General features: G+C 24.5%; 3 protein-coding genes across 3 annotated transcripts; all 3 read right to left on the minus strand.

The window, feature by feature from the left end:
• Positions 1–2515: 2515 nt before the first annotated feature.
• On the minus strand, positions 2516–6614 carry LOC145844502 (glutamine synthetase-like). Its single transcript, XM_082951902.1, has 7 exons — positions 6437–6614; positions 5629–5790; positions 5231–5377; positions 4941–5068; positions 3619–3818; positions 3230–3410; positions 2516–2922 (listed from the first exon to the last, which is right to left on the minus strand). Exons 1-7 carry the CDS (start codon positions 6597–6599, stop codon positions 2788–2790), a joined length of 1116 nt encoding a protein of 371 aa, XP_082808028.1. The 5' UTR covers positions 6600–6614; the 3' UTR covers positions 2516–2787.
• A 17365-nt stretch (positions 6615–23979) lies between these two features.
• LOC145845261 (glutamine synthetase-like) lies at positions 23980–27001 on the minus strand. Its single transcript, XM_082952687.1, has 7 exons — positions 26817–27001; positions 26441–26602; positions 25835–25981; positions 25513–25640; positions 25080–25279; positions 24690–24870; positions 23980–24383 (listed from the first exon to the last, which is right to left on the minus strand). The coding sequence occupies exons 1-7, from the start codon at positions 26977–26979 to the stop codon at positions 24249–24251; spliced, it is 1116 nt and encodes a 371-aa protein (XP_082808813.1). The 5' UTR covers positions 26980–27001; the 3' UTR covers positions 23980–24248.
• Positions 27002–41649: 14648 nt separating this feature from the next.
• LOC145845260 (glutamine synthetase-like) lies at positions 41650–44677 on the minus strand. Its single transcript, XM_082952685.1, has 7 exons — positions 44490–44677; positions 44128–44289; positions 43623–43769; positions 43238–43365; positions 42785–42984; positions 42440–42620; positions 41650–42124 (listed from the first exon to the last, which is right to left on the minus strand). Exons 1-7 carry the CDS (start codon positions 44650–44652, stop codon positions 41990–41992), a joined length of 1116 nt encoding a protein of 371 aa, XP_082808811.1. The 5' UTR covers positions 44653–44677; the 3' UTR covers positions 41650–41989.
• Between the last annotated feature and the right edge of the window lie 27412 nt (positions 44678–72089).

The following is a 72089-nucleotide window of genomic DNA, read 5'->3' on the forward strand; positions in this document are numbered from 1 at the left end:
CTATTCTTAAACTTTATGTTATATCTATCTTTATAAAATATATATTTTCAAAATCTAATTACCCTACTACCTTTAGTTAATTAGTTAAGCTTAAAAAGAAGATTTTTTTTTAGCCTAATATACTTAAAATAGGTAAGTATAACTTTTGCTGGAGTCACTTTTGCACAAAGTTTTTAAAACTTGTTGTAACTATATTTTAGATTTAGTTTCTAATTTTACTAAAGTTTAGCTTTTTATTAATTCTTATTCAAAATTTAGTTGTGTATGTTTTAGTTAAAGCTAAAACTTTAAAAGTGAAATCGTTGCAAAAGTGATTTTTCGTGCAAAAATAACGATTCGTATAAAATTGACCCGTCCACAATTAAAACATAGTTATCTTTTAACGTTAGGAATTACAACTACTATTGTCAATAATTAAGTTTTGTTACATAACAGTTGCACAACGCAACTCACACCATTTTATAGAATTTTTTATTTTTTTAAATAAAAAATACCAACAGATATATACTCACTATTTACTACTTAGTAACTAATAAAATTAAGAAATTAAAATTGGATGAAGGTAGTCTTCCTCTTTTGATTTTAAAGACCGGACAGGATTGAGAATTAGATAAACAAAGAAAAATGGTTAGAACCATCAAAAAAATCAGTCTCAGTCTTATACAAACACTTCGAAGAGATCTTTCGTTTAATAAAAAACATACATTTTCAATTAAGTAGAAAACAAAAAAAAATACTGGCAACTAGAGAAAATTAACTACCGTAAATCAAATATATTTAGTAAAATTTAAAATAAAACTAAAATTTACTATTTTACTAAAATACTGAATTTTATACTTTTACTTCAAAATCAATAGAATATATTGAGATTAGTCAGTAAGGTTTGATATAATTTTTTCAATTCGGGAAACTAAGAAAACAACATTTTAGAAAATTATTTTTGTTTACTGTAACTAAGAAAAACTGTTTCTATAAACAACAATTAATTAAAAAATCCCCTTATGTTGTACTTGATAAAGAAAAAAATTATTAAAAAAATTTAATATGAATTTAATGAAATTAATAATACTTTTCAGTTACATTGCAAAAAAAAATATTTCAATTTATTAAGTTTGAAATATAACAGACTCGATAAGAACTAAAGTCTAAAAAATCAGTGAATAGGTGAAAGACATAAGTTGAAACGTCATTACAATATTGATTTAACATTTTTACAGTTCTGCTTTTCATTTGTACTAAAAATTTTTGTTTTATATTTTAAAAAGCTGAAACCGAACTTATAACTCTCAGTCTAAGCTGCCAAAAGGTTGGTTTTACTTTGTTATAAAAGTGATAAAATTAAAACTAAAAGTTAACATTTTTGATGATGATAAGATGCTAAAAGGTAAAAAACCCCTTAACACAATACTAGTTGAACCTCAACTGCTCAAGCTGATTCCTTCAAGGAAGTAGATTAAAAATTCTATCTAGAGCAAGGAATAGTTACCATCTCTTAGTTCTAAAATTATTGTTTATTTTAACTCGCAAGCCGAAAAACTTGTAGTTAACGAGGTGTCTAAAACTTAAAATATATAAATAATGTTAAGAAATCTTTTTAATTTAAATTTTAGTAAATTTCTAAAATCATTTATGTTTTTGTTATAAAATTTGGTTTGAAACGTAGCTTTAAACGAGTAAAAATTACTTAATTAAAAGTTTAAACCTTTACACTGACTATTAGAGTTTGGATTTTAAGACGTAAATAATTTAACGCAACTCCAGAATGTCAAAGTGTAAGTTTCAAATATGACCTCATGGACCTTCTTGCTGCTTATGGCCTCCTGAATATCTGTCATGGCCCATCTTGTATGATTATTAATGATTTTAGCGTTATTTAGGTAAAAACGTAACTTTTTTATATTTATAGTTTTAAGTAAATTTGTTAGTCTAAAAAGCTTATGAATATCCCACTTTGTACTAAGAAAGCAGATTGAAGTAAACTTAAGTTTTTTTTTTAACAGGGTAAAAAGTATAGGAAAATAAGTACGTAAACATAAATTATTTTGGTTAATTTTTAATTTATAAAATCTATTATCATATGTTTCCTAACAAGTTTTTATATAATTAATCTTAAAACATTTTATCAGCTAAATAAAATTTAAAATTAGGTTTTAAAGTTTAAACAATCTTAATTAACTATTTTGTAAACTCTTGCTTTATTTTTTTATCAAGAACTAAAGGCAGAAAAATTCAACCTTTTCATACAAGTAATTCTTTAAAGTTTGTAAGTATACTACTCAATCGACTATGTATCAAAACGAAACTATTTTAATTTTTTTACAAAACAAACACATTTATTTTGCGTTTTGTTTTTGCTTTATTAAACCTAAAGTGTAACACAAACAAGGAGTTTTACAATCGAAATCCTTTAAAAGTTTTAAATAAATATTAGTAAACAAAAACATACACAAACTATCTTGTAGATATAAATAAAAAGTAAATAGTGTTTAAAACCTTTACATTTTAGTTAGGTACACTTAAAGAATAACAAAAAAAACAAGTATAGAGGCATTTTAAAAATATTAAAAAGTAAACATCAACTATTTAAGAGTTTAGAAAAAAAAGAATATTATACAAAATAAAAGTTAAGTTATTTACCATTCAAAACCGATCTAAATATTTTTTGTTGATATTTTGATAAATTGCAGCAATATCTAACAGAAATATTATAAATTTAAACACAAATAAAAATAAAATAATTTAAAGGCGGCGGTGGTAATGTTAGAAGTAATTTTGTCATCTCACAGATCAGTGAAGGTCAAGAGCAACGTCACCTTCTTCGTTCAAAATTGTCGTCCTTGCAAGAGCTTCTGTCACTGTGTACGGATCGCAATTTGAAGATGGTCTCCTGTCTTCCAAGTATCCCTTCTTTTCCTCTCCAACCTTTATAACATTGTGTTTACAAATAAAAAAGTAATCGTATTATTTCAATATAATCAAGCAATATTAAACAGTGGCATCACGTGATGACGTTATTGGTAGTACGGAACTAAAAAGCTAATTAAAACACATTGAACTTAAATGAATCATAATATTTAATGTTGTTATAGAACATAAAACGTTATGAATTAACTTAAATTATTAACACAAATAACCTAAGTAAAAATTATAAACGCGTTCCCTGGTATATTTATATAGGCAAATAAACTTTTGAAGAAATTTTTTTTACATCTTTTTAAGTTAAACTAACATGTCTGGGTATTCTGATGGAAGCCTGCCTGTTGGCAACTCCTGATGAAAAGTCGTAAATGTTTGAAGTTTCATGGAGACCGGTCAATCTTCTCATGTTGTCTCTTCCTTGTTGAGGATCGTAAGCTTTAATGTGGTAATTGTGCCTCTTTGAAAGCTTCTCTACTGCCTCATTGATTGCGCTGTTGTTAAAAATCAAAATTAAATTAAATCTAATTTTCGGAATGATAATTTGTTTATTGTCGTAAACAAGGATTGGTAAAATCAACTTAAAAAAACGCTTAGTATATTTTTTTTAAGTTATTTTTTTATGAAATTTCTACTACTTAAGATGTTAAATAAAGTATTTATATTGTATTTATGTGTATATAGTAAATATACAGTACTCACGCAATTCCTCCTTCTTTTCTCATTGCTTCAGTTGAGTAGTTGGCATGGCAACCTGCACCGTTCCAGTCACCCTTCATTGGTTTGGGATCAAACGTTGCTACGACACCGAAATCTTCGCAAACTCTGTGCAAAAGGAATCTTGCCACCCACAAATGATCCCCCATTTCAATTCCTTCACAAGGTCCCACTTGGAATTCCCACTATTTAAAAGATGTTTTTTGTTAGTAGGTAGTTTATTTTATAAACAAGTTCAGTTATTTTAATACTACTTCACTTTTGTTAATTAGATTATTTTCCAGTTTAATTGTTTAGCTGTTTGTTAAAACTTAGTTATATAAACTTATAAAGTTTAGTTTTTATTTAGCAAAAACTTTACAATTTCTTTTTAAAATATTTTGTTAGTATGAAAGATTATTTTTGTTTGTTTTTAATAAAATAAACGTTTTTAATTGTAGTAAAAACTAACCTTTACTTAGTTAACAATGGTTTTATTTACAAGGTTAACAAACTGAATAAGCATTTAAAGTTATTTAACATTTTTGTTATGTAAACTATTATTAACTTAATTTGAAGGCCGAAATAAATTCTTTTTCTATCAAGCGTTTTTGTCAACAAGAGCAAATAAATGTTTACTTTGCTTACTAGTATTAGTGCTAATTATGTTAACAGAATGACTAAGCATCTTCTAAAAATCACTTAAAATAATTGTTATATAACCTTTTATCAATATTAATGTCAAGGATTAATAAAAAGTTACAATCATTTTATCGTTTAATTAAGTTTTCATGTGAAAGCAATGTTAATGAATTTAAACTAATTTAACAATTTTTTTTTGATAGCTAGGTCAACAAGATGATTAAGCATTTCAAAAGCAAATGATTAAATTAGTTGTTATGTAAACCGTTATCTATAATTACAAAGTTGCATATAATTAGAATATCAAACACTATTTTTTAAATAGGTAATTTGTTAAAAAAGAAGTTTTGAATGCGTATCGAAAGAATTTGTGTTTTAACTGTTTCATATTTTACTACTATAAGCACTAGTTATAACAATATTTTTAAGATCTAGATAATTTTTTTACAATATTTACAAAATAGATTTATTTTCTTTATTCAAGTTGGTTATAAGTGTTATCTTGATAACAGATAACCTTATAACAACTGAATATGTAAAAAACACTAACACTATGATTATCTATTGAGTAAATACTCATAGTTTAAATTATCTTTATAATTACCATTTAACCATTTTTAATTATAGGTCACTTATTGTTAAAGAATGTTTAAAATTATACTAAACTTTTTAGAGTGTTTACTCACCTGAGCAGGCATAACTTCAGCATTGGTACCAGAAATTTTTACTCCAGCAAAAATGCAAGCTTTGTAATGAGCTTCGACAATTTCACGACCGTATACATTACCAGTTCCAACTGCGCAGTAGTATGGCCCTGAAAAAAAAATTATTATAAAATTAATATTCGTAAGATGTATAATTAGTTTCTGAAATTATTTTATTTAAAGTCTTGGCTTTGAACATTTTAACAATACATATTTCAAAGATTTTATGGTATACTTTTTAAGTAATTTTATCCTTAGTAGAAAAGTCCTACCTTGGGGTCCGGGGTATCCTTGTTTGGGCCAGCCAAATGGGTGTGCATCAACATCGAGTAAAGTGTACTCTTGTTCCAATCCGTACCAAGGATGAGAGTCTTTTACTCTTTCCATTACTTCCAAACATGTTTTACGGTTGTTAGTTGCTAGAAAGTGTTGAATTATATTTAAAATCAGTTTAAATGTTTAGTATTTTATGTAATGACGTTAAAATATGTTTTAACTACTTTTTCTTTGAAAAATACATTTGATTTTTTTAATATAAGCAACAAAAGAAGTAGAAATAAATATTTTTCTTAATTAACTTTTTTCCTTACTTGTTTAAAATGGTAAATTAAAATCTATAGCAAAAAAAACTAAACATTAGTTTTGTAATAACATTTAAACAAATACAAACCTACAGGTTCCATGATGTAATTAAGAACTTCACACATGACTAATTTATGGGGGTTTCCCCTAAATGGGTCGTTAAACATGGCAACTGGTTTCAGGAAACAATCAGAATTTGAACCTTCAGCCTGTCCTGTTGATGATCCGTCAAAGTTCCATGAGGGAAGGTCTGAAATAAAGCAAAGTATACTTTAAACTTTTTTTATATCATATAATCATATGTAAATACAAAAAATAAATTAACGATGGTTTAAAAATCTACCAGTTTATTGCACGTTTTGTTCAAATTAATTTCGGACAACTGTCCTTCATCAGTGAAACTTTAAAACTCTAAAAGTGTTAAAGTTTCACTGATGAAGGACGGTTGTCCGAAATTAATTTGAACAAAACGTGCAATAAACTGGTAGATTTTTAAACCATCGTTAATTTATTTTTTGTATTTACTGATGCAGGGGAAAAAATCACTAGTAAAAACAATTGACTTGTGTCCTGGACCGATTAGCGAATTATTTATAAATCTTGATATAATCATATGGTCAGTAAATGTTTTTATATAGTTTTAAGTTGGTATTTATTATTTTTTAAAATCAAAACTTGAACATATGCTTATTTAGCTCAACCAATTTTTAATATTCATATAATTTTTAAGAAAAGGATATTTCATAGCCAAATAAAATTCAAACGAATCAACATCTACACTTTGTAATGCTTTGGTCAGACATTAAGTAAATTTAAACTATTAGTAAAAATATTATATAAGTCTTTTACAGTCGACGCTTGTTCGAAATATTTTAAAGAAATGTGGTAAATCTCACCAGCTACACTGTTTGGTGATTTGGTCAAACTTCTGGTCTTACATCTGAGGCTTTCTCCTGATCCATCAATCCAGATGTACATTGCCTGGACTATCTGGTCATTTGTGTCCAGAGCCATGTATTTATCCATGGCGGTCTTGTTTAACAAGGCAGTTGAAGGCATTATGAATATTTGTGTTTTTACTTAAAACTCTGTTAAATAACAACTTTAAGTAAAAATTTTTAATTTTTAATTAATTCTTGCTTTACGGATATCAAATTTGTAAAGCATTAAACTGTATTTACTATGAAGCATATTACTAAAAAACTAAATTTATATTAAACTTAAAAAACAATGTACTTATGAAGAGGCAAAGTAAAAAGTTTTAAAACGAAATATACTTTAAACTACGTTCTCTACAGTAGTTTTAGTTTTTTTATATTATTATAATTTTGTTATGAGTTATGTTGAAAAAAAAAAGCTATTTTTAAGTTATCATTCTAAAGTCACTGTTATTTAAAATTGCCCTTATTATTTGAAATGTTAATTGACGAAACGCAAAATATTTTTTTATCTTAATACTCCTTTTATCTTAAGCTTGTGTTTGTTGGAACAAAATTTTTCTAAACAAACAAACAAACTCTGAACAAACTATGTTTGAAAATTTTAAGCAATAATTTTTCTATTTCCTACTTTAACCTAAATAATAAAAACAAATGTATTAAATTAGTTATAAAAGTTTCGTAATAAAGTTTACAGTTTAAAAAAATATATATAAAAGAACGTTGGTTTGACATTAAAATTTATCATTAATAAATAAACTTGTAACTTTATTTATAAAATCTGCTTCCTAATAACAGCACTTGTTTTAGCAAGTTTAACCTTTATTTCAAAAACAAAATTTTAACTGTTTTCAACGCAAATGTATATTTATATAACATATCATATACAAGTTTGAAATTAAATTCTTTCTGCTCATAACCAAGTTATAAGCACAATAATGAGTATGTTAACTAACGATTTTTGAAAACTTATCCGGTTTTAACATTTTACATCAGGTAGCTGAGTCATTACTTTAATGTCTACTTTAAAGCTTGCATTTTAAAAAACAAAAACATATAACTGTTTTACTATGAAAGTTTGCACAGTTGATAAACTTATATTAACTTAATTTTTTTCGCATGGAAAATATTTAAATAATGATAGGCGTTTTAAAGTGTGTGCTTTAAACAAACATGTTTCTTCTGTTGTACTTAACCACGTGTTTAATTACCGCTATATCGTTTGCTAGTGTCTAGACTGGTTTAAAATACTTTAGGTATAGTAACGAAAAGCTTAATGTTTATTTGGTGCAGTAATTTTCAGGTTTTCAAGTTAGAATAAAGTTTAAATAGATGGTATTAAATTGTTTAACTACATTGAAAACATAAGCTTAAAATTAATTTTAAAATATATAATTTAGTTACAGTTAAGGTGCACATGTTTTTATTGTAATGTTAACTTTACCTTTTGATTATTTACTACTTTTAGTTTGATATTTGTCTAGCTGTTTTAAATTCAGTACTTTAATGATATTGTTAATTAATGATATAAATATATAAAACAATTATTAAACATATTTAAATATCATAGCTTTAAGTTTTAATTCAAAAAAAAAAAAAAAAACTTAGTTTAAAACAGAGTATATATTATTTTATACATAAAAAGTTAAACAAACTTTTCCATAAACGCATCCAAAGTTGAATCTTTGTTTTAGTTAATTTTTAAAGTTTTAAACTTTTAAGCCCAACAATTATCTAACTGTCCAGTTTTACAAGCTTTTCAGAAAACTGTTTGATGATTGGAAATAATTTCAGGTTTATATACAAAAATTACCACCGCTCTACAAACACACACTTCTCTCATTTCTATCATGACGTGTTGTTTGACCTCATGACTTCTGAGTATTGCAACTTTTGAAAGCATGATTTGCAAATATGCCGCATTTCCAAATCGAATGACCTGTACTGAAACAAACTCAATTGTGTGTCAAGTTCAAATTCCATTTCAAACCAAAAACGTATGAATTTAAATGTTTTTTGTATATAATGCCTTTATATACAAATTCAGATAAAATAAAAATTCAAAATTTTTTTTACAAATAACAGTATAAAATAAGTTTGCCTTAATCACTTAAGCAGGACTAATAGTTTTTATTCGTTTTAAGGACACCTTATAAAATAGTTAATTAATAAAAATGTTTGCAATTGTATAACTTAGTTTTTAAAACTGTTTATCATGAAGTTTTCTTTAATAATTAGTTTTTATCTGTAAATACTTTAAAATAAAATTTTGCACAATAAAAATGTTATAATCTTAATTTGAAATAATACTTAATAACAAAGTTTTTGTTGTACGCTTGTAATTTTAATAATTTATTGTAAACGAATTGTAAAACCTAAACTAGTGATCAAAAAATTCAAAATAACTTACTTAAAATAAAATTGATTTTTAATTATTTATTAGAATTATTTTTATTTTTATTACTATCAAAAAAAGATTTATAAAGTATTCGAAGTGTGTTAAAATTAATAAACTGAAATTTATTATTGAAGCTATTTTAATTTTCTGAGTGGGTTGCATGTAAAGTGCACGATTTTAACATGCTTGACGCATTAGCTTGTACAAGCATTCCAAATTATTGCATTTCGTGTTTTATAAACTTTGAGACATAAACTAAATTTGCAAATGTACTTGATAACTTAAGAAACTTTGTTTAGTAAGTCACTACGCCCTTAAGCAACACATTTACGTTATTGTCGTAAACATTTAACCTCTATACTTATAGTATTATTAAGCGTAATCACAAGTTTAAATTGTTGTTTACAACAGAAACTTAAAATACTAAGGTTATAACTTTAAGTAAAAATGTTTTACATTTATATTCAAATAACGATAACTATTATTTTAACTTAACTTGCATTAGTGTTTTAGTTGCGTTATCACATCATCTGTAACTACAATACACAATTTAACTTGAAAATTGTTTTACAACTTGAAAATAAAGGATGCGTTACAGTTGTAATTCAAAATTTGCTGTCAAGTTTTATATCTGGTGTTACAATTCGTACTATTGATTAAAATTACTGTTACAAGTGTAATAAAAAGAGTTTAACAATATAACTTTTTAACTACAGCATTGAAAAAAAAAAAATTAACATCTATAATAAACTTTTTTTTATGAAAATAAGCTTCTTAAAATACGTTTTCTTTTGACTTAAAACAATACAATTATTCATAATATACTAATTAAATGGTATAAATTTTATTTACAAAACTAAGTATTCCATAGTCACGTGTCAAAACCTCGTGGCTCGTAGTAATTTTACGTAACTTCCACATGGAGCTTTATTTTTGTGAAATATATAACACCCTTGTTGTATAAAATCGAACAAAGATGCTGATGGATAGTTGATCTAGAGGATTTTTTCTATTTCAACTTAAAAAAGCAATTTTCTTCCTTAAACTAATTTACTTTTAAATTGTTTTAAAAACAAATAGTTTAAAAGCAAGTACACACGTAAAGAATTTGTCTTTAATTAAGTATAAAAACTAAGTTAAAAGTCGGTAATTTTACTATATTAAAGTATATAAAATAAACAAAAATTAAACCAAAGTTTATTAATTGCGTTTAGAAAGCTCATGTATAAGGCGTGGGTCGGAGCATGCAAGTACTAAAAGAAGAGAAAAAAGAAGGTAATAGATTATGTCGACTTCAGTTTTTAAACACTACATCTACTTGGTATAAAGTTTAAATATTAATTTTGGCATTTGGTGTAGCTCTGATAGGGGTGATTTAGTAAATGTTCAGAAAAATAATAAGTTAAAAACTGTTTTTAAATAGAGCGTTGAAAAGGAAGTGAATATGATGAAATAGAAGAAATCAAGTGTCAAAACTAACCAGTATTTCTTAAAAAGTTTACAGGAATGTTGTAAATGCAAATAAGTTTATTGTTAATATAAAACTCTAATAAGTATTGAAAATTCTCTTGAAATTTTCTAGTTCTTTATCTTGTTTTGAATTAAGACTTGGTTATGTTTGATTCATAGTCTTGAATTTCCGTAGCAATTGTGTTATAAATAATAAAAAAAAGATTAAGTGAAAATTAATCTAGTCTTAGCAATAATATACAGTATTGAAATATAAAAAGAAAAGAACTTTTCTTAACAGTCTACAATGTAACTAAAAGTTTATTCAAAGTTATATTTGTCTCATAGGAATAACTGTCTTTAATTAAATAACCGAGCTAAAGAATCTTCACAAATAATTACCGTTACTCATCAAAATATTTAAGAAAGTTGTATAAAAACGTACTATAACTACATATCATATCTTTCTGTGAAACAATTTCTATGCGTACTCCTGTGCATATGTGCTTTTCACAAAAATGTTTTTATTTGTAAACTATTTTACTTACTGTTGTTCATTAAAAAACAGTTATAAAACATGAAAAAACAAAATTATTTAATAACTTTTTGAAATTTAAATTTAAGTGGTTTAACGTTATCAAGGAAAAAAATTAGTACTATTTATTATTTTTTAATGTTAAAGTTAACATATTGCCGTAGAAATTCAACTTATAAACTATTTGTAAAGTACATAATTTTCCATAATTTTTGAAAAATTCATAAGTTTTATAATTTATCTTTAAACATATTTTTTATTTAAAAAACTTAAGCAACAACGTGTTATAGTCTAATTACAAAAAAAAAAAAGTACTTTTACTAAAAACATTTTTTAAACACTCAGGTTGTTTTTTAAAGTATAAGTAAGCATGCTCTGTGTTTTTTTACACGATTGTAGTTGTTTAAGGATGAGAATACTGTATTTATTTAATTGTCGTTTAAAAACACCTTTATTTATTTAATGTTTAAACTCATCCATTTATAATTATAGAAAGTAAATTATGCTCTAGTTTTGTTTTTATTTACGTATTAACAACTAAGATTTAATTATAATCTTACAAAAAGTGTTAAAAACAACAATTATTAAAATACTAAAATAACATCACTCTAAGTTGTTGTAAAATTATCATACAAAACAAAAACAATTTACAAATACTAACAATAAATTCAGAAAATTTTATTTCAAGTTGAGTGTTATTTTTTAATTTTCTGTTGGATGTCTAGGAGATCTTATGAAACCTGTTTTACGATCGTGGTCTGTAAAGTTTGCATAAGATCTTTTTATTATTCAATTTTTCAAGTTAACCTTTTACAGAATATGGTTTGTTAATTTTTTTTTTCATTCAATTCAAAAACTTTACTTTATATGTTTAAGTTGTCAATTGCTTGATCTTTTGACTTTTTTATTTATTTTGGTGGCTTCTATCCGAAGACTAGCAGTTTACTGCTTTAGTTTTAATTCCATCTTTATTTAACCCAATGTAATGTAATCGAAATTGTTCATTTCAATTCGTCTTTACAAATATTTTCTAGAGAACATTCACTTTTGTTTTGTAATTGTTTAATTATTTTTTCCAGTTATTGCTTTGTTTTAGTAACAGCTATTATAAAGTATATTGAAAATAAAAAAAACACAGTGACGTTTCACCTACGTTGTAGAAAATGTATAATTTTCTAAATACACTATAAAAACATCATTCGAATATTTTTTTAAGTTTAAAAAGTTTAATTCTAAAAATTTAAGTTTTAATTAAAGTAAATGGTTTTATTTACATTTTTGTAATGATTTTCAAACTTGCATTGGTTGTTAGTATATAAAACAAGTTTGATGTTCCTTATTTTTTAGATTGTTATAAACATGATGGTTACAAAAATTAATACTCGCCAGACACTTCGAACTACTATGTTAAAGTTTTCAAGAACAAAATATAGTTGATTGTCAGATATCTCAATACTTCAAGATTAAAATGCAAATGGTTTGTATTTGTTTGTTATATACATATAAAGTAAAACACTCTAAAAGTTTACGTATTTTTAAAATGATATTCTGTAATTAAATTTAAAAAAGGTTTAATAAACGGTTTAGGTGAGTAATGGATATAAAAGGTATAAATTTTATGTTAAAAACTTTTAAAAACTTTTAAGTACTAATATTTAAATTATGAAGTCACAGTAAACTTGTTTAACTTTTAGATTTCTAAGCTTTAATTGCACTTGATATTTTTTTAATGACTTTTATTTGATGTGTACTTATACACCAATCTGTTTGTAATTAATTTTCAGTTTTTATTTATGTTTGAAAACATAATCTTCTTTTTAAATTGTTTCTGATAAATTAAACATGAAACAAAACTACTAAACAACACCCTTTACAAAAGAAAACAATGACTAACATTTTAAAAGTATTAAAATGTCTACTTAGTTTTTTAAACAATTCAGTTATAATAAATAAAAGGTTTAAATGCATGATAATTTCTTCAACGGTTTAACATATTTAATTAATTTTTTTAAAAGTAAGTTTGTTTCAAGTGAACCAATAGTTTTAAAATTAATTATTTTTTGACTTTATTAAAAAGTTATACAAGTTTGAAGTTTTTTATGTATCTTTACAATTCTACAGACATTGATGAGAATTTTTTTAATCTATTTGCGTAAAAAAATATTTTGTTTGTATAAGAGGAAATAGTATCAATACAGATGATTAAAACATTAGAATTTTTAACTATTAATTAATAACTCCTTTTAATTGATCAGTTGTATTAAATGTGTATTTTTGTATTATGTTTTGCATCAGAGCTCTATTGCAGAGACTTACCAAATATTTTTAAAGAACTTTACTAAATGCGTTTGTTGAAAATACAACAAGTTCAGCACTTTTAGGAAATTCATTGTTAGCTAATATGTTATAAATATTTGAGTTGTAAAATTTATAATTTTTTTCAAAAACTTAATCAGTAATTATGCTATAGTTTTGACCTAAACAACATCGAACTAGATCACGTGTTAAAACCTTGTGGCAAAATCTAACTTTACGTAACTTACACATGGAATATTTTAAAACAAAACTTGTTTTATTTTACTATTTTATAATTTCTAAGTTACGTAAATCTTTATAAAAGGACTGATATTACTTAATAATAAACAAAGAAAGAGTAAAGTTTTAGCCTAGTTATCAAACTTGTCTTAACCTAAAAAAATTACTTTTTGTTACTACCACATAGGTTTTTTTGATTTTAAGCACTTATTTTATTTTATAATTTTTTCTATAACTTAATTTTAAGTTATGTAACAATATAATTACCTTTTTTGTAAATAAATTTAGCTTCAAGGTTACTTTATTGTTAAAGTTTAAAATAAGCTTTTAAATTTATCTCAATTGAACCTAGGAATCATAAAAAAGTTTCAAATTAAAACATAATTTAAACCTCTTTAAAGTTTATCCTAGCAATCAAATCTCTACTTACCGAATCGAACATTTAAAATTTTTAAGTTTGTAAAAGTATGTGAAACACTTTGAAACATTTTAATTTTTTTCAAGGGTAAATCTATATAACTACTTTTTATGTTATATTTTTATAGTTTAAGTGTTTTAAGTTTAATACATATAAAATTTTTGCTTTATCTTGCTTTTAACCGTTTTAACTTATGTAAAACAATTATCTATAAAAGTTTTATGAAACTTTAGAGATAAGAATATATCTAAGTGTAAGTAAAATTTAGTAAAAGAATTTGCAACTTGTACGCTATTCTTGTAACTCAACTTAGTAGCAAAGCATTTTTATTCGTAAATACGAAAATAGTTTCTTTTTGTTTTAGATTTAAGCAAATAAACTGTGTGTGTTTGTTAGTATTTTTTGAATTGCAAGTTTAAAAAAATAGTTTTAATAGATTTTGAAATATATGTTTTGTTTTGTATTCCATGCTACAAAACGATCATTTTTTATAAAAGTTAAAGGTTTGTATTAAACCGGTACAAACATAAACTTTTGATAAATTTCGTAAAGTATCACGTTTTATTTAATTTAATGTGTGCAAATGACTATTAAGACAACTTTTTATGCTGTTTTTCAACAGATAAATACTTAATTAATCAGTAAAATGTTTAAAATATTTTTATAGGTTTTTTGTCAGTTTGTAGAGAAAACAAAGGTATTTGTATACCAGTACAATTAACCAGTATACCTAATTAATAAACAAATACTTTTTATTTTTGAAAATGCATTAAGTTTCATCAAAGTTAAACAAACATAAAACTTTAGCAAGTCATTCTAAAAGACCAGATTAAAAAACAGCATGCTTTAAGCATGTTAAAGTTTTTTTTTGAAAATTCTTGTATTGAAATTGTTTAAGCGAAAAACCAACGTTAAATAGCAATGGTTTTACAAATCAACACAATAGCTGAGTTTATTGTTCCAAAGTCTATTGCTAAAAACACAATGTGGAAACCATGATAACCAAATGTAAATTTTATTTTTCATTTCGCAACACTTTTGAAATTCAGCACGCCTATTGTTTACAAACCGCAACTAATTCACGATTTAATCACGAACTGATCACGCATCGTCTATCCAGTTTTTAATTGCTTACTAGGAAATTTCATTGCTGCTAAAATATGAAATTATTTGTATTTTGCAGCAATCGGAAATAAAAAAAGTAATGAATCATTTTTGAAAACACACGATATTTATGAATTTGTCTAATACTGTTATTATTTTTAATTGCTGTTAGTCGCAAATTCAAATATTTAGTTTATGGTTTTTGCAAAACTTGACATTGAAAGTATAAACAAGGTTTATAACTTTTTTTGTATTAATTTCCAAACTTCACTAGTAATTTTTACACTTTTGTTATCGTGGCTACTTGAATTTAATAACAATTAATACTGTAAAATGTTTTTAATACTCGTTTCCTGGATATGTAATTGTAAAAATACTACTGAAAAATAATGTAACTCTTGGCTTTATAATTATTTACATAAATTTAGGTATTTGTCTGTTTAAGTTTTTAATTTAGTTTTCTCTTTTTTGTCTAACTGATTTTCTAAAACTTATAAAATAATTCTACAACTTTAATTATTAAACAATAGTTGAAAAACAAAGTATTTAATGTTTTTTTATGGAAAAGAATTACATAGGAGTTGGTTACTTCCAAGGTTTTGTAGTACGTATTTAATCAATAAAGTATGTAGAAGTTGGTATCTTACAAATAGAAACCTTTATCTTTTTTCTGGTTTCTTTTACTAGGTATGTTTGTGAAATCTTTACTTATTTAGACCTTACATGATAAATACACATCATTCGTTTAGTTTATTAATAATATTAATTATTTTCTTTAATAACTTTTTTATTAAACTGAATCTTTTTGTACTTCGAACAGCGGTTTGAAATATTGCTGATAATGCATCATTTTTTTATCATGTTAATAATTTTGTTTGTATTCTACATTAAGTGATTTATCAACAAAACTTTCTTATAAATAATTAATCAAACTTATGCATACATTGGTTTATAATGAACTTTGGCATTCTAAATAAGCTATAAAATTTATATTGATAACTTATTAACTTATTTCTTTGTTTATTCTCTAGGGAAGCTAAATTACTGATTTACTACCACATAACGTGTTTTACCATTCACGTTATGTATTTGCTAATTAACTAGTTTTATTTTAACGATGTAATATTTCTATGTTTACTCTAAAGGTTGAGAAATTTAAGTATTTGTTTTAGTTGTTTGTTGTTCTAATTGAAAAGAAAGTTCAAGGCCATGCTGAAAATGAGGTAATTTGCTTTTTTTTAAGTTAAAATTTCCAAGACTCTAGAGTTTTTAAACCTTTTTTTAACTTCAATTGCATTATACCAAACATTCTTGTGTGATTTTAAACAGAACTCGATAAAAGTTTTAAAGTAATAAAATTAATATTGTATGTTGCTTCTGTTTGCGAGTATTTTTAGCTCTCAGAATCGTTTACATTAACATAAAATTGAATTTTTATCGTTAGCAAATTAGTTTTAAACTTTCATAATTTATACTTTGTCGTACTTATATCAAATTTTTAGTTACAAGGATGTAAAGGTATAATATATATATAATATTCATATTTATGTTAAAAGAGTCTAAAATAAAAACTATATCACATAATAAATTTTAATTTTTTTATTTCAAATTTTAATCTCATTATACATCATTGTTTATTACCGTAAAACTAACAATATTTTTATTAAACATTTATATATTTAGCGATTTTTAAATAAGTATTCCATGTGTAACTTAAGCAACTTTCAATAAGTAACAGTCATGTGTTAGAATTAAACTTTGTTACCTGATCTTAAAATGAGTATCCGCATTGAAAAAGAGGTAAAAAAAATATTTTGATAAATTTGTTAATTTCCCTGCATCTTCATTTACTTTTAAAGTTTCAATGCTATTATCACGTTTTTTATTATTTTCATTATGACGTCCAGTTTTCATCACTTTTTTTAAAGTTTTTGAATTTTAATTACTGTTTTATTTACTTTTTGATGTAAATAAAAAAATAATCAAGACCACTTGTTTTGCTTTATCTGTTAGAATTTTCTTGATTTTTTTCTAAAACTTGTAATTGTAGTACATTAGATATCCTATTTGTGATTTTAGTTTTTTCATTATAGTTTTGTCATCAAATATTTTTGTATAGTTGTTATGTTTGCGATTTTTTTACTTTGGTCATAATTGACATAAATTTGACTATTATTTCTTTAAAAATTTGTTTCTACCTATTTTTGTTTACTTCGTCGTACTTATTTCAAATTCATGCTAACAAGCAATTAAATTTACTAAATTAACAATAATTAAGTGTAACGAATCTAAATCATGAAGTGCACCCTAACAAGTAATTTAAAAACACAACGCAATTCTGCTTTTCATATTTTGTGTTTTTTTTTTACATTTCGCTATTTTTAATTTATATATGAGTTACGTAAAGCCTATATAGTCCAAATATTTTATTTATAAAACTTACGTAACTTGGAGGTTATACAGTTTTAAAAATTACTTTTAAATTAAATCACAACGTGGAAGTTACGTAAAATATTTTTTGAACTTAACGTGACTTAATATTTATGTTCTCAGATTAAAGACTCCATGTGTAACTTATGTAACTTCCACATGGTACTTTTATTTATCACGTGATTGTATAAACTTCATTAACAACTAAACTCTTTATAAGTCAAAACTAAAGTTTCAAATGTCCATGTGTATTTTATGTAACATCCACATGGAATATCTTATTGCCATGTTTTAGCAGTACTTTCTGTAATTGTTATATTTTTTAAAGGTTAAAACTAAAGTTTGCAAATTAACTCTAGTTTATTTTAATAAACCAACTCATTCATTCAACAATTGTTTCTATTAAATGTAATTGATTAAAGTTATTTTTTATCAAGTATTAAGGTGAACTAAACTTTTTTTTATATTATAATTACATATATATTAAAAACTTTTTTTAGTACTTTTTAATGTTTATTGAAAACTTTATTAGACTATTAGTACACAAAATAAGCTATTTTGATTGTCCTATTTTCATCAGACAATATCTATTACACACCAAAATTGTTAACTTAAAGTAACAAAAAATTCAGAATCTGATTTGTTAAAGCAGTACTATTAATAAAACCTATACGACTACTTACTAAAACTTGAATTTAAGATAATAGTTACGTATTCAAAACTTAATTTTAGGTTTAATACAATGTTAAAAAACTAGGATTTTTTATTTAACAACAGCTCGAAACTAGTAGTATTTCATTCTTTAGACATTTTTTATTAAGAATTTATCTTGAAGCAGTATTTCTAATAGAATGTTAAGAAATTTACACTAAACATTTACTTTACAAGTATAATATATTTCTAACTTTTTTAAAGTTTTTTTCTAACTTATTGTACTTTTGTTTAAATTTCATTAAAAAAGAACAACAGTCTAAACTTTATATTATTATGTTGTATTTAAACTTACAGTTTGAATGCATTTAAATTTTTGAAAAAAAAACAAACAGCTGAAATTTGAGGACTGTTTGTACAAACATTAAAGCAAGTATAATTTTGTCACGTTATGACGCACTTAAGTGCAATTCCATGAAAATTGTGTTGCAATCCAAAAATTATGTTGCAATTCTTTTGATAAGTGCTAGATGACTGGAAACAACTAATTCCATTTAAGTTTATAAGTCTTTAAACAATTTGTTTGGTAAATTAAATATTTAAGTAATTTTTATTGCTTTCCCAACAGAACTTTTTACATGAATATTTAGTTTTAAACCTCATCCTTAAAATCAGGATTTATATTGAATTTTAAGTGTTTATTTGCATTTTTTTCTGTTCTGCACAAAAAACAGTTTTACTCTACATGTTTTGTTTTAAAGCTACCACTAAAAATTTTATGACTTTTTTAGTATGAATTCAAATCCTAAACTACTTGGTAAGCAATACAGTTTTCATTTATTTATTTTTCAATTAACCCAAAGAGTCTTTATCTAAATAGAACTAACCTTAGAATAAATAAAGAAAAGTCTTTGTAAATTATAAAGACTATTAAACTAAAGCTACTATTTGTATAAGATATATACAAAACAAATTGAGAATTGTTGTGTGTGAAAGGCTATTCTAAACTAATAAACGTGAAATGGTAAAAAAATATGTTTACTTTTTTAAAATACTTTCTAAACATTACAACGTGAAATTTTTATTTTCTATAAACTCCAAAATTTTATACTACCACTGTGTTCATCAGGTTTATTTCAGCATTTCAAATGCTTGAAACAATACTGAGCACAATATTTGCAAGAAATGCAATACTGAGCATAGTGTTTGCATTTTTGAAAAAAATGCAATACTGAGAAGTCTATTACAGCTTTTAATCAATTTATTTTAGTGGATATGGAATTTGACTTGGAATGCAGTAAAATTCATCGAGTAAATACAAACTTTTTTTGAAATGCAGCATATTTGCAATCACGCAAGTTTAGAAGTTGCAACATTGAGTTTAACATAAGGTTAAAAAATACGTCATAATGGTCAGTGAAAAAAGATGGTAGCTTTTTATGGACAAAAATGATTAACATTTTTACACGTGATATCAATTTTTTAACTTTTTGTAAAATTTTTGGTAAGGTCTTGTTTTTTATAGTGTTTTTAAAAAGAGTTTTATAAAAGGACCAGTTATATTAAATAAAAATTGAGTTAAATGTTTAGTGTTTAAGTTTAGTAAAATAAAGTATAAACTATTAATCATAATATTTTAGTTATAAACAGTTATTTTTAAAGTGATTGTTTTCAAAGTACAATTTTTTCAAATGTTAATGAAATTATTGCTATTAAGTTTTTTTGTTGTAATATCATTATTTATATTTTATTATAACTTCACTAGCAATTGTTTATAAAACGTTAGTTTATGCGTGATTAACTTTGTATCAGAGTTTAAATTTTATGAGAAGATTAATTCTCGTATTAAATCTGAATAAACATTTTTAAACAATTTTCTGTTTTAGTAAAGCTTTTTCTCTGACTAAAATTTGTATAACTTTTTTATAGACGTGACGTAAAATGATTAAATTTTTATATACCATAATAATGATGATTTATAAAAAAAAATTATAAAAAATGTTTTAGTTTTATTTACAGATATATATGTATAAGTTATTAGTCTACTTTAAAATAGAACACATTTGTAGGATCTATTTTGATATTTTGTTTGAACTGTTATTATATAAAAACAATGTGAAACATTTTATAAAACTTTATATTTTGCTTTGTAACTTTTAAATTCACTTACTTTGTATTAACCATTAACAATATTTTAATTTTGCATTACAGACACATTATTATTTATTTTAGTAATGAGTTAAAATATGATAAAAAACACGTTGTAATATTTGAAATTCATTGTCAATGAAAACATGGTAAGAGAATTTAGTATTTATACCTAATAATTGGTGGTTAAAAACTTTTATAATTTCGATTGTTTGAGAAATATTTTGGCTAGTAGATTTGAAAAGCGTAGATTTTCAGTACTAAAAGTTCAAATGAAAATACAATAATAGATAAATTTTTGAAAAAATTGAGACAAAATAACAAGAATACAATTTTACATATTAAATATATCAATTTAATGTTTATTAAAATTTTGAAATTTATAGCTTATTCATCAACTTAATAAGGTTTTTTGTTAACGGAATTTTTATTTTATTTATGTATTATACTTTACTTTTATAGAAAAAACTTAAGACCAATAAGATAAAGTTTAACTAAACTTATCATTGTAATTATTGGTTTAGTTTTGCTATAATTATGTAAATATTATGTTTATTGATTGATAAAAATGGCTAAAAATGTTTGGCTTAAGGATCTGGTGTACGAAAAATCATTTTGGTAGTCAAATCTTACACCAAACACTTTTACAGTTTCCTACAGACTGAAAAACTAAACTTTTTAATCTGAAATTTTAAACCCTATAAAATAAAACAATCAATAAAATGAAAGAATAGAAACGAAAACTAAACAAACCTTAATTTAGTTATGTGTCTACTTAAGAAATTTTTATTCATAATGTACTCCCAAATTTGTCTAATAAAATAAAAATGAAAATACAGTCTAAGCCTAAAATTGAAAATAAAAATATAGAAAATTTTTAGACTTACAATATTAACTTTAATTTAATTTATAAAACGATAAAAATAATACTAAAAATACTTGAAAAATATGCAACAACTTTTTTAAAGATGGTAAAATTGTAACAAACTGAAATACTTTTACGTTGAATTTTATCAGTACAATACTAACAGAACAATCATAACAGAATAACATTAGTCTTATTGTCCTTAACTTTTCAGATGACGCAATGTTAGACAAAAAATACACAAAATACATATACCTAAATGACAACGAAAATTTAATACAGAACTTATAAATTGTATTATACTTAAAGTTTAACTTTCATTTATAATTGATTGAGATACTAAAGAAGTTAAATCTGAATAAAAAAATATAAAAATATTTTACAAGTTTGATTACTTTAAAAGGAAGTTAATTTAACCTTAATCTCAACTAAAGTTTCATAAATATTAGTATAAAAATAAGTACTTTAACAATTATACGCTATGCACTAAATGATAAAAAAAAACAACAAAAATGAATAACAATAACAACAAAACATTTCTTCTACTAGTATATTTATTTTTATAAATTTTCTAACCTTAAAAAAGTAACTATAAAGAAGCAAATAATGTTTCAGAATAAAAAAAACGTTTTAGGTTTCCATAGTTTATTATAAGCTAACCTGAAATAATTATATAAACTAACCATTTATTTATATGCTTAAATCTCTGTGAAAAAGTACATATGTAACTGTACTATGGGCATACTAGAGAACTATACATTTAAAAGGTAATTTTAAATGTTCTGAAGTTAGTTTTAAATAGTAATTCTAATAAATAATCTAAAGAGTATATAGTTCAGATAGAAAATGATGCAATTTATACTGAACCACTATTATTGCAACCAAAAAAAATATACTTTTGAACAAAAGCTTTTAGGAATTAGATGACAATTAAAACTATCATACTAAACAAAAGTAAATAAACAAGTAGCAATAATCACATATGATTTTGATAATCACTACTTAATATATTATTTTTAAGTTTATCCTGAAACTTTCCAAAATAACTTATATTTTTTAAACATAATATTAGATCAGTCCATAATTTACTACCTTGGTAAGGTAGCAATTTGTCACTACTCTTGTTGTTGAATCTATGTAGGAAATAATTTGTTTGTGAAGACCTCGTATGACAATTTGGGATAATTTTAACATTCTTAAAGTATTCATTAAAGCTAGCTGGTAACAAACTATTGTTAAATTAGAACATAAAAGTATTAGTTCGATAAATACTAACTTTCAACATTATTTTTTTTTATTCCATTTCTAATTTACTAACAATACCATCGTATTTTTTATAATATATGCATCTAAGTGCTCTGTTTATAAGAACATTAATATCATTTATACATTTTTTATTTGCTCTTGTCTAGCACAACCAACCATACCTAATTTTGTCATAATCAAAAAATTTAAGATTAAATATAAAGTTTTTTCATTTTTGAAATGTATTGTTTTACATAAAATAACACACTGATGTTTTTTGTACTTTTTGTAATTCGATGTTTAAAAAATATTATCTAAAAAAACTAAACAAAAACTAAGCTTTATAATTACTTTAAAAACTACTTTTAAAAACTAGCTGTTCATTTAAAATATTTTTTCTCATGCTTTAAAAAGAAATTAATATTTATACTTTTTAGATACCATTAAAAATTCAGCTATGGTGAGTCGATTTGAAAACAAAAAAGCTACTAGGTGGCTAGCAATTTTTTTGTGGCACATTTTATTGATATTTGAGCTTATAAACTGTTAAATCTGATTATGTCATTTAATGGATTACTAATTTTTATTTTAACGATAGTTAGTTTAAAATGGATTTCGCTTTGTTTACAATTCGCTCGTTATTAGTTTATCTCGTAATTGAAGTAAAACAAAATGGTAAAGGAAAAGTATATTTAGAAATAATAGTCAACGTAAAGTACAACTAAAGTATCAAGTTATAGTTTTATATGTAAGAATTTTCACAATAAAAGTAAAATGCTCCTGTGCTCTAAATGCACACCCTCTTTTTTGTAATTTAGTTGTTTTCACACTTACAACTAACAGTTTCAATTTTAATATTAATTAAAAATTATAACACCAACAACGATAACAATATTAGCTACTAAATTGAATCATTATGTTAAGTGAAAAGATATTTTTTAGATATGAAATTTTAACACACCTAGTTAACAATGTTTTAATTGGAAGAAAATTAAGTTAATGTATTATAAGTCAAGCTTATTAGTAACTTTTCGCTCATTTTACACATTTATGTTTTTTGATGCCTTTAGCGTTCTTTATCTAGAAACTTTTTTTTTAATACTAGTAACTATACGTATTTTACTTGCTTGTAAAGGCTATTAATTACTTTGTTTTGAACTATGCAAGCTAGTTTAATATACCTAAGTCTCTTTTTTAAACAGTGTAAGATAAACAGTGTACGATAAACAATATTGGTTTATATTTAATTTAAAAAGTATATATTTTTCGTTTGTTAATAACTACTTAATTAAACTTTTTTTAAAAATTAAAAAGAGTTATGAAATATTTTTAATTTCTAAAAAATTTAAACTTAATGTTTTGTAAACCGTTATCTGCTAAACTAAAAAAAAATATATTTTAATTAACTTTTTGATAAATTTAATTCTAACAAAAAAAATTCATTCTTTAAAACTTTAAAAGATACGAATCAATGGACTATGTACCAAATCAATTGATATTTTTAATTTTTATAAATTAGCACAGATTATTTACATTTTCATATATTTTATTTTACCCAAAATAATACACGAACAAGAACATTTTCCTACTAAAGTTTTGGGCAATTAATATTTAAACATTTAAAAATAAATATTAATTAAAAAAATGTGTAGCCAAAATATTATGTATAAATATTTAAAAAACTTTTTTTTAATACAATAACAGGAAATAATAACAAGTAAACAAGTATAGAGGCATTTTGAAATTTTAAAAAGTAAAAAAAACTGTTTTAGCATTTAAAATCAAAAGGTTTTACAATTGTAAATTACTTTGTTAAGTTAGTTATCATTTAAATCTATATTGTATCATATCAGCTATTTTTTGTTGATATTCGAGAAAGCTTAAAATTGCAGCAACTTTTAACAGAAACATAATAAACTTAAACACAAATAAAAATAAAATAATTTAAAGGCGGCGGTGGTAATGTTAGAAGTAATTTTGTCATCACACAGATCAGTGAAGATCAAGAGCAACGTCGCCTTCTTCGTTCAAAATTGTCGTCCTTGCGAGAGCTTCTGTCACTGTGTACGGATCGCAGTTTGAAGATGGTCTCCTGTCTTCCAAGTATCCCTTCTTTTCCTCTCCAACCTTTAAAAAATTGTGTTTTCGAATAAAAGAATGATCGTCTATTTAAATATAATCAAGCAATATGTAACGGTGGAAACCCGTGATGACGTCATATGTAGTACAGAACTAAAAAGCTAATTAAAACACATTGAACTGTAATCATTCATTATGTTTAATGTTGTTATAACACAAATACACACATGAGCAAAAAAAAACATTAGAAATAGTTTAAACTACTCCTACATTCCTATGATGGCATACGCGCACCCCATGGTATATTTATAAACTACAAAAACTATTGAAGAAATCTAAATAAATTAAACTAACATGTCTGGGTATTCTGATGGAAGCCTGCCTGTTGGCAACTCCTGATGAAAAGTCGTAAATGTTTGAAGTTTCGTGGAGTCCGGTCAATCTTCTCATGTTGTCTCTTCCTTGTTGAGGATCGTAAGCTTTAATGTGGTAATTGTGCCTCTTTGAAAGCTTCTCTACTGCCTCATTGATTGCGCTGCAAAAAAAAATCAAAATTAAATGAAATCTAACTTTTAAAAGTAGTTGTTTATTGTCGTAAACAAGACTTAGTAAAATCAATTTTCTAAAAAAAAGGCTTTGTTAAAATAAAAATTTTTCAAGTTGTTTTAAAATGAAATTTTTACTACAAAAGATGTTAAATGAAGTTTTTATATTCTATTTATATATATTCCTATATAAACTCACGCAATGCCTCCTTCTTTTCTCATTGCTTCAGTTGAGTAGTTGGCATGGCAACCTGCACCGTTCCAGTCACCCTTCATTGGTTTGGGGTCAAACGTTGCTACGACACCGAAATCTTCGCAAACTCTGTGCAAAAGGAATCTTGCCACCCACAAATGATCCCCCATTTCAATTCCTTCACATGGCCCCACTTGGAATTCCCACTGTTTCATAAATGGTATATATGTTAACTTTTTTACTTATTTCGTTGTTTAGTTAAAACTAAAATACTTAGTAATTACTTCAAAAAAAAAAAAATTAAGCTTATTAAGGTTAAGTAAACTGTTAATCACTCATTCTATGACTAATTGTCGAGGAATTACTCATGCTATGACTCAATTTAATAATAGATAATTGTAAAAATAATGTTGCTACTTTTAAAGTATTATTTAATTACCTGAGCAGGCATTACTTCAGCATTGGTACCGGAAATTTTTACTCCAGCAAAAATGCAAGCTTTGTAATGAGCTTCGACAATTTCACGACCGTATACATTACCAGTTCCAACTGCGCAGTAGTATGGCCCTGAAGAAAACAAATGTCTAAATATAAATAAAATATATACACACAAGAAACAAACAAACTAATTTTGTTGCTGATTTGGTCTAGTTTAAAAAACCCAAGCTTAGATATCTGAACTTTAAACACCTCTTACGAAGTTTTTTTTTGAGAAATTTACACTCAACTTGAAATTTTCATACTAAAAATTAAAATCCTACCTTGTGGTCCGGGATATCCTTGTTTGGGCCAGCCAAATGGGTGTCCATCAACATCAAGCAAAGTGTACTCTTGTTCCAATCCGTACCAAGGATGAGAGTCCTTTACTCTTTCCATTACTTCCAAGCATGTTTTACGGTTGTTGGTTGCTAAAAGGTTTATTACTTTTCAAATCTTTAAGTTATAATTAAAAATAACTTTACCTAATGGCTTAAAACATTATTAATATTTTGTTTACTGATGCGTTAAACTACTTTTAATTTTATTACTTTTAAATATTAAATATTATTAAACAAAACATTTAATAAAATAAAGGAACTAAATCACTGCAATTATTCAAGATGGTATTAAAGTTCAATTTAGTGGTAAACATTAAATGCTTATACTTATTTACAATAAGTTTTTACTTTTTAAGTCCGATTTACTAGCTGTATTCAATCACAGCAGTAAAACATAACTGAACGTATTACTAAATTATCGATTCCTATTATTCAAGATTAAATGCATGTTTATATAAACCGATTAACAATAATGTTTTTATATGCTTTAGCTCTATATGAAAATAAAAGTTATAAAATACTATATAAGTTTTTTGAATGATTACAAACCTACAGGTTCCATGATGTAATTAAGAACTTCACACATGACTAATTTATGGGGGTTTCCCCTAAATGGGTCGTTGAACATGGCAACTGGTTTCAGGAAACAATCAGAATTTGAACCCTCAGCCTGACCTGTTGATGATCCGTCAAAGTTCCATGAGGGAAGGTCTGAAAAAAAATTAAAAACAGTTATACATCTATAATAGTCAAAGTTTTCACTTAAAAACTTATCTATATAAATCTCTTTAGCTTTTTAGCTTAAATGTATAGTTTGTATACAAAGCTTTTAAAAGCTTAAAGTATTTTGAAACTGTTAACAAAATAATTAAAACAAGCTGCCTTTTTATAATATTTAAATTTAGACAAATGTGGTAAATCTCACCAGCTACACTATTTGGTGATTTGGTAAGACTTCTGGTCTTGCACCTGAGGCTTTCTCCTGTTCCATCAATCCAGATGTACATTGCCTGGACTATCTGGTCATTTGTGTCCAGAGCCATGTATTTGTCCATGGCGGTCTTGTTTAACAAGGCAGTTGAAGGCATTATGAATATTTGTGGTTTTACTTAAAAACTCTGTTAAATAACAAATTTAAGTAAAAATTTTAGAAAATGTTAATGAATAGTTTGTGAATTTGAAAGAATTCTGATGTAGTACAAAGTTTTGTATTGACTCTCGAATTCTTAAGGTTTGTAACTAATATTACTTTAAAAAAGCTAACTTAAAGTTTAAAAATGTTCTAAAATCTAAATCAAAATTTTGTAAAAAAACTTAAAGCTTTTCATTTTTAAACAAGAACAGTTTTATAAAGTTTTAATCTATAAGCATTATTATACTTATTTAAGATTATAAATTTTCCCCAATAAGTTACTATGTAAACAAACTCACCGGTAGTAGTTTAAATTTACAGCCTTTTATTAAATACAAATAATAGTACACGCAAAATTATTTTAATAATGTGTTACTTCTTAAAATCATCACAAGAAACAAAAAACTATAAGATATATGTAAATGAAAACAGTTTTAAAACTAATGACTTGTATTACAACTTGACATAAATTTGTTAAAGTATTGCCTTTAACTTAAGTTAATTAAAAAAACTCTACGAGCATTTTTTAATAGTTTTAAACAGATAAAAAGCCATACTAAAATTTAAATGTATCATAAACACTAAAATACAAACTAGTAGTTTAAAATAAATTTTAAACTTTATATTAACTTGTAATTGTACTTAGCCAACTAGTTTTCATTGGGAAAAAATTTATTAGCCATAGTAAGTCTATTAAACTACAACACTTTTTTAAAAGCTGTTTTCAGTTTTAAAAATTTTGATAAAATTTATCTTGTAATAATTTAAAATACACTTTAAGCTTGCTTATATACAAGTTTTAAGCATACCAAAATAAATTATCACTTTTACTAACTTACCCTGTGTCATATTAACAAAGGCTTTGTCATACTAAATGATGTAGTATAAAATTTCTACTGGTTGAAAAAATAGTTTATTGATTAAAACTTATTTACCATTTATACATGAAAACTTGCCAATTAACTCAACTTGTATTAGCTTTTTTTATCCGAATAAAAATCCTCATATAAATATCAAATGGGCGTTTTGAAGTGTGTGCTTTTGACAAATTTGTAATTTTCTTCTATCACCCTATTGATTACCACGTGTTTTGATAAAACACGCTATACCGTTTTCTAGTCACTAAACTCATAAAAAACTTCAAATTTTATATAAAATGTTGCTTGTGGTATAATTTTAGAACAAGTTTAAGTTTATAAGTTGATATTATTTATAAAAGTTTTTTATATCCTTAATTAAAAATTTAAGCTTCTAAGTTTAAAATGTCTAATAAACACTATTTTGTTTATTCTGAAGGATGTAAAAGTTTAATAGCATTTATATTTTTGATTTTAAGTTTACTCGAAAGCTAACCTTTTTAAACGTCTCATATCTTTAATTAAACATTTTTCTGAAACTCAATACTTTTAACTAAAGTTTTTTGGCAACAAAAACCTTGCTTAGTTTATTTTAATAAACAGCAAAATATAACTATATACTTAAATTAATTTTAGGTTATTATAATGACAATAAACTTTTGTTTTTCAAAATGTTTAGCAAAATTTAATAATTAAAGTTAATACCTCAAAAAAATAAAACTAATTAGAATAACTATTTTGTAAATATTTATATGTAAATATCTTTTAACATCTAGAATGAAAATTCAATTAGTTTAGAAAGATATTCAATACTTTTACAAACGTTTTGTTGTAACCTTTTCCAAAGTTCTTCTATGATTGAACAATAAGATCAAGCATGTCATAACTTTTCCCAACCTTATATTGAAACAGTTCTTATAGCATTTTCATAAAACTGCTTGTTAAATGGAAATAAATTCAAGTTTATATAGAAAATATTAACCGCTTTACAAACACACACTTCTCTCATATCTGACCGTTATGACGTGTTATTAACCTCATACGCGGCAAACAACGCAACTTTGGAAAGCATGATCTGCAAATATGCTGCATTTACAAATGCAGAAGTTAGATTGATTTGTACTGAATTAAACTTTATGAAGTGCAAAATCCATGCAATAAAATTAAATATAGGAATTTAAAGATTTTGCTTGTAATGCCTGTAATTACGTTTCCAAAAGATCACTTCAAGTTTTAAGGGAAGTTATACATTTTACAGTTCATAGCTTGAAACAAATTTACTCAATTTAATAACTTAAGTTTCATATAGTTTTTGAGATAACTTGCTAACTAAATTCCAAATAAAATGTTCGTTTTGTATAAGTTTTCATTTTTTATGTTTTAAAACATTTTATTTTACATAATTAACTTAATGTGTTCGTACCTAAGTATATAAAATTCATAATTGTTTCAGTCACTTAAATTAAAATAATAAACGAATTCAAAAACAATATAAGTTTCACAAAAGTAGGTTTTAACAAAAAGTGAAAGCAAAAACGTTTATAAAAGTATATCAAGTAGTATTAGTTGTTTACCTTTTTTTTTTGTATAATGATCTTAAGTAAGACTAAAGATTGTTTAAAATGTGATAAAATTAAAAAGCTGCAAATTTATCATTGAAACTATATTAATCTTTTAAGTAGCTAGCATGTTAACTGCACGCTTTTAACATGCAGACTACGTATTAGATTGCACAAATATTCCGAATTATTGCATTTTATGTTGTCTAAACTTTGAAACATAAATTACATCTGGATTAAAGTTTGGTAAGACTTCAAAGCTATATTCACTAAATTTTAAAGCCCTCTATCTACAATAGTACGTTAATATCTTATTATATTAATGTTTGTACTTATAAAATAAAATGGTCTGCTTATTTTAACGAAAAAACTTTATTATTTGTTAAAATAAATAACTTCATTAAAAAAATAAGACGTAGCTTTAAATTTTCATAAATATTTTTAGTTAAACTAATATTTTCAACTAATTTAGTTTTTGGTCACTTTCGTATCAACTTGTAGCTACAATAGTCGATTACTTTACATTTTGAAATAGATTTAAATGAAAAATTAATAAAAACATTTTAAATAAATTTATAAACTTTTACGAGTGAGCTATAAAGTTTTGAATACCTTTAACATCATTACAAATAATTAAGTTTATTAAAAGTTAAGTTTATTAATTAGTTTACACACTTAAACTTTAAAAAAAATATTTTAAGTACAGTGCTAAAATTAATAAAATAAACTAAAAATTATAAATAAACACTTTAAGAAGTATAACTTTTGATAAACACTATTTTATATTGACTTTAAACAATTGAACAAAAGGTATATATAACCACGTGTAAAAACCTCGTGGCTCGTAGTATTTTTACGTAACTTACACATGGAGCTCTAAATGTTTATAAATTGTATAACATCTCTATTATATAAATTTGTTGAAATGTAACGATAGATAGTTGATATTTAATGTAGAAGCACCTATTTTGTTATCATTTTTTAATAAAGGTGTTATAAACTTAATTCTATAATAATATGTTAAAGTTGATTATTAAGAAAAGTAGTTTATAAAAATGACATGTAAAAAACGTCGTTAAAAGTAACTTCGCTCAATACTTATTTATTTAATTCTTTTTGATAACCAACTAAAATATATTTTAAATTAAAACATATGAAATACATTTAAAAAGCTCATGAATAACGCGTGGGTTGGAGCATGCAAGTAGTAAAAGAAGAGAACAAATATGAAAAAGTGATCGACAGTGCTTAAATGATGAATGTACCTGGCATGAAGTTTTTTTTTAATTCTAGGCATTTGGTGTGTACTTGTTTGAAGTGTGGGCAAATATATGTACTTGAAAAACATAAGATGTAAATTAAAAACTTTATGGGAGTATTAAAAAAGTATGTTCTAACCGGTGCGATCTAACAAAGAGCACAGATTAGCGCATACAACTAATTTACTTTATTTGCGAGATTTTGACTAGCATTCAAAGTATTAATAAAATATATCAATTTGTTTACTTGTTTTATAAATTATGCATATTAGTAATGTTGATAGTTTGTAATAAGTTGTGATATGCTTTTAAATAAAAATAAACTTAAGTCTAGACTTAATTATTCTTAATAATGAAAAACTAGATAGATAAAACTATTTATTTTTTGTAATCTGTGTTTTTAAAACACAGCTCATAGCAATAATTTAATGTCTCTTCTACTATTAGTTTTTTTAATTAATTTATTAATTATAAACATCTACTCTCAAAAATACAAAAATACTTAAATCAAGTTTTATATATTTCTAAACAAAATCAGGGGCGACGCGTAATGATGTCATCTAGGGATGCAGACTAACTTTAACTACATTTTATTTTGTTTAATAATGAGTATGCAGTAATTGTAGAAATAATCATCAGAATTATAAGAGATAAACCAATAAATGTAGTTTAAGCTTTACCGATAAGTTATGACATCATAATGCGTCGCCACTGATGAAGATAATATTTGTGAATAATTTAGCCTGTCTGCAGTGTGATGCGAGCTATTTGAAAAAATTTCTTTGAGACCAAATTTTCTTCTCACAATTAAACTATATTAACAAATTGTTTGCTAGTCATAAAATAGTGATAAAACGAAAAAATAAACAAAACAAAATGGGGTAATAAAATTAAACCAGGTGACAAAGCGATTTTATCAAAAATAGTAAAAACATAAGTTATTATAGTACAGTATTTAAAAATATTGTAAGAAATTAAGCTCATTTGTATTAAACTATTCAAAAATATTTCTTGTTATATTGCTGGACAACAACTTTTTTTACCTTTTTTTTTCAGTTAAAAACGTAAACGTCAAGTCTAATTTTAAAACATTTAACAAAGACACTTTATAAACCAATTTTAAAACAGCCGGGCTGTTTTATTGTCAAATTCTTTGTAATTCTATTTAATAAATAAATCTTAATAAAACTTACCCTTTAGTAACAAAAATTAAAAGTAATATTCTTGGTTCAACTGTGTAATTAAAACTTAGTTAATCAGTTTTGTAATTTTTTTTTCAATGAAGTGTTTTTTTATTTTAATAAACTATGTTGTCACAATAAAAAAAGAGACGTAGTAAAAAATTATATTATAAAAACTACTTTTTTTACAAGTATTTAAACTCCCCTATTTTACTTACTTAATTATACTTAACTTAATTTAACTTTATCTAATCATTTTTTGAATAATAAGTTGTAATTTATTCCTTAAAAAAATGTCTAATTAAATAAGACTAAAGTCGTGTTAGCAATTTTAATCAAAACGTGTTGTTATCAAACTTTGAAATCACGAAATTAAAATAGTTTTATACAAAGGCTATATATGTTTACAGAAAAAACAACTAAAAACTTATTTTTTTGTTAAGGTTTTCAGTTTAAACTTTATTTTTTGTTGTTTGTTGTTCAATGTCTAAAAGCTCGTATAAGTTTTGTTCCTTTACTATTTCCATTTCTAATAAAATTTTTAACTATCAGAGCTTCAATTAAGTTTAGTCTCTACTGGACATATTTCTCATGTGTTTCTTATGTTTTCAGTTTGATATCAAATCTTTGTTATGCTCATTATATCTCTTCACTTAAAAAAGTTCTTAAAAGTTTAACTCTAAATCTTTGCTTAATGTTGTGATTTTACGGAGTTTTACGTTTTTTTTTATTAATTTAATCAAACGTAACATTCATAGTTTGACATTAATAGTTTTAAAATATTCGTTGTTTATTAGATTTTCTGACTTATTATCTGTGGATACAATCAGGACAAAAGTGTAGTGATTTTTTTTGTCTATGCTTTAAATGTGTAAAGTTTTGTAAAACTATTATAAAAATCAGCTTATTACTTTATTGTTACAAGTTCTAATTTTTTGCTATTAAATATACACTATTTCTCCAAAAACAAGCTTAATCTACTTGTTTATAATATTTTAAACTAGTATTTAGTCGTGTGTACTAAAGAATAGTGTGTGCTTCAATCTTAGTTTAAAACATTAGTTTTCAAATTGTTTTATAGAAAGTAAGTGAGCTATGGAAATGTATGCCAACTGAAATAATTTATACCTCAAAAGTTACGACAACTGAAACTTTTTACGATTATGAAGACAACGAAGAAACTACGATAAACAATACATTATATACCTTTTAATCACTCAAGTTGACTACGCAAACGGTTCGTATTAAATTTGTTACTCTGCATGAAAATTTCAATAGTTTAAAACTTTGGTTCAAGTGCTAGGAGTTTTTTTATAGAGTTTTTTGAAGTCAAATTAATGAAAAATGAAAAGTTTATACTTGAAAATGTTTAAACACAACAAATTTAATCGAATAGTTAGGTCTAAGTTTATATGTTCATAGTGAACACATTTCACAAACCATCCGAGAAACACTTCAACCCAAGCTAAAAGTTGTGGTCTTGTTGTAGTTTAGTTATAAATGATTTACTTCAAAATTTTAAAGTATAAAAAGAGAGAAATGTTTTCGTTAAAACAGTTTAGAATTAAAAAGAAATAGAAACGTCGAATTCATTGTTTACATTTAAATGTACTGATACAAGTCAATATTATATAACATGTTTCTTTGACATTAATTTTATTGTCTCTAGTAAAGTTTAAGCCTTATTATTTGAGAAAATAGTTAAATCTTTCACCTCTCACATGTTTTTTTAAACAAACAATAAACTTAAAAGTTATTTTTAAACACTAATTTATGCAGTTACAATGATTAAAACTTCATTATAAAAATTAAAAATTGACTATACATTACATTTTGAATGCAGAAAAGCAACAAGTTTCTTTGATTTTAACTTTTTTTAACAAATTTTATGTTGCAATAATGTATTTTTCTATGTTTGTATAAATATGTGTTTTTAAAATCAAGGTTTTTGATAAAAATTTAAAACATTAGTTAAAATAACATTTAATGAAAAACAAGATTTACAAAACAAAACAATCGTTGATTTATTAAAATAATAAATCAACCATTAACTGTTCTATATTTGTTGTATTTAAGTAACTATAACTTTTGAAAGAGCATAGTAATTTAAAAAAAGTCTTAGCTCTTTTGTGATATTGTTTTAACTTAATCATTAAAGAAAAACGACTGTAATTAATGAAACTATAATTTTTACATCATTTATTACTTTTTGTCTTACTAAAATTTTCTACTTGTTTAAAATATTTTTTGTATCATTGTGTACAAATACATTATTGTTAAACAAAGATTTGTTTAATTTGTACCACTATAATGCAGCAGTAGATCAAATGGTCAAAACTTAAACTTTTTCAGTTAAAAAATGATTTTTTCTTTAAATTTTTCTGTAGCGTTTAAAGTGTTTTGTTAATAAAATATTTTGTATCAAAGTTAAAAGACAGAAATGCCACAAAAACAATTTTAGGACTATATAAATAGTTTACATTAAATTACAATAACTTTAGTTAAAGTTATCAACACGTAAAACTTTCAAGCGAATTCAAACTTATTTTAATATGTTGTAATCACGTGTAAAACCTCGTGGTAGACCGTGGAGATTTTACGTAACTTACACATGGGCCTTAAATGTTGAGAACTTTTTGTTCTTTTAATGTTTTATAAGTTCTTAATTACATAAACTTTTTTACCAATATTACTAAACTAGTTCCACCTAAAAATAAAGAGAGAAAAGTTTTAGCCTCGTTATTAGAACCTATTTAAACCTTATAAAAAAAGTCACTTTACGTAACTTACGCGTGGAGTTAAAACTTTATCAAGTCTTTTTGTTTAATATATTTTTAATAAGATATGTAAAGATATAAACACAAGTTTTGTAAAGAACATTTGAAGTTTAAGTTTTTTAACCGTTACAATCCAAAAAAAAAAAAATAACAGCTAGAACAATTCTAAAGTTTTTTTGTTTTTATTAAATAATAATAATCTTTACCTTTTTAAAGTTTAATTTAAAAATCAAATATTGATTTATCAAAAGCATTATCTTGTCTTCAACCATCTTAGTTTATCTGACACAATTTGATAACAGAAGCTTATAAATTTTCTAAAATGATATGTTAGTGAAACTATTACTAAAAAACTAATATTATTAACAAGTTTTTAGTCGCTCAACTAAAAAGAACAGTTAAGTATTTTATTTAGTATGTTAGCACACAAATTTATTGTTCCTTTTTAAGTTAAGCACAGAAATATTATCTGCTTAATATTATGTTTTGTGTTTTGAAATCTTTTTAAAAGGAGTTTGACTTACATAAATAAAAATTGTTGTAGATAAATACAAATAGGTTAGTATATGAAAAATATAAAGTATAATTTTCTTAATGCAGTAAAACTAATTAAAGTTTCACAAAAGCTAAATACTTCACATTTTAGAAAGTCATGTTGAAAAACCACAATTTTAAAACAAACAGGTTTGAAGCATATTGAAATTTGTAAAGTCTCTTGAACACAAGTTTCAATTAATTGTTTAATCGAAAAACCGAAGTAAAGCAGCAATTTTTTTTTTGCAAACTAAAACAATGGTTTAGTATTTTATTCCAAAGTCTGCTTCTAAAAACACAATGTGGTAACCACAACTACCAAATTTAAACATTTCGCAACACAAGTAAGTACTTTTGAAATTAAGCACGCCTATTGAAAATAAACCACAACTAAACCACGATTTAATCACGAATTGATCACGCGTAAACTATCCAGTGTTTTCTTGCTATATAGGAAATTTCATTGCTGCTAAAAGTAATAATTTTTTTTTTACTTTGCTGCAATCTAGAATAAATAAAGTAATGATAATTTTTGCCTAACAAATAAGCTTTTTTAGTTCAAAATTTGTCAAGATTGTTTCAATCTTATTATAGTCGTTTAGTCGTAAATTTAATATTTTTTGTTTTAAGTTTTTGCAAAACTTGTTTTAAAAACTGTAAACAAGGTTTGCAAAATTTAAAAGACTTTTTTTTTTAAGTGTCGTTAGTGGTTTTTACACCTATTTTATCTAGGCTACTTGAATTAAGTTAAACTATATGATATTAATTGTTTTAAAAATATAAAAGATTTAAAAGATATCATTTAAAATAACGTAACTCTCAGATATGAATTGCGTACAGGGTTTTACCTATGTAATTATTGTTTATTGCTTTAAAAAATTATTTTGGCATTCTTAGAAAGCTGTAAAACTAAATTATTTAAATTTATTACTTAATTCTTTATTTAAACTCAAGGGAAGCTATACTTCTGATAACATCACATGTTTAATCTTTTACGTTATTTGTTTGCTAATTTACGTGTTTTATTTTGTTAATGACGTTGCATGTTCTATGTTTGCTTTAAAATTAAACTGTGAACTTTAAATATTTGTTTTACTTGAAGTTCAAGGCCATACTGATACTAAACAATTATCATATTAAACATGTCTAGGTTTTTTTAAACTGTCTAGGTGTTTATTGATTGTTTTGTTATTTTTTTTTTTGTGATTTTAGTAAAACTTGGTAAAAAATAATTATTAAAAGTAATATAAATAATTTTATATATCTGTTAATTAGTATTTTTAGCTTTAGTTACAATTATTGACTTTGACGTTTTAGCAAATTAGTTTCAAGCAATATTAAGATTAAACTTTGTCATTTCTCTTTTAAGTTTTTGATTAAGCTATTATATTAATGATTTTATGAAGCGAGTCTAAAGTAGAAACTTTACCATAAAAAAAAATTTAAAGTATACAACACTTTTTGTTTTTCCTGTTTTCCAAATTTTTATTTATCCTTTTTGCCAGATTAGTTACGTAAAACACATTATACTGTTTTTATAAAACATAACTGAAGTTTTATACATGTTTAAATAATGGTCCCATGTGTATCTTATGTAAGTTCCACATGGAGCTTTTGTTTATCACGTGATTGTATAAATTTCACTAATAACTAAATATTTTATACATCAAAACTAAAGTTTTCAAATCAGCTCATACTTATGTAACATCCACATCGAAGATCTTTACATTTTATTATTTTTTCTCTAATAACTTATTCTATTTGTTGGTCAAAACTTAAGTTTTCAACTCAACTCATTTATCTTTCACACTTTTAATAAACTGAGGGGTTATGCAGTTTTTGAAATTAATTCAGTATACAGAGGCCATGTGTAAGATATATCACTTCTTTATTTATTGCTATTTTTATATGTGGTTTTAGTATTTACAACTAAATATTTTAGAAGTCAACAGCTTAGACTGAAAAATAAAGTTTGAAAACTAGTTTTTATAGTCACACAATTTGTACAACGTAACGTGTTTAACAAATTTGTTTAACAAAAGTGAGCTTTTATTAAACAGTTATTAAGTTTTAACATTATAAAAAATTGTTTTTTTAATTACAAATTATTAAAGTGCTACTGTCGATGTTTATCATCTGTTAATAGTTTTTAAGTTAATAAGTAATTCAGGTTCTTTATATCTATATTGGTATAAATCATAAACGATTAAGCCTTTAATTCTTACATTACTGAAAAAAGAGTTAAAAATTAAAGTTCTACTTTTTTAATTTTAGATTTAAGTTTGAAATTTTCCACTAATAACATTCGGAACTCAATAGTATTTTTATTTCAGAACTCTCAGTTTAAATGTAAACAATGTATTAGAAAAAAAATCAAATAGCTGAAAATAGCTTGTTTGTGCAAATATAATACAGTTACAGATCTATTTTAGTATGTTATACTTATGTTTGAGCAAATATAATAGCACTTACTATTTTATTTTATTATAGCGTACTTATGATTGTACAAATGAAATAGCAAGTAAAATTTTGTTATACTATGACGTATTTATACTTATGCAAATGTAACTTGTTGCAATAAATTGGGTTGCAATCGGAAAAATGAGTTCATTCCTTAAATGGGTGTCGTAGTTGTGTTAAAAGTTTTGAGTTTACTTCCGCATAAATTCCATTAGAACAAGATTTTTTATTTAAGCACTGACGAGGTCTTTGACCGAAACTTAGTTTACATAATAAAGTCTTGAATGAATAAATATATTATTTCTTTTATAGTAGTTGAGATCTCTTTGTTTGTTTTCTAAAAATCAGAGCCTACAATATAAAAGTTGTACTAAATTAATATTTTCTTATTTTTTAATTTTTACTTAGTCATCCTTTTGATATTCAATTTGTACCTTAGTTTACAGGAAAGGGTCTAGAAAAATTTCAATGTGTAACTAAATATTAAATTGTTTAGTTAAAATTAAATTTTTTACATATTTAATTAAGTTAATATAATTTCATAATCACACACTTGGAATTTATTTTTAAAACATTCGCCTTTTTATAAGACATCTTAGCAGAGTAAGCCTTTATCTTAACTAACTTTAAAATCAGAATATTTTTTATTAATGAAAATTTTTTAACTACAGTTAGTATTAATAGGTAGTTTTTTTAAAACAAAAAAAAAATTATACGATGAAGTGTCCTAAATCTTGAAGAACACAGAAATGTGATTTTTTCTAATATCTAACTGTATACATTATAACGTTAGATTATTTTCAAGATATTTTTTCCGAAAATTTTACGGGTTTTCTATTAACACAATGTTTAACGTGGAATCCAATTAAATTAATCCAGTTTGATTAATTACTGAAGAATTTTAATACTCACTTCTCACTTTAAGTGGTAAACTTGACAGTTAAAAGCAATGCTGGATATAAGCTAAAAATATTTTGAAAATTTTTCTTTCAATTTATTTTATTTATGTTTTTAGTCTTGTTTTTAGTAACTTGACAATTGTATAACTTTAAAACCAATGACTTACAAAAAATAGTTTCTTGATAACATAGTTCTTATAACTTTACTTTTTCATTCTAAAGCTTCTTATTTTATCGATAATAGTATTGTTTTATGACAAATAGTTTGCAACAATTATTTTGTTTTATTATAGGTTTCTATACTCATTTTAATTATTGTTTTAAAAAGGTTTTTTGTCTTTATTACATCTATTTATTGCATTATAGTATTTATCTAAGACCAATAGTTTACACTTAATAATTTTTTACTAATTAGATAGTTCTTATTCTAAGGTTTCTATAGGAAACGTTTAATTTTCAGTTTATTAAATCTTATTTTGAAATACAAGTATAGCATTATATTTTACTAAAGAAACATCTATCTAATAACATACTAACTATACACAGTTTTGAATAACTACATCATAATATTATCCTTTATTTCTAATTATTTTTATAGTAACATTGACCTTCAAAAATATGTTTTAGTTTTAAAAGTTTTGATTTAGTATGTTTATCGACAATGAGAGTAAACCTCTTAAAAACGTTTTAAACTTTTAATGTGCAATAATTTTTTTTTGTTTTTTTTTGAATTAGAATTATTTGTTTAAAACATATATTTTATTCACAAACGACACATCACAAACAATGTGACTGTTTTATGTTTTAGATGAGTGTTCTATTCAATATATAAAGCTTGTCTAAATCAACTTAAAATGAAATTAGTTTTTGTGTTCACTTCGTTCTACATTTGGCCATTTAAGTAAAGTAACAGAATTGTGAGAATTCATGTAGAATATTTTTCTGACTAGAACATCCAATTTTCATTTATAAGCAAACATGAACCCCAATGGTATAAGAAAGGACCCATAATGCCAGATACTACTAACCAAAGGTAAAAGCTAGTACCAGTACAGTTGTATTTTTAAACAAAGTTATTTAATAATAAATCGTTTAATGTCTAATAATTAAACTAATTTGACAGCTGCTTTTAAAATTTTTGGCAGTTCCTAATATATATTTCATATACCACATTTAATAGTCAAAGATTCTAAAATTTATATTGCTTGAACATTTTTTTATTACCTATACTTGCAAATAAGGGGTTTTTTGAAAGTTAATGCTGCGTTTTATTAAACCTTTTATTTCAAAGTTTTTCATGTATTTTAGTTTTAAAAAGTAAATTTATTTTAAAGTCCTAAGATGTGCTTTGAAAGTCATTTGAAAACGTTTTAGGATGTTTTTAAACCTTACTATTGTGCTAGTTTTGAATAACATATAGATTTATTGATATGTTAAATGTAGGTAAGTAAATTTTTTTCAAGTTTGAAAAATTATAAAATTTATACCAGCTTTTATGATTTAAAAATTGCTAATATGTATTTAGCTAGTTTTAGCTACAGTTAAATTTAAAAGAAAACCATTAAAAAAAATCTTAAAACTTTAGTATAAGTTGCTACTATTTTAAACTGCTTTTAAACCTGTATTTTAAACTTGTAATTGTTTCAAAAACTTCTTAAGTTCTGTTTACAAGCTGTGAACAGACTTTAATATTTGTAAAGTAAAATACTTGTATTAGGAAATACTGAACAAAAAAAAAAGTACTGTCATCATTTTAGAAGCTCTTAATCACCAATTTTACACATTTTTTTAAAATTTTATTCAGTAGTATTTAAGTAAACATTTTTTTTTGCAGAGTTTACACTCTGGATCCTTTACAAGTTATACAGAATTTAGTTTGAGTTTGCTTGATTTAGTTTTATACGATTAAGATTAAGTTAAGTTTATTATAGATATACGGGTGATAAAAAAACTAAAAAATAGATGTGCGTCATATTAGTTCCTTTTTAGCAAATTATACCTATCTTGCAATACAAATCTATTTATATAGAAATCGCTATAAACAATTGAATTTAGAATTACGATTATTTTTTTTTATTTTTAATTATAAGATACTGTGAAAACAGGTGGGTGTCACTTTTGCACGAAGACACTTTGGCACAAACGTCACTTTAGCACGGCGTCACAATATTAAAATTTTATTTTTATTTTTTGCTATCACTACTACCCCTAACCCTTACCCTTGGTCGGTAATTTTGTTTTGTATTTTATGATCTATTTTTAAGTTTTTTTTGATTAATAATTTTTGTTAGGTATATATATTTTTTCTATCACTGTTACCCCTAACCCTTACCTCCGGTCGGTAACTTTTTTATTCCTTTTTTGTTTATTTATCGATTTTTTTTATTTTTTTCATGTTTTGTATTTTTTTATTTTTACTATTACTGTTACCACTACCCCTTACCCTTGGTCAGTAACTTTTTATTTATTGATTATTCTTTTTAAATTTTCTTCTTGTTTTTTTACAATTTATTTTTCTTTTTATCTATATTATTTTATTACTCTCGTGCAACAATGACTCTTCGTGCAAAAGTGACGCCGTGCTAAAGTGACGCTTGTGCAAAAGAGTCGCCGTGCAAAATTGTCCACTTGTGCAAAAGTGACCCGATCCCGTGAAAACCGTAGATTAACAGTAAATTTTGGTTTTTATACATGATTATTAATTTTACTTACTAATATGATTTACAATAATCAACAATCATAGTTGTATTTGTAAATTTCTGCAGGACTAATTATATATTTTGTTATGTTTAAAATTGTACAAAGTTCTAAACCTAATTAAGAATTTAAATAGTTTTTCTATTTTGAAGTGTTTAGCAATCTCCATTTGTAAAAAGTATACATGTTAATAAACTGTTAGAACAATAAAAATAAAGAACAAAACACAAGTTATTTTAAATTTTTATTAACAAATAAACTGCGAACACGTTAAAACAAACAAAGAGAAATACTAGCAAGAACTAGAAACCATTTTAGTTTCAAACAAACAAACAAACAAACAAACAAAGTTATAAACTTACTTTTTTTGCGCTAAACTTTAATTAACATAAAAACTGTGGCACTTCGTTTCGTAAAACAGAAATAAAATAAAATCTACAAACTGGAAAGTATATTTTAAACAGGTAAAACCTAATATAGGTAATAAAGTTAAGTAAATGTTTAATCGGTATTTAACTTAAGTATTTGATGTAACTAATATTTCATGTACAAAAGCTTGTAAAGGTAATACCTAGTTATTGTAATTGATTAAAGTTTTTAGAAACTAATTTGAGTAGTTATAAAATAGTAGCTGAGGGAATTATAAACAACATAATTTTGTCTATAAGAGTTGAGGCGGCGGTAATGTGTAAAGTAATTTTGTCATCACTGTTTCCGGTGAAGTAATTTTGTCATCACACAGATCAGTGAAGATCAAGAGCAACGTCACCTTCTTCGTTCAAAATTGTCGTCCTTGCAAGAGCTTCTGTCACTGTGTACGGATCACAATTTGAAGATGGTCTCCTGTCTTCCAAGTATCCCTTCTTTTCTTCTCCAACCTTTGAAGTTTAGATTTTTAAAAATTAAAAAAAAAAAATTTAGTAGCAAATAATTTAAAGAACGATGGCGACGCGTCGTGACGTCATAGAAGGGTTGCAGCAATTAAATACCATTCATAAAGTTATTTTTCCCATTAAATATTTCTGCTTGTTTCAGTTTATACACAACAGGATATTTTGATACAAAAAAGAATAATATTCAATACTGTTTAAAGTACTCCACACCTCATATGAAATGCAAGCTTGCATACTAAGTCGTATATACGCACTTATTACTAGTTGAGTAGATACTAAAAAAAAAAATATTAAACTAACATGTCTGGGTATTCTGATGGAAGCCTGCCTGTTGGCAACTCCTGATGAAAAGTCGTAAATGTTTGAAGTTTCATGGAGACCCGTCAATCTTCTCATGTTGTCTCTTCCTTGTTGAGGATCGTAAGCTCTAATGTGGTAATTGTGCCTCTTTGAAAGCTTCTCTACTGCCTCATTGATTGCGCTGTTGACAAAATTTTTTTAAATAAACTATAAATATACTTTCAAAATTACTAGCTGGAAGTAGTCTTAAGTTTGAAAGTAAATTAAAAGGTAAAATTTTTTATACTTAATATTTAAAAAGTAAGTGTCTAATTAAATACGTTGAATTTATATATATAAACTCACGCAATGCCTCCTTCTTTTCTCATTGCTTCAGTTGAGTAGTTGGCATGGCAACCTGCACCGTTCCAGTCACCCTTCATTGGTTTGGGGTCAAACGTTGCTACGACACCGAAATCTTCGCAAACTCTGTGCAAAAGGAATCTTGCCACCCACAAATGATCCCCCATTTCAATCCCTTCACATGGTCCAACTTGGAATTCCCACTGTTTGGAGAAAAAATGTCAGTTTAAAAAAGTTTATTTTAGTTATTCAAGTTAAAAGATTTCACAAACATTTGAAGGTAATAGATAGTACATTTTAGGAAAATTAAGACTTTCATTTATTTATACAACCACAAGCTTCGAACTATAACTCGTGGTTTGAATAATTTTAGAATAACTACACATTGTATTTTATCTAAGAACATACTTACAAATTTAAACTAGTTTATACTAGTTTATCGTCATATATACTTACCTGAGCAGGCATAACTTCAGCATTGGTACCAGAAATTTTGACTCCAGCAAAAATGCAAGCTTTGTAATGAGCTTCGACAATTTCACGACCGTACACATTACCAGTTCCAACTGCGCAGTAGTATGGTCCTAAAGAGAGAAAAAAATATTATTGTAGTTGTAAAAAGTTATATATCTAAGATATGTTAAACTTGTAAACAAATTCCTTTAAACACTTTACAGGTTGTACAAATTTCAATCAATGATCCAAAACAAGAGTTTATGATGACTTTAAAAAAAGCATCTAATTCTGAGTATAAATTTTTAAACTAAGAAATTTACCATTTTTTTAGCAAAAGTATCTTTTAAATCTAGTCAACAACTTTATACTATATAGTAAATTTTACCTTGGGGTCCAGGGTATCCTTGTTTTGGCCAGCCAAATGGGTGTCCATCAACATCGAGTAAAGTGTACTCTTGTTCCAATCCGTACCAAGGATGAGAATCCTTCACTCTTTCCATGACTTCCAAGCATCGCTGACGGTTGTTGGTGGCTGAATAAATTATTTTTCATCAAGTTAAAGTTTACTAAACGACAAAAAAAAAAGAAACTCAAATTGTTTGGTCATAGGACCTGGTGCACGAAGAACCTTTCGGTTACAGAGTCGCACACCACGGATACCTCTTAAAGTATTGTCCAGGACAGAGTTTAACTTTTAATTTGTTAAACTTTTGTTGTTTATATTTTTTGTATTATTGTTAAAATATATAGTTTATACTACACACTTGAATCCAAAGTTTTACAATCTTGTAGTTATTTTTATAACATAAATAACATGAAAGTAACTGAAAAAAAATTTAAATATTTTACGAAATCAAATTAATCCTTAAAAATATAAAATATATACCAACCTACAGGTTCCATGATGTAATTAAGAACTTCACACATGACTAATTTATGGGGGTTTCCCCTAAATGGGTCGTTGAACATGGCAACTGGTTTCAGGAAACAATCGGAATTTGAACCTTCAGCCTGGCCTGTTGATGAACCGTCAAAATTCCACGAGGGAAGGTCTGAATAAAATGTTGAAATGGTTAAAACATTGTACATAGCTATATTTTGGCTTTTAATTTTTGTTCAATTTAAAATTTAGATGTAACATTTATGAAGACTAAAAGTATAATTAAACAATTTGTTTAAGTTTTTATCAAACATTCTTTATCAACTAATTAGAGCTTTTTAAATATATTTTCTTTAAATTACTAAGTCTTACCAGACACAGTTTTTGGTTCTTTAGTCAGACTTCTGGTTTTACACCTGAGACTTTCTCCTGTTCCATCAATCCAGATGTACATTGCTTGGAATATCTTGTCTTCTGTGTCCAGAGCCATATATTTGTCCATGGCGGTCTTGTTTAACAAGGCAGTTGAAGGCATTATGAATATTTGTGCTTTTACTTAAAAACTCTGAAATTGATGAACATTCAAGATTATATCAAAAAGCTTCCTGATTTTTTCGTATTTAGTAAGTTTAAAGTGTTTTTATCTAAAACAGAACCTTTGTTTTGGTTTATTACGGTATATTACTATAAACAATACAATTTAGAGTAAAAAATACCTAAAGATTATTAATCTAAGTTGTATACTTTAAAAAATTTAATGCAGAAGTTTTAAATGTTTCTTAAATTTAACTCATAGTCGTTGTAAAACTTTTATACCTACTTAGAAATGTTTTCACTAAAAAAATAAATTATATATTAACAAGCTAAATTCTAGAATGTAATAGAATCGATCATGAAAAGCATTATAGTCTAAGAGCTTATATTTATCTATGTACATTGACTGAACTATATTTTTATAATTAAGTTCCTTCACTATTGTACTAGTTGTTTTCATGCCATTTTAAAAGAAATAGTTTAAATTTAAAATTAAAAGAGTTGCAAACTTCTAAAATTTCATTAGCTATTTTTTTATAAACTGCACTAGCTGTCTAATAACATATCAGAAAAAAACTTCTTGAATGCAGCTTCTAAAACACTATACACCTACAAATAACTGCCATTGAGTAAATGTTGGCTGAAACACGTTATTTCCTATCACGCTTCTAGCATGAGTTTACCATGAGGTCAAATTTACACTCTGAATTTCCTACTAAAACGTTGAAGCACTTTTGGCCTACTCCACTTTTAGCATATTTCTCGTTATTATTTTCAGTAAACTCATATCTCCATGAACTTATAAAACTCGATTATAAAAGTGATAAAGTGCTTTAGATTTATTCTTGTTGTCTTATCTGAATGTTTTATGTTATAAAAGTATATTTTTTAGACTTTAAATAAATTATTGGTTTATTTGTTTTTGTTTATTTTTGAATTATTGTTGTCTTTATAATGAATTAAAGCCTAAAACATCTATTGACTTGAGTTGTAACTGATCTTTAAGGTAAATAAATTAATTTAAAAACGTTTTTTTTTACTAAATTTTGGAAGGTAACCTTAAACTCACTAGTTTTTATAAAGCAAGAAACATAAAACTATAGTTTTAATTTTTGAATAAATAGTCACTATTTTAAAATTTACAGTGTCTAAAGAATTTAATTAGAGAATACAAGTTTAAACAACAAACTCAAAAAATTAAAAAAATAATTAAGTCACATTAGTATAAAGACTAATATAAATAATTGTACACTTGTCAAATAGTTTATTTAAACGCAATTTGTATGAAAGAATTTATTTCAACTAATTTTTTAACTTTTTCTGCCACATTAACTATTTACCACGTGTTTAGAAATGAATAAATAAGTTTTGAACAAGCAACTGACTACTTAGGAAGTACTAGAATATAGTGTTTACTTATTTAAAAAAAATTACAAGGATTTATTTAAGATAAAATTAAGTATTCACTGAGAATTTTGTCGTTTTCAGTGCTTTTAATTTGTTTAGCTTATTTTATTGTACTAATACTTAGTTTCCAGTGTATGTACATGTACAAAATAAGACAGTTGCCTTTTCAAATCTAAATAACAGTTATAATACATTATATTTACTTGTTTTCTATTTTACTTACCGACCTATTGAAAAAGTTTTAAGTTTTACATTAGAAGGTAGTTCATTTTAAATTAAATTAGTTCAGCCTTCTAAAGCTAAGGCTTACCACCAAATTAGACTATAAAAAAAGCTTTGAATAATTAAAAATCATAAATACAACCTAAAATTTCACATTACTTTTGTTGCAGTAATTTCCAAAATTCACCTTCATTTTATTTTCAGCTAAAACCTTTTCGTTTGAACACTTTTCGTTTGAGCTTTTAAGAAAACTGTTAGTTTTGTGGAAAAAGCTCGAGTTTATATACATATTTAAGTTCCACTTCATTTAATCGAAACTTTTCTGTTTCTTTCCTTCTCTCGCCACTCAAATCGGTGAACACGTCGACACGTTTTCTTCATAGGTGTTTCCCCAACATTAACTCATGACTTTTGCTGCAGCGGTTTGCGAGGTTGGCGGTTCGCATTGCAGAGACGATTTCATTCCAACATTGATATTCGCATTATGGGAAGTTTGATGGTTTCGTTTCAACGCATGTTGATAAAACTTTAACGAATGCTGTTGAAACCTCAATGTTCTATGTTTGCTATGTATTGTTTTAAACTGTTAATGTTATAATTTGTTTTTATTTTATTTTGTTGCAACTGCGGAATTCGTACACCGAAAACATGTTTATATGACAATGGGTAAAACCCGAAAAAAAATTGTATAATATTATATTAGTATGATATTAATATAACTAATAATCAAACTAGATTGTAGCAATAATCATATCATTTAATAAAATTATTTAAAATATCACTTATTATAAACTTATAAAAAATGTTTAAGCTTTTGACATAGAAAAATAACTAGTAAAAATGCAAAAAAAATAGTACATTTTTTTGTAAGTAGAAGAAAATTAAGGCTATTTATATGTGAAACTTTTAAATTTGTTTTTTGAGTATAAATTAAACAAACTTTGAACTAATTAAATTCAAAATTTTGAGTAAAAATACATCAAACAATTAAATAATATTTTACAAAAATATCCAGGAAAATAAGCTTTAATAATTGATTACTCAATAAAAGTATCGAAATTTAGTTGTATAATAAATGACAAAAGGCGTTAAAATACGAGTTAAAAGTTTCAAAAGTGAGATTTTGAACAAAAAATTTAATTAAAAACTGTAAAAAAACTATAAAAAGCAGTAAAGTTTCAGTTTTCAATTGTACATATTTTAATGTGTCTGAGAATTCACATACACGCTTTCTATCATGCTTTTTACACGCCTCTCTTTGTCACGTAACACGACAGTTTCACGACAAATGAACTACATAGTTGATCTTATGGTTTTACAGTTGTACAAACATAATAATAAAGTAAAAAGGTAAAAAAAACTTGGTTGTTTTAGTTGTCTGCCAAATTTAAAATAAAGCATAACGTTTTATAATAAAATAATAAAAACATTGAAGAGTTTTAAATGAACGGAGTTAACATAAACATAAAAATTGCACCAAGTTATAATTTCTTAGATTAGAAAGTATTCAAAACTTTCGTATTACTTCAAAATTTGTTCACTCAAATTCATTAGAAATTTTATTTCTTCAACATTAAAATGAAAGTTAATTTCAAATAAAATAAAAATAAATTTCGTTTTGTTAGCTTTGTCTGCTCATCAGTATTACAACACATTAAAAACTTTAAAGTTAGATAATTTTACTTTAAGTTTTACATTATTGGCTACTTTAAACCTTATTGAAGTACAATGGCAGTAAACAAAGAAATAAACTTTAACCTTCTTTGATTGTTTAAAAGTTTATTTTTCAATGTCATTGAGTTTAACATGTAAGTGTATTAAGACAACTAAATTAAAACAATCGCTAAATTAGTTGTTGTTAAATAAAGCTTTAAGTCAGCATTATTTATAACAGAATTAAAAGTTTAAATTAAAAGTGAAATATGAAAAACAACAGAGCTTAGTAAATTATCAATAGCATTTATGCATAAATAAAAGAATTGTATTTCTAAGCAATTACTTTTGTTAATAAAAACAGGTTTTACAACATACTCAATAAACTAATTCATAAATTTTTTCAAAAAATTAATCAGTTATTATGCTATATTTTTGACCTAAACAACATCGAACTAGGTCACGTGTTAAATCCTCGTGGCAAAATCAAGCTTTACGTAACTTACATATGGAAAACTTTAAAATAAAACTTGATTTATTTAATATATATTTTGTAATCTTTAAGTTATGTAAACTATTATAAAGTTACTAGAGTCGATTTTTATGTAACTAGCTCCGCCTAAAAAAGAAAGATAAATAAAGTATGTTTAAAAGATAATTTGGCCTTGAGATCATATCAAGTGTTTTGTTCTCTTTATATACAAAAACAGTGTTTTATAAGATAAGGTGTGCACACATTATAGTTTTATTGTGTGCACTTATCAACTTGACTATTTACAAAGAAAATTAAGATGATATTTTTGTTCCACAAGAACATTAAATACGTACTCAAAGTAAAACAACCAACATTAAACTAATCGACAGAAAACTGTAAAAAAACACTTATTTTTAAACGCGTCGCGTTAAACTCACACCAACCAAAAAAACAAAACTTTTATTATTTATAAAAAAATAGAACTTTTGTAACATTTTAAAGCACACTAAACAAACAAAATGTTTGCGGAAATTAAGTTAACCAATAAAGCTTATTAACATTATCAAAAAATAAGCTAAATACAAAAATTGTTAACACACAAATCTTTAATTATTGCAGTTCCAGTTTATTATCAACTGACTGTAATTTGTTTACACAAATTACTTTGAAAAATTAAGACTTTCAACACTATCTAAATGTTTAGTATTGTTTTTTTTTTTTTTTTATTGCAATTCAGTTAGCTAATGTTATTAAATAAATTTTCTTATAATTTTTACTCTTATAAAACTGTTCTAAAACTAGATTCTTAAAAATATAATTTGCAAATCTTTTAAATATTAAATCAAATAAATTTTTATACTGTTTTAGTCTTTTCAGTTCTATCTTTAAGCAAAAGTTTGAACACGAAAATTATACTTTTTTCAGGATAAAATTACCCAATTTTTTAAATGATGAATACAAGATAAAGAATTAAATACAAGGTATTGTGTAAAGCAAACCACGATGCAATATTTTAGTATATATGTACAGTAACCTGCCAACTAGGTACGCACTTTTTAGCCTGAAATCTTTATTTTTTCTTAGAATTTTTTTTATCATCCTAAAAGTTATAATACAATATTGTTACTTTATTACAATTAAACAGATTAAAACTAAAAGAATCAGAAAAACTATGTACTCAAAAACTGTATAACAAATCCAGTATTTAAAACAAACATACTACAGTTAATTTGTATAACGACAATAACGATCAGGGCGGTTTAGATTTTCATACTGAATGAACAAAACATAGGAATAAATAATTTATAAAAACGAAAAAAATGAAATAAAAATAAAGAAAATTGCAATTAAAATTTTCATAACTTATGATCGAAAAATAAATAAAAATGATTTTGCTCTAGTAGTCGTTTGTAAACTTCAGTAGTTTTTAACATGTTTGTACTAGAATAATTGTACGTAACTAGAGAAAAAAAAGTTTCTAGGTACGAACTGCCGGTTAGGTACGCATTTTTACCTAGTTGAACGATTAATATATTTTATCATTTAATAATTTAGTGTTCACTATATCAAAAATAATTCTAAAGATCAGCAATAGAAAAACCAATCATTTATTTAGTTTAAAAAGTATTGATTACATACAAATAGTTCATTCAAGTTTTTATTTTAGTGACAAAAATAACCACTTAACTTAAAATTTAAAGCAAAATTTATGCTTAAATAGAAATAATTAAAAACTATAACATTTTAAAAAATCTATAAATTTACTCAAAATTTTTGTCTTATTAACAAGATTAGACCACGGTTTATGCATGCTTTTGCACGATAGAGCTTATTAATTGATCAAATTGTAACAGAGCTTTCACAATTTTCAAAACACGTAAAAATTAATTTATTTTACCTGGTTCAGTAAAAATAAATAATTATCTTATCAATTTTAAGTAAAACTTTTTTTCACAAAAAGAAATAGGAAAATAACTCCTTTAAAAACAAAAAGATAAAAAATGAGTTATTTGTTTAAACCATCATGATTTAAGTTTCTAACATGTATAAAGCTTTAATAAATATTTCTTTGGATGCAAAATTAATGTTTTCACTTGGTTTATGAAAGTATTTCAATTATCTAAAATAACACATTAAAAAGTTTTAAAATAACAGGCTTATCATCTTAACGTGATAATGTATCTAGTTTAAAATTTTTTTTTCCCTAAATTTATTAAAATACGCGCTAACGACCATGACGTGTAATGTAATAATCACGAGAATTCCACTGGTATATCACGATTATATCACGCGACAAATTTATTAATAACACGAATGAACTACTACATAGTTGTAGAAACATAAATTTGTAAATAAAATTTAATCGTTTTTACAACATATTAAAAAAAACTGTTCTTTTACTCTGTTTTAAAAAGTTTATGATATTTTAAACTTTAAAAGTTGAACAGTCTTTTTTTGTTAAATTTATTTAAATTTCTTATTTAAGTTAATTTAAAGTAAATTTTACCTTTTTTAGATATACTTTATTTTTATAATTTTTCATACGATACATAAAAGTTAAGTTATTCAAATATAAAATTATCATTTAAAGTTATTTCGACTCTTAAATATGTTTGTTAGTCATTATTAAAATAATTTAAAGTTTTGGAATTAACAAGTTAAACCTTTCTTCAACAGTTGAAGTGTTCTTCAACAAAACAAATCTTTTGAAGCTATAACGAAACAAATTCTTGAAAAAAATCAAATAAACTGTGGTTATTCTAATAAAATTGCAATTTCATTAAGATTAAGCAGACAATCACAAAATAAAGTCTAAAACAAGTTTAAACTAACAATCTCTTTAAATAGTCTGTTTTGAGTAAGGTAATTCTAAGAAGGTAAGGAAGTCAAACAGTTATTTTATAACCAATAAACTAGTTCATACTATTAGACCAAAAACCAACCAGTAAATATTCTACACTTTTGACCTAAACAATATGAACATAGGTCACGTGTTTAAACCTCGTGGTTGTAGTAATTTTACGTAACTTACACATGGATCTTTGAAAATAAAACTTTATCTATATTATAAGCATTTTATAACCTATATTATGTAAAGCTTTATGAAGTTATCAGGGCCAGCATTACCTAGCAAGCTTCGCCTAAAACGAAGGTAAATAAAGTAGGTTGTTAACAATTATGTGTTTTGAGGTCTTAATGTTAAAAAGTATTTTTTCAAAAGGTGTGCACTTATGAATACAGTGTTATTTGAATACGTGAATACCAGTGAATACGGTATGCATTTTATTATTTTTAGTTAACATATATTTTTTAAGGAGCTATTTTGAATCAAGAATTAACTTTTTTTATTATCTTTCAAAGACTATTTTAATTAACCTGATGCTCATCCAGACTACAAAAATACTGTTTTAAACGCATTTTGTTAAAAGTATACGCACGAAAATCTAATATTGTTTTAAAACTTAGTGTTTTTGAACATTTAGCAAACTAAGTAGACGATATTCTTAACCAATCGTTGAGCTTTTTAATCTCAACAAAACATTAAGCCTATCACAAAACACATATATGTAAGTATTAAAATTCTGTATACTTTTTTATTTCAATTTTCAAAAGTAACCATGTTTGTTACATTAAAAAAAATTGAAACAATAAATTGCTTTTTCATTTTCATTTTTCGTTTCAATAACATTTAATTAGCTATTTATTTAAAATATTTTCACTCATTGTTTTTAAATAAACTTTTTTTATTCTATTTTTTTCTTATTAATATCATGCTAACAAACTACATAAAAAATTTAAAAGACTTTTTGAAAACTGTCAAAACAAACATATTTTTCACACTGATTAAGTCTTTTCAATTTAATTTTGAGCAAAAAAAAAGAAATTATAGAAACTACTTGACTAAATTTAGTTTCACGAATCCTCAGTCCTATTAACTGTTATATAATGAGGTTTTGGTTTATATGCAACAAAGTATATAGAATTTCTTTTCCTCTCTCATTGTAGTGTCTACGTTGACATGTTTCTGAATAGGGGTTTCCCCTTTTATCTCTACGACTTTTGCAGCGAAAATTGCCGAAAGGTCAATCGTGCTGTTTTCAAAAACTACTGTATTTTTGGATCAATTTGATGAGTTTATTGCGTTTATCTAATTATAGATTTAATTTTAGCTAGAAGTTTAATCTGTTTAGTTTGTCTTATAGCAGGTTTTTGTAAAAAAAAGGTATTAATAAAGTTAAATCGTGTTAAACTTCATCGTGTTTTTAATATTAAATTTATTTAGATTCATTGTTAAGTACTAGTCAACACAATGTACAAGTTTAATGTAGTTATGAAGAACCTAATTAACATATTTTTGAAAACGTGCACACCTTATCACTAAAAAAAATATTTGTCATTCAAAAAACTGATACAAACTTTTGTTTTATGTAGAAAAAATGTAATGATAATATTTATGTGTTAATACTTTAAAAAATGATTATGATAAAACTGCACAATTTAGTTAAAATAAAGCATTCATAATATTAAAAAATTTATATATAACTCCATAATTTAGAGTAAAATAAAGCATACATAATATTTAAAGTGAATTACATATGGTAATTATTAATTAATTATGGTACATACTCAACATCATCTTAATATCACACAAGAAATAAAATTAAATAAAAAAGCCAAACATACGTTAGAAAAACAATGATAACTGGTTTTAGGAAAAGGCTTAAAATGGAAAACTTGAGCGAAAACAGAACAAAAAAATCTTAAAATAATAAAGCTTTTGTTAAACTTTAAACTATTATTTTCCACTTGAAACATGTAGGAGCCATGCATTCTACATGCTTTTATACATGAAAGACTGCGTTCAATATCAGTTTCATTTACAATGCTGCAAAACTGTCGACACAAATTTAAAAAACTGCTTTCACTAAAAACTAGTTTTTATTTTTTACCACGTTTACTCTGATTTTTTTTTTGACGATATTACTAACTTTAAAAGAAAACTGTTTGCATTGAGTTTAACTATACATAAATTAATACTTGTATAATTATTTAAATTCTCAAATACGGACAGTTAATTTCAATAAGAAAGAATACTTTATATGCATAAGTTTAAACATACATAATTTATCTATTGTAAAACTTATAGGTAGTCGTAAAAATTTATCATTGGTATAATTAAAAACTAATTACGAGATTTTATATGACATAATTTAATTTAAAAGTTTTTTTTTAACAACTATTAACAAATCAATGATGTTTATTTTATATATGTCTTTAGCGATAGTTGTTTTTATCTCTAACAAGTAGTAGTTGGTGAATAATCTCAGGTATTATTAATAAGAATATTTTAATAAAAGCAGTTTTTGTTGTCACAACACATATAACCAAACAAAAAAATTGTTAGAGACATATTAGTTTTGACCTATAAAAAGCCTTACTACTAGTTAAAAAAATTATACATTCTACGTGTAACGATCTCATGGCCATAAAAAGATCCATGTGGAAGTTACGTAAGTATTAATTTACAAACTTTTGTTTTGGCTTGTCAAGAGTTTAGTTGTACTGAGTTTTATGCAGTCACGTGAAAACAAAAGTACCATGTGTAAGTTACGTAACTTACACATGGACCCTTTATTCTTGAAAGTCTTTTATAAACATATGTAACACTTATTCACGTTAAGTTTATAAAAAAAATGTTTTACGTAACTTCCACGTGGTGATAGTACTTTATTACTTTTCTTCGACGTAAACGTAGTTTTTTATTTTAATTTTTTTAACTACTTTTTAATTTGCTACTAAAACATTTTAGAGTAATAAAAGAACTTATTTTTCTCACCAAAAAATTCATAAGTTATCCAACAAACAACAGTTAATTTAAATTCTACAAACTCTTAATTAGATATAATTATATTTTGCATATAAAAAAAAACTAATTTCTTTAACATTTTTTAACAAAAACTTGGATTTTATAGTAGTAAGGAAGTTTTAAGATCGATAAAAGCAATTGATTACAAAAAACTTTGATGCTAGTTATATTTTAAGTTATAGAAATTATTATTTGTAGCAATAAATGCTTAAATCTTTACTCAAGCTTATTTACGAAACACATGGTCATCTTATTAAAGTTATTGTATAAAGTTAAACGCAGAGCAGCTTTTGAAAACTTAAGTTATAGTTTTTTAAAATTAAAAATAAAACAAGTTATTTAAAAATTTAGCAGAATTAAAATAAAATGTTTAAAAAGTTTATTCATAGTCAAATAATTACGTGAAAACCAAAAAATTTTGCTAAAAAAAAATTTAACTTTTAACTTACTTTTAAAGTTAAAAATTAATTCGTATTTTTAGTACCAAACTAAAATAAAATGTTAGTCAAACAAAAAAGTTTTAGTATTTGAAGAAAACTGTATATGATCCACAATCTTGAGCATAAGATTCTTATCAGACAAAACTAAATAAAAAGTTTTTATTTTTCTAAAATCATTTTGCTAAAAATGCCACAGAATTCCATAAAGCATAAAGCTAATTGTTTTCTTGGAAGCAAAACTACAATGGAAAATTTTAAAACGTAACCATTTAAATTTTAACAGTAGTTAAAACAACGGTTAAATTTAAACATCAAAATCGAATTTCTTAAAATATTCACATCGCGTTAATGTGATGGTCACGAGAACGGTTAAATTTATTCAAATAAAAATAAAATAACGCCCTTATAATAATTACAATGAAGTAAGATGGTCACGCGAATTCCATTGCTAAATCACGACCATATCACGCGTTTTATTCCTTATTCATCGAGTGTTCTCACTTTAGAAAATTCATGTAATATTTGCTTTTATTGCAGCATTTTGAGTTGGAGTTTAAATAAACTCAAGGTCATTGAATTTGAATGCAACTGCACGTTTTCACAATTGCTTTGTATTAATACTTAAAAAAAATTTTTTTGTGCTTAAAATCTGTTAGTTCTAATATAATGTTTATATATTTCTGTATTTAAATCAAAAAGTTATATCTGGCTCATTTTTCAAGTATACGTTTTTAGTTGATAACTAACAAATTAGATATTTAAAATTCGTTTTTTTTTATACCTTTTTATTTTTATGGAAAAGAAAAACTAAAAAATGAAGTTGAAATTTTTAATTATAACAATTTTTTACCTCAAAAAATTTTGTATTCTTCCTCGTTTTACTTTATTTATAGCTAATGTTATTATTTTTATTAGTTACAAAGAGGCAAAGTTTAATGATGCAAAAATATATTACTTAAACGTATTTTTTGGTATAGTAATACATTTACATAAAGTTATGTTGACGCTAAAAAATAGTTTATTTAAAACATTTAACTCAAAAAAAAAAGAACAACTGATGAAGCTTTAGATTTGAGTTAGTAAAAAAAACACATTCTTTGTATATTACTACTAATTAAAAAAAAAAGTGTGTAATTTTACTTTATTTACGTTACTTAGACATAAAGCTTTATTTTAAAAATATTTTTGTATTTTAAGGTTTACTGTGCATTTTTGCAATAGAAATTTTGTTATACCATTGTATAAAAGTTGATCATTATTATATCTAATGGCTATTAAAAGGGCGGGTGTGATGTTTAATTTCTCTTCTTAATGAACTGTTTAATCGTCACTGTGTAAGTGTGTAACAATAGTAATACTTGTAAACAAAGTGGTATTTTATTTTGTATTTTTACTACTTATTGTTATCGGAGTTTTGTGCAAGTGCGAAATTCTCGGTAATTAAAAAGAAAGTACAAAGATTTTCCGATTAGCTGTTTAATTTGTTCCGGAAAATTGTGAACCAATAGTAGTACAGAATACACAAAGTAAATTAGAGCTTAAAATTTTAAAATATATTTAGCATAATTTTAATGTGGACACATGAAATAAAATTAAATTAAAAAGTCAAAAAAATGTTAGAAAAACACTGGTTTTATGAAAAGACTTAAAATTGAAAACAGAATAAAATATCTTAAAATTTTTAAATATTATTTTTCACTTAAAATATGTAAAAGCTATGCATTCTACATATATCAGTTTTTTTTTGACAATGCTGCAAAAACTAAGACATAAAAAACTGATTTCAATAAATACTGTTTTTTAATTTTTCAAACAAAGTTTTCTCTGAATTTTCGTTTATAATAAATAAATTGATCGTAAAACTTTCAAAATTATGATATACGGACAGTTAATATTAATACGAAATAATAATTTATCTGCATATGTATAAACATATATAATTTGTCTATTGTAAAACTTATACATATTCATAAACATTTACATTCATGAATTTAGAATTAAAACTAAAATACTAAACTTTATATGATATAATTACTTAAACTTTTTTTTGACAACTATAAACAAAACAACTAGGTTTATCATAGATAATATGTCTTCAACAATATTTTTTTTTAATTTAGTTTTCAAATGATTGCAGGTGTTATTAATAAAATGTTTTAATAAAAGATGTTTTCATAGGTACATTATTAGATAAACAAAAGTGTTGTTTCAATTCGTTTAATAAACACATTCTACCAAAAAAAAAAACAATTGTTAAAGACAATTCAAATTTGACCTAGAAAAAGTCTTACTAGTTAAATACGTTAATATATATATAGTTAAATAAGAAAACCACAAAATCACAAAAACACGATGAAAACCTCGTGTTATAAAAAGTTCCATGTGGAAGTTACGTAACTTACACATGGAGTCTTTATTCTGAAATTGTTTAAATTATGTAAATGTTCATTCACGTTAAGTTTTACAAAAAAAAATGTTTTACGTAACTTCCACGTGGTACTTTTATTAACTTTGATCAAAGTTTTATAAAGAATCATTATATAAAAGGCATGAGTATAAAATATATTATTCAAATCTCCAACGTAAAGGTTGTTTTTTGGATCAAGAAATTTTTAATTGTTTTTAATTTGCTACTAAAAAATCTTTAGCGTAAAAAAGAATGTGACTTTTTTCGAAAAAAAGTCATAAATTCTTCATGAAACAGCAGTCTAACTAGTTAAATTAAATTGTATAAACTCTTAGATAGGTATAATTGTTATATTTTTGCGTATAAACAAAAAGCAGTTTTTAAATAATTCTTTAAATAAAAGTTTAGATTTAAAAGTAGTAAGGAAGTCTTAAAAGAAAACTGATTGCAAAATGTACTAATTTGTACTAAAATTTGATACTAATTATAGTTTTAGCAATTAGAAATTACTATTTAGAGCAATAAATTTTTAGATTTTACTAAAGAATATTCAACTTTATTAAAGGTTTTCTTTACAAAGTAAAGTAAACAGCAAATTCCAAAAGTTTTAGTTGTTGTAGTTTTACAAAATTTAAACTAAAACAAGTTATTAAGAAACTTTGCACAATTGAAATAAAATGTCTAAAAAGTTTTTTTTTATAATCAAATGAAAGCTATAGTATTTTAGTAACATGATTTAAACTTTAAAATATTTACAAAATGAAATTAGTTTTTACTTTGTATTTTTGTGCAAAACTAAAAAAGAAGTCATTAAAACACAAAACATCAGAAGTTTCAGAATTTAAAGAAATTTGTTTATGATTCACAATCTAAATACAATCTTAACAGGCAAAATAAAATAAAGTGTTTTTATTTATTTAAAATCATCTTGCTATAATTTTCACGAAACTCCAACATGGATAAAGCTAATTGTTTTCTTGGAAACAACACGAAAAATAAAAAAGAAAACGTAAGCATTTGAATTTTTACAGTAGTTTGAACAACGGATAAATTTAAGCATCAAAATCGAATTTCTTAAAATAATCATATTGTGAAAAAGTAATAATCACGAGAACAGTTAAATTAATACAAAAATATTAAAATAACGCCGTTTAATCATCACAATGAAGTGTAATGGACACGCGAATTCCATTGCTAAATCACGATCATATCACGCGTATTTATCGTGACTTCTAACTTTAGAAAATTCATGTAATATTTGCTTTTATTGCAGCAGTTGGAATTGGAGTTTAGATAAACTCGAAGTCGTTGAATTTAAACGTCATTGCATATTTTCTCAATTAGTTTGTATCACTATTAATACTTAAAAAGAAAACGTTTTGTGCTTAAAATCTATTAGTTCTAATATAATGTTTATACATGTTTGTATTTGAGTTTAAGATAATCATATCTTGCTCGTTTTTTTAGTCTACTTCTACAGTTGATAACTAATAAACTGAAGACTTAAAGTTGTTGTTTTTATACCCTTTTATTTTTATGGAAATGAAAAACTGAAACAACAAAGTTGAAGTTTTAATTATAATTGTTTTTTTTCCTTAATCCGTTTTTATATTTTTTCTTGTTTTACTTTTTGTTATAGCAAACGTTCTTATTTTTATTAATAACTAAAACGCAAAGTAGACGACTTAAAAAATATAAATTAAATGAATTTTTTTGGTGTTGTAATACATTTACAAGTAACTATGTTGACACAGAAAAATAGTTTTTTTACTATAAAAAAAAACTGATAAAAATTAAGGTTTGAGTTAGGAAAAACTAACAAATTTCCATATATAATTTCTATGTAATAAAAACCAAAAGTATATTATAGCCACGTTTTAAATCTTTATGAATGTAGTAATTTTACGTAGCTTCCACATTGAAATTTTAGATTTATAAATTGTTTGTATTTTAAGGTCTTTTGTGCAAAATTACTAAAAAGTCTTTTACGAATGTGGTTGCTACCAACAAAGGCTTATAAAACTTAACTTTTTTTGTTTACTGATGTTTTTTATTTAAATTAGACTTGATTATAAGTAAGAGGTAAATACTTTTGTTCAGAATGTTGTAAAACTGAGATGAACATAAGTTATTTACTTAACTTTTAACTTTTTGCTTAATAAATCTTTATAAATAATAAACTAGTGTAAAAGTGAAGTAAAAAGTGGCAACAGTGAAATATGGGTGGAGGACTAAAGAGGTTGCTCTACTTAAAAAATTAAAAAATATAAATATTTTTAATTAAATATTATAGAAAAATAAGCTTACTCTTTTTTACAAATTGTTTTAATGAAACAATGAATAATGTAGAAAATCAAAAGTTTATTATATGGTAAATTGGTATTTTTATAACTAAATCACGGTTACATCACGCTTTTTGTTCCACATTCATCGTAATTTCTTAAACTAATGATTTTTTTTTACTTGAGATACTTCTCAATGTAAATGTTTGATTTAGTTTAATATATAAATAAAATTGTTCTGATTTGAAATTCCTTCGAGCTACAAATATACATTTTGTTTTTTTTGTCTGTAATAAACTCTTAATCTAATGAAAAAAAAACAGCTTAATGTAAAATGCAAAATTATTTAAAACACTTTTTGTTTTTTATCGTTACAGCTTATATTAAAAAAATATCCAAATCTAAAATTAGTTATTTTCAAAGTGTCTTAATTCCTTAAAACTTTATTTAGGTGGTGCAACTAAATTGATTAAAATTTCACTTTTACTTCACTGTATAGTTTTGGTTCGTCTATAGAACTCAATGTGTTGAAAGCAAAAGACAAAATTTAACTTAAAATTAGTTTTAGGTACAAGTTAAAAATCGTTGTATTTTTTAATTCTCTTTAAAAGTGCTTTATAACACAACCTTCGATTAGAGCAATATAACTTTCATTGATATATTCATACAACTCTACGCAACTCAAGACTTATACACTAATTAATATAGCACAATGATTTTAAATAACTTTTAATTTCTTTCAGATTTTATAAAGTTAAAAAAACAATGCACCAATTTATACAAAAGCTTTTTATTTACTTAACTTTGGTAAAAAAATCAAAATCTTGGTAATTTTTTTAGTAAATTTAAGTTATGTTGTAAAAGTTAAATTTTCTGTATAGAAATACGATAACTTTTCTTACAGTCTTAAAAACTCAACTTCTTTAAATTTTTACTTCATTGTATAATAGTTGATCACACTTAAATGTAAAGTATATTAACAAGTCATTTCTTGACAAAGTGTCACGTTTGAGGGATTGGCCACTTTTACATGGCATCACTTTGCAAGCATTCATACTGACCCTAACCGTGAACCTAATCATAACTTTAAACCTAGTTCTTACCCTAACCCTGACTTTTACTTCGTGCAAAAGTCACGACTCCTGCAAAATAGTCTTTTTGCATTTCTGACACCTACCCCATAGTACAATAGTACATTACATTACAACGCTAAGTATATTACAACGCTTATATAAAAAGTTTTCTATAATATTATTAGTTCATGAACATAAAATGAAATAAAATTAGTTATATTACTAGGATTGGAATTTAATTAATAGGAAATTATGTATAATGTTATAACTATACCGCTTTTTGCACATTTTAACAAAAATAACAAAAATGATGAAATTTAAAGAGTAGCAGTTATATTTAAAAATCCTTATGGTGACGGAAAACTTTAATTTTAAGGGCAATAAAAGTTCATTGAGAATAAATTCGGCTATTTTTATAAGGCGCTTATTAAAGTATTATCATTAAAGTCCTAAAACAACGACACAGCGAAGTTGTAATAGGCCAAATTAAATGCAAATTGAAGCAGAATATTGCATCTCATAAAAACTTTGTGACTCGTTAGGAGCACCTAGCGGTTAAAACTTTAACTAAAACTACATTGTCATGTTAGTTTACAACGTACATTTAGTTAGGCACGGATTTTTTTAAAATTTCTTACATTGTTAAAAATTTCCTGTTGTTAAGCATTGAAAAAAATATAAAAAATTTTAAAATCAGTAGGTTTTACATACTTAATAAAACAATTAAATATAATTTTTCCAATATTTTTGTTTTCCTATTACATGAAAAATTAACGTTGAAAATATTAAATATAAATTAGTTTTGTGTAAGTTTTTAATTAATTAAGTATTAGTTTGTAGATATTAGTATCAAATGTTAATATTTTATCAGTTTTAACTGTAAACGACCAAAGGCTTAGTTAAATTTGCACAACAAATTAAAATTAACCTAACAATATAATACTAGTTATATATTTATATTTTAGAGATTTATAATTACTTTATTTTTATTGGGAGTTTTAGGTTAAACCTTTTACTTTGAGTACTAAAAATACTCTGAACTAAGTTTCAACAAAAATGCAATTAACATGTAAATAGAATAATTCTAATTTCCAATGTTATAGCAATAAAATCCTATATCTTAATTATAGTACTCTTTTAATGTTAGCAAAACTTAAATAGATCTATAATCAAATTAAAACTAAAACATTTAGAAAAATATTATTTGCTGTTGATGATTTAAACTTATTACTTTATGTAACTTTTCAACGATTAAAAATTTGCAGTGAATCCATTTAGCACAGTTTTTATACTCATCAGTAAAACTTTTAAAACAATTTTCAAAGTCATTAACATACTTCTGTTTCGTTGGACAAAGGTAAATAAAAAAGTTCTAACAAAAAATAAAATTCGATCAAGTAACAAGAGACCTTATTCAAAAGGGTGAAGATTTTATAACAGTTAGTATCGGAAAAAAACTAAATATCACGAGCTGTTAGTACTACATAAAAGTCTTTACTACTATTTTATTTGGGTAAACGAACAAATGCTGTAGTTTTCTATTTGAAAAGCACTCACACTTAAAAATATTTAGATTTAGTGCTATTAACAGTCTTCACAGCAGCACTTGTGTAACTTTTATAAAGTGATAGAAAAATACAAATTTAACAAAGGTACTAAACTGTATTATGAGCAAAACTTTTCTAACAATTTTGATCTTTTTATGACAAGATCGCAGTGTAGTCAAAAAGTGCATAATCGCCTTTGGTTGGAGTTACAAATTTTTAAGAAGAATCTAAGTAAATGTTACTCAACTCAGAGTACAACGCCAAAGTTTAGTAGAGTTGTTTTTCCGTGAGTCTTGTGAGAATTAAACGACAACGACAATAATCGAAAACGCGCTTGTGTCGCGATCGACAATAACTATTTGTCAGTTTTAAAACTAAACGACCAGATTTGTTGTAAAATCTGTTTTGGTTTGTGCGAAATTAAAAATTTTGTAATGGATTTTTGAGAGCAAAAAAAAAAACAGAAATATATCAACTAGGTTTTTTTTAAGAACTTGTTTTCTGTTAATTAACTACAATATCTTTTAGCATTGTTAGTTTTACCTAAATTTTTATTATACGTATGAGTTTAAACTAGTCGCTTGAAACAAACAATTTAACTTTCTTAATAAAACAAGTATGAAATTTTTAGTGCCAATAATCTAGAGCGCACTTCTAAAATCAAAAAAAAAAAGGTAAATAAACTACGAAACTTATTTTATTACTATTTATTAATTGATACCAACGTTTTGTTGTTTTTTCAAAACTTTACGTATAACACTGAAATTTTAAACTGGTCAAAAATTAAAAGTACGAAAACAACACTTTTGATTGTATATTAACCAAATCACTTTGGTTTTAGGTTCTAAATTTGTACACAGTTTTCTTTAGTAGTATCAATCCTGTTTGACTAAAAACTATTTTGTGAAGCCTTTACAAAAAAAAAACTAAGGTATTTAGTATTGAAACTCCCTACTGTACTGATTTTTTTCAAAGTATTTTATTTAATAATTATCTATCAACATATTTATATAACACTGCAACTTTTAAGTAAAAATAAAAATTTTACATCTGTTTAATTTAAAATTTTATTTTTATATTATCAAGTCAGTTATCGCTGCTTTATTGCATTTTAAAAAATAAAAACTACTAGTCATTTAACTAGGGGTTTTGTATGTAGGCAATAGCATGGCGAAAAAGTAAGTGGGTAAATAACTGGAAAACAAGCGATATCTAACGAAGAAGTTTTCTTTTTTTTTTTGGCATTAGCGATTAGCAAAATTAGTTTGAGATATTTTTTTTATACAGTAGTTTGAAAAGATATTTTTGTGCTTATTTTTTTATTTTTGCATAGTTAATTTTTTTGCCTAACTAATTATTTTTAAGATGCCTAAAATTAAATTAAGTAGCTTTCATTTTAGTTTATAAATAAACTACTTATAAACTAGTCTTTTTCGCAAAACTATATATAAAATTAAAAAAAGACAATAATCATCTTTTGATGAACAACTAACAAATATTTTTATAATATTACTTAAAGTATTTTTTATCACTTGTTTTGCTTTCTAAATAAACTTTCAAACAAATAAAAAGAAAACTTACAATTTTAGTTTTTTTAATTAATATTACATTTCAAAGTTAATAATAAATCCACTCACATCTTATTAGTCCTTTTCAATTTATAGTGTTTCAATTTTTCGCTCCTCTTTCATAATGAAAGATTCAAAAACACAATATCAGTTTAAACATTTTTCAAATATTGACGTTAAAATTAAAAGCACTATTGGTCAAGCACTATACTTAGCAATACGTAATTTTGCGTTAACAAAAAAATGTTTTGTAATTTAAAAAAAATTTATATAACCATATTTACGGTTAGAATTTTTGTTGGTTTGTTTTAAAACTTAACTTTTCTTTGCAAAAACTTCAGTGATTTTTTTGTATATAGGTTTATAAAAATTGTTTAGGTTTTTAACTAACATCAAAAGTTTAGTAACTGTATTCTATTGCAAGTTTTTTGAAAAAGGTGACACAACTCTACAAACAACTTTTAACAACACTGTTTTATACTCTTTAAATTATAGTTTTTTCAACTTGTTAATTTTTTCAACTAGTATAAAAATTCTTACTGCCCTTTTGAGTATTTTTAAATAAAAACTATCATTTTAGCTATTATATTAATAAGATAAAAGACTTGAAAAAATTCTATATGTACAAAACTAATATAAATTACAAACTAATAAAAAGTACTAAAAAATACAAGTTAATTTTATTAGAATGTAAGTAACAATAATATTTGCTCTTCAACCTTGTGTTATAGCAAAAGTTTTATTTTAAGTAAAATGTTATTTTAATAAATTAATAAGTAATAAAGTATAACAAATACTTTTGTATTTTATTATAAAACAACTACAAAATCAACAAAATAACGAAATGAAAATACTACTTATAAAAAAAAAAGTAAAAAACTAGTCATGCAAAGTAAGCAAACTTTTTTTTTATTTGTATCATGTTAAAATAAATTGGTGTTTTAAGTTATTTAAAAAAACTTACAAAATACAACACATAACCTAAAAAAAAGTGATCAATGCGCAAATTAAACGAGTAAAAAACACCATTGAGTCAATTAAAAATAAGTGACAGTTTTTTAAAATAGTAGATAAAGATTTTTGTTGATTTATTAGTAAAAACATCATTTTGACTGCTAGAAAAAAAAACAAAAGTTCTTTAAAAAATGTAAACAATTTATTATACCTATAAATTACACATTGGTACATTTATAAAGTTTTTTTTATATAAAATATGTATTTTTCATATTATAAAAACCGAAGTTTACAATTATTACAACAATATAAAAAACATCGAAAGTGCTTGTACCTAAATTAACATTAAAGAGTAATCTTTATGCAAAAAAAATTTAAAAAAAAACAGGTTTCTGCAAATTTATTGTTTGAAAGGTTTTAAATTCTAAGCATCAATTATATTTATGCGAAAAATTTTTTTTTTTTTTGCAGTACTACTAAAACACAGAAGTTTAAACGATGTTTTGAACAAACGCGTTCGAAGCAGTCGCGGAATATCTGACCAAAACATTGTTTCTTCTTTTTACTCTCATTTCCTTCTTGACTTTTCTCATTTGTTTTTGAAGCTCATTCACAGTTGGCCGCTTGCTAGGCTTTGCCGATGTTCTTTTCAATATTTCGCCTATAAACAGACTTTAATTTAGTCACAATTATGTGGTAACGGGTTTAGCTAAAAATAAATTCATAATTTTAAGTGAACTTAATTTACAAAAACTAACTTGTTACTAAAGTTGAAATGTATATAAAAGAAATTAATAGTTTGTTATTAAAAAGAAAACTTTTGGTATAATTTTATTTAATAATGCTGGAAAACATATATAAGCTTGAAACAAAAATAACCTTCGATAACATAACAAAGTGATTTAGACCATTCTATAATAGCAAAATTTTAAACTTGAAATTTTCTTATAATAATGCTTATTTACACCAACCAAAGGTGCATACATTTCGTTTAAAAACATTGCAGGAAATATCCTTCTTCTAAATTTCACTATTGCTCGTTCATACGAATTCTGGTTACTCTTTGCGAAAAGCAAGAATATTATTATCCCTACGGAATAAATGTCTATGTAAAACTGCGCTTTCCCCGAAGCCTTCTGCAACAAAAAATCCTAATGATAAGCATTTTTTTTTACTCATAAACTTAAAAAAAAGCTCTATTCTAAAACAAAACAAAAACTATATATGAGATTAAAAATGCTTATCAGTAATAGTAATGCATAAAATGTACAATAAAAACCCCAACTAGTTAAGAACTTAACTAAAACTAACTTCGTGAGGAAAATCAAAAAGATTTGTTTGATTTGCTTCTTTGGCACGACTCGGTCCAGCGTTTTCTTTTGTCCTTGGGTCCACTGTAACAGATAAGCAGATAAAAGTTAAACTTAACTATTTGTACTTTTGACAGATATTATTGATACAATTACTTTTATAGAAACTTAAAACTTGTTTAACAACCTTTAGTTGGTAGTGTGTCTAACATTGCAAAATAAGCTAAACTATTAAATAAACATCAGAAAAAAAAGAAAAAATAATTATGAGGCTCAACTAACAGCTGGTTTGTCTTGATAGTCCGAATTGGCCAATCTTAACAGCTTCATCTTTGTTCAGGAAAATAGAGTGATCGTTGATGTTACCATGCACAATATTCAGACTATGAATGTGCTCAATCCCTTTGAGTATATGTTTGGATTTAGTATTTGTTTTGTTTTTATTTCGATAAATTGATAATAAACAAAGTGAATTATCCTAATTAAAAATTATCTAACGGTAACTTTTAAAATACCATTGCAAGTTTAACCTGTTCTATAATCACAAAGTTTTCAAATGCTTCCCGACGCCAATTTGTTCTGAACATGAATCTCCTGATATTCTCTTGTACAATTTCCAGTTGTAAGATTAAATCTTTCAGCTAAAAGTTTTAAAAAAATTGACTTAGTCATTTGTAGTTTATTAAATACATACTCTTAGTTTAACTGTATGATAGTAGTATTACTTGTAAACGTGACATGTTTATTTATTTATTTCTATTTTTTTATTAATTGTTTTTTTAGGAATATTGAATTGGTGCGAAATTCTCTTCGAGAAAACAGCAAATAAAAGAAAACTTCACTTAGCTATAAAAATTGTTTTGGTAAAATAAAAATGGTAAACCGATGTTAGTAAAGTTGTATTTATAACTTTCTTCTACTAACTTGTTGAAAAACAAACAAAAAAAAAAAAATCAATATAAAACTTGCGTTTTAGAAGTGTCTGACTTTTAGTTATATTGTTATAAATCCCAATGGCTTCATCTTCAATTAAAATATTTGCTTGACCTTGTGACAGCCATACACTGAGAATTAAATTAGAGTTTAAAACAGTTTTACTTCTTTAAACTTATTGAATTTTAGATAAAAGCTGTAATTTAATTTTGTAAACAGTACTAATATTAAGTTACATATTTTTCATTTTCAAATCATTTGTAAACAAAACCAATAAACATTTTTTATTAAGTAAAATTACTTGAGTTCGTCATCATTATCAACTATAAACAGCTTGAACCAAGCTAAGATGGCTAGGTTTCGGAACTGGGTACTTTTCCTCACGTCAGTTAGAATTTTTACCAACGGTGTCCTTGTATAAAAAATACTATTGTTAAACATAATTGTTTTCAACGAGTTTCTTTGTTTTTACTTATATTTATACACCAAAAAAAGCAGCAGTTTTATTTTTGTCACACTTTGTACAACTTTGTTTTAAAAAGTTACTAACACCATTAAAGTTCTCCAAGATAACTTAATGAAATTATACATTTTTTTATTCACTTAGGTAATAAAGGAATGATTTTGAGTGTAAAAATTCTTTTAACAATTGATTGTAGAGCACTAACGCTAATGCTATATTCGTCCTACGTAAAGTAAATGTTAACTTTTGGTTAAACTCTTTGAAAATTTTAAATTTATGTTTTTAATCTTTTTATTATCTTTGAGTATTTTAATTTTAGATACGTTGCTTATAATCAAGAGATAGTAATGTAAATAAGAGTAAAGTCCAGTTTTTAGTTAACTAAAAAAATTAAAAACAGTAATGATCAGAATTTTAATCACCTTATCAAAATTTTTATTTAAGTCCAATAAAAATTGAACCAAAAATATGTTCTTTTATTATAATGTTGTTTAAGATTGAGAAAACAAAACTAAAGGTAATTATTTTTCCTTAAACCTACTTGCTTTACTTTAGTTAAAACAAAAATTCTTTTATAGCTCTAAAAAGTTATTATCTTACAGTGTAAATAAACTAACGTGCTCTTAAAGTTCTTTAATCTTGTACATAAGTATCTCGTTTTTGTTTTCAATTATTTCTATTTTATGTGTTTCTTGTATTGTCGTTGAACAACATTTTTTTTCAAAGAACTAAAGTATATGTGTACGGTTCTATCTAACTTTGGTATAACAAGAATTTTTTCAAAATAATTTTGTTAGACTCTACATTAATTACTTAACAGTAATTGTTATTTATACAAATAAAAATATACATTGTACTAGAAACTTTGTAAATGCATTTTTATCTTAATAGACATGTTTTATATTTGTTAAAACAGTTTTATTAGAATGTTAGCAGAAAATCTAAAGTATAATGCTATTTGTAATAATTAACATTATATTTGAAATAACATATTAAATAATGAACTTTTTACGTTAGCTTAGACTAAAAACCACGTATGTAATAAACTTATAATTAGTTTAAACCCAAATATAAAAAACGTATTAACATGAACTATTTAACTGTTCATTTTTCAATGTTCAAAGTTTAAAAAAACAAAGATTTTCAATACAACTTTATGTTTCATTTCCTACTAAAAAGCTTAATCTTTTTTAAAGTTGTTTATTCGTTATAATAGTTTATACAAAAGGGTTTAGTTGAAGCAAAAAATATTGTAGTCAAGAGTAAATCAATTTTTTTAAAGAACTTCCTTATATCGATTAAATAGATCAGAAACAAAAAAAAAGTTTACAAATTAATTTTTGAAGGTTTTTAATTTCTAGTTGTTACCAAAATTTGAAAAGAAAAATCTTTACGTCAAAAAGTTTAAAAGAACATTCAACTACAACTTAAGTATCATTTTTCTTATAAACTATTTTTTTTAATTAAGTATTAGTTTTCAAATTTCAATAATAAAGTTTATCAAAATGTTGCTTTAACAACTAACCTGTTTCTTGTATAAACAGAAAGTTAATCCTAGCAAAACTGAAAGCAACTGCAGTTCCTATGAAAATTTCTTGAGTTGAGTTGATTCTTTCGAAAACGCGTTCGGACAAAACTACTTGGGGTAAGTTGAAAAACTATTTCAATCGTGTTAAAAAAAAGAAATTCGAAAATGCGCTTCACCCTTGGTAGTCTTTTTATTAAGTTTGCTTAAATTGTTTTTTGCTCTGAACACAATCGGTTTTTTTAAGCTTTTTTTACATTGTGTCAAAAATGTTTTGACATTGTTCAGATTATCATCGCTCAAAACAAGCATGCTTTCGTTTTGTTTTCGACAAGTCGTGTCAGCTTCTGTTGTGTTTTTCACCGTAACCATTTTAAACTGTCGATTTAAGGAAGCACAGTGACCTTAAGCTTTACCTATAATATTTGATTGTAAAGTATTGTTTTATCATTAAAACTTTGGCCACATATTCACTTGTAAAGCCAATTATAAAGTTCAGTAATTAACTGTTTCTAAATTCATTTAATCAATTACATCAATATAGTTTCATACTTAGCCAAAACTAAAACGTTTTTCAAAAGTTAATTACAACAGTGTATTATCATAGCTAACTCTTTAAGTTTTAAAAAATAAACTAAACTATGTATGTAAAAGGTGATAAGTGTGCTAAAAACACTTCATTTTATTTTGTACTACTTAAATTAATATACGATAACTCTATTTATTAGTTTTTGTTTTTTTTCTAACTATCAAGTAATCATTTATTACTTTTAACAAAACTTTCGAAAAATTGCAGTTGTTGTTACAAGCAATCTCATTAGTTTTAGTATTTATAGGTTTTTAAAACAAGTAATTTGAACTATTAAATTGCATATATAGGGTACTTAAATTTTGTTAAACTTTACTGGTATATTTATACACCTTAATTTAGATAAAGTTCAAGTTAGAAATATTTACTAAAATAGTTAAGAGTTTTTATAGTTTTTCTCAACATATTCCTCGCATATAGTGGTTTAATAAAAATTTATCATTAATGTATTTAGATAAGTTTTTTTGTGAACATAGCTTATTGTTTATCAAAGACTTGTTTTTAATAAATATTTTATACCAAAAATGTTTCTAGCAATTTTAAATTTAAATTCACAAAAATACAAAAAGAAAACTAAATTTTAGTATAAGAGACAAAAAGAGTTAAGATGATTAAAACTGCATTTAGAAAAAGTACATAAAATATAAAAATATAAATGCATTTAAAAAATTTTATTTTAATGAATTTTTAAACTTTATCTAATTTGAAGTTGGAAAACAATAAAACCAATACAATACTCACTGTAACTACATTTTTGTTTTATTGTAGTTTAAACTTTTATTTTTTACTTGAGTATGTATCGGTATTTCCTACAGTTGTTGCAAATAAGATCAATAACAGTAGAGACTTTACCATCCATAGTGAACACATCTAAAAAATAAATTTTATTTCGTAGCAGTATATCTAAATCTGTGTGATATAATTTTTACTACTTAGTGACCAACTGAATAGTAAGCGGATTAAAATAAAAACCACGTTATTAAATATTCCATGCAACAATATTTTGTTCTAGCTAATTACAAATTTCTTTTATAACAAGCAAGGTATTTTTATAACAAACAGTTAGACTAAAATGATGAATAGCTCTTACTAAAATAATTTAAGCTATTAACTATGAATATGTAAATATACACACATGTATTTATTGTTCTGATGAGATACTGAATGCATTGAAACTGCACAAATCGAAAACTAGTTTGTTTTTTGTATTATAAAATGATAAACAAATAAATAAAAAAATAAATAAATAAATATATATATATATATATAGCTTCAAAGGCCATAAGCTGTTTCTTAAAGAATTGTTATGTTTTATGTTTGTGTTTCTTTTATACATAAGAAAGCAAAAAGTACAACTATTTATTTAAAATTAACAAGTATTTCAAGCATACAAGTAAAAACGGCAAAAAAAAAGTGACGACGGAACTTTCTTCATCACGACGAGGAAAGTGGGCCGAAGCCGAGAGAATTTGTAAGAGGGACCATCCTCGCTCCCAGATCACCAATCAGGTCGACAAGCCCTGTACGAACTGACCCGAAGATTTTCAGCTATTTCGCAATATACTGGCTTGATAATAACTCCTTCGTGCAACAACAGAATGAAGTATTTCACGAACGGTGGGACGATGAGCTGCACTCTCACTTGTACAGCGGTGAAACTCAATTACGCGCTAGCCGCCTCGCAGTTTTACCCTCTTTTCGGCGATAATGCCCTGAGAATTGTGAGCGGTACCAATGAGAACTATTGCGGTGAGTACAAGACCAAGTTTATTTGTTTGAGACAGAAAACCAAACCGTCTCGAGCGAGAGGACTCGTTCAAAAAGATATCGATTCAGTTGGAGCCTTGCCTAATACTTCTTATTTACTAAATGTAGCTCTTGTTGTTTTTATTGACGTAATGATGAGATACTACCGCAAAAAGTTAGCTAGTAAAGAATGATACAGTTTAAGTTTTCAAACTTAAAAGAGATAATATTTACTGTAAAACAGTTTTACTAATATTTAATAAAAACAAGTAGCTTTGTAAAATGAAGTTATTTTCGTATTAAAACTAAGTTGCAATTTAAACTTTCTTCTGTCTTTTTATACATTTAAAGTTATAACTTTTTACATCGCATTATTATAGTTAATTACAAATAAAGTTTTTATTTCATAAAACACTGTCTGTTTTATTGTTAATATAAAACTAGTAATGTAATATAAACTATAAACGTCTAAGTTGTTAATGAAATCAGATTTTTTTCTTTTTAAACAAAAGTGTCTGTTTCAAAAATATGACTATTACATAGTTTATTATTTTAAAAACTTCGTTTATAATGTTAACGCTAAAGATTTCATTTTTATTTATACATAATGGTTTAAGAAAAACTTGTATTCAGTTACTTTTTTATAGTAACAGTATTTCTGATTGATATATTATCTTCTAGTTTTGTATTTAATTTATATAATTAATAAACAAAAATTAAGTTACTTTTTTTTGTATGTTTTAATAATATTTTACGTTTTGATATACATTGTATTTACTTAACTAAAAAATCATAAAATTTTTTCATTTTTAAAAATCGATTTTTAATCATATTAAAAAAACCCAAAATAAGTTTAATCAAAGTATTAAGATAAAAAAAATAGTGTGTTGTTTCAAACAAGTTTATAACTTGGTTTTGTTTACACTATGATTATAAAAGCCTTAAACTTTCAAATACTTTATTTTGATTCGAATTAGT

Source organism: Thalia democratica, chromosome 9 (genome assembly GCF_965202585.1).
Source record: "Thalia democratica chromosome 9, ktThaDemo2.hap1.1, whole genome shotgun sequence".
Taxonomy (NCBI): domain Eukaryota; kingdom Metazoa; phylum Chordata; class Thaliacea; order Salpida; family Salpidae; genus Thalia; species Thalia democratica.

Excerpts from the sequence above, each read along its gene's own strand:
- LOC145844502 (XM_082951902.1), bottom strand. The coding sequence starts at position 6,599 with ATGCCTTCAACTGCCTTGTTAAACAAGACCGCCATGGATAAATACATG. Across the intron at positions 5,378-5,628 it reads TTACATCATGGAACCTGTAG|CAACTAACAACCGTAAAACA; the intron begins GTTTGTATTTGT and ends AACACTTTCTAG. Across the intron at positions 2,923-3,229 it reads CCATCAGAATACCCAGACAT|GTTGGAGAGGAAAAGAAGGG; the intron begins GTTAGTTTAACT and ends AATGTTATAAAG.
- LOC145845261 (XM_082952687.1), bottom strand. The coding sequence starts at position 26,979 with ATGCCTTCAACTGCCTTGTTAAACAAGACCGCCATGGACAAATACATG. Across the intron at positions 26,603-26,816 it reads ATCACCAAATAGTGTAGCTG|ACCTTCCCTCATGGAACTTT; the intron begins GTGAGATTTACC and ends ATTTTTTTTCAG. Across the intron at positions 25,280-25,512 it reads CTGAAGTAATGCCTGCTCAG|TGGGAATTCCAAGTGGGGCC; the intron begins GTAATTAAATAA and ends TTTATGAAACAG.
- LOC145845260 (XM_082952685.1), bottom strand. The coding sequence starts at position 44,652 with ATGCCTTCAACTGCCTTGTTAAACAAGACCGCCATGGACAAATATATG. Across the intron at positions 42,985-43,237 it reads CTGAAGTTATGCCTGCTCAG|TGGGAATTCCAAGTTGGACC; the intron begins GTAAGTATATAT and ends TTCTCCAAACAG. Across the intron at positions 42,125-42,439 it reads CCATCAGAATACCCAGACAT|GTTGGAGAAGAAAAGAAGGG; the intron begins GTTAGTTTAATA and ends TAAACTTCAAAG.